The sequence below is a fragment of the Typopeltis vanoorti genome, unplaced genomic scaffold, assembly GCF_054136105.1.
Source record: "Typopeltis vanoorti isolate ZY-2024b unplaced genomic scaffold, IOZ_Tvanoo_1.0 HiC_scaffold_490, whole genome shotgun sequence".
NCBI lineage: Eukaryota > Metazoa > Arthropoda > Arachnida > Uropygi > Thelyphonidae > Typopeltis > Typopeltis vanoorti.
In genome coordinates, this window is record NW_028328117.1 from 13,212 (window position 1) to 85,300 (window position 72,089).

The window sequence follows — 72,089 nt, forward strand, 5'->3', positions numbered from 1 at the left end:
TTTGATGTAAGTGCCTATTGGCGAAAATACTCTACCTTAATATGTATGCGATTTGTTTTCTATTTACTAGAAGGTTTTAAACAACACGACAGTACATAATCATCAATTCCAATATGGGTTACCTCAACCAGTTATGTTTTGTGAGTAAGTAGAATTTCTTTCATTTGGTTATAATATGGAAAAATATGGAAAAATACGTATCTCCACAAATAACATAAAATCAACGTATGTCGCTCTCCAATTTATTTATAAACGCGTATTTTTGTGTACGTTGTTAACGTTACGACAACTCCAAATATAAATCCAGTAGGTGTCGCTGAAAGAAGAGGTAAAAAGGATACAAATTGTTGTTCACGAGCAATAAATTTAAATGCAGAATGGCGTCTGGGTCTGAGAATTAGCTTTCAGAATCGTTTTGCGCTTTGCGTACAAATATAAGCGGCATATTATGCTTAAAACCACCTTACTGGCCATTATGGATCCTCATACGCTTCGTATCCATCATATATTTCAATGTAATATCAATGGTATTAAAATTTAATTAATATGCACTTCGCATCCATGGTAACTTGGACGTATATATACGTCCTGGCTGGTAGCGTGGTTAATTCATTGGAGTTTCCTGTTCAGAATTATTAAACATACTGCAATCATATCAGTAAAATATAATAAGTTAAACATACGCAAATACTTAATTATTATAAGCAGTTTTCGATTTTTTGTGGCAAACTCATCAAAGATCCATATTTTATGCTTCTTTTCACGTACGAAGCGCCATACTCTTTAACCTTTCTTCTGACATCGTACGTCTTAGATAGTTTTTTACCCTTTTTAAGACAGAGAACGATCTTTCTCCCGATCAATAAAATACGAATAGTCAAAAAAAAAAATTAAATAATTTCTATATTTAGAAAGATTGATGTTCCGGGCTCCCTTCGTGCTCGGGTACTGATGTTTGTGTTTTAGCATTGCAATTATTCTTTGAGGATATTTGGAATCTTTGCTACATGGCCTTTGAACTTCATCTTCTTAACTACTATCGTTCACTACAAAATCGTTAGCCTGATCAGTTTCCCAAAGCATAAACCCTCTAATATAAAATGACATTGGATATCTCATCACAACAAAGTGTATAAGTTTACATTTACTAACATTGATTTGGCAGCCATTTTCAAATGTCCGCAAGTCAACTTATTCAAATCATTCTCTAACTGGTGCATATCAGCCGCATCCTTGATTACCCTGGCTGTCTTTGTATCATCAGCAAATAGCTGTGTTTCATGTCAAATCCTTCGCATTGTCATCACTTGAAGGATGATAACAATGGACAAGTTAAATCTCTTTTGTAGATCTTTTTTCCACGTGGAAAATTATGAGCCTAACTTGAAACTTCAAATAACAGAACTGCAGAACTCAACACTATTGAAGAGCAATCTTCTTATCTCAATTTTTAAAAGTTCGTGGATCCCTAGAAATACAAGTTTCTAGGGATCAATGATCCCTAGAAACTTGTTTCCATCAACATATCTGTTGATCTTCATTTTTCTCTAAAGATTCGAGTTTTAAAAACTGCCGTTTTTAAAAGGAGCTTGATTGGATGATTCACAGTAAGTTCCTTAGATTTCATGGGTTGGATCTGTGAGTTTTTGAATGCTTTTAAAATTTATCAGGATTTAGATGCATACATTTTCAGTAAGTCAGCCATTGACAAGGTTAATGTGAAGTTGCATGTTTGTGTTTGCATGGATGCTTGTTTTGATAGGTATCGTATGTGACGGGAAGATCTAACTTCTAATGGCGGTTAGTTAATATCATCCAAAGGGCTGGGGGGGGTATCTTCGCGAGGTTCCACTTATTACTGTGTGCGATGTCCTTTTTATTTACCAGGAGATCAGTTCCAGTATGGGTTACTCAACCAGTAATGCTTTTTGAATGAGTAGAATTTCTTTCACTTGGTTACAAATTAAATTAAAAATACCAAGAAATTATATTTCAATTAGGGGGCTCCGCCGCCTGGCGCAATGGCGCCCCCCCCGTGTTCCGGACTGATAGGCAGGTTCTCCTTGAATTCTGATGACTCGAATTTCGAAGAATCAACACTCAGGGGCTACCCTGAGTATCGAGTCTTCAGAGGGGGGGCCTCTGGCGCCTACGGCGCCCAAACCCCCGAGTTCCGGACTGGTAGGCCGATTCTCCTTGAATTCTGATGACTCGAATTTTGAAAACTCGAAAGGGGGAGCCTCTCCCTGGCACCTACAGCCTCCCCCCTCCTCGAGTTCCGGACTTGTAGGCCGATTCTCCTTGAATTCTGATGATTCGAATTTTGAAAACTTGACACTCAGGGTAGCCTCTGAGTTTCAAAACGTTTCAAATAACTTGACAAAAAACGTGACACAAAAACGTTACATAAAAAGGCTTATGATTTTATATATATATATGGGGTAGATTAAATCTTTTATCGAAAGCCAGAGCCTGTGTGTGAAGTTTCTTGACGATTAAGTTACTAGTATACAGGAAACTAATGACTTCACATTAATTGCCTTGATATCCCATAAAGCAACGCACACTCCTTTTCAAGTGTGTATAATGCTTATGAATTATGGAGAAAGGCCACTCACTACCCAAATCGATTTCGAACGTTATTGAGGTATATTGTAACTTGCGGGATTCCTCTCCAGAAACTCTGAGTGATCTACAAGACAATTCTCACTTTCAATGAGTGATCCTAATAGAACACTGTTTAACTAACTCACCCTTCCTGACCTAATCCACTGCAGAACAGGAAACGCAGTGGTGGTGGTTCTACTGAAGGACAGGCAAAGCAACCAACCACCAAGCAGAACCACTCTACTCCCCACGGAACAAGCAAACCCAAGACGAACATTATTAACTGTTAGCAACGTGGGCCAGATATTGAAAAGTGTAAATCTTATTAATAAAATACTCGGAATAAATATCAGAAAGATTTTTCCTTTTTTTTATAGAAAAAATTATAAATCCCATGAAATCACATTCCTTTTCAATCCTTTATCCACGTTTGAGAAAACAGTGTTTGCACATGAATTTTATTCACCTTTAGGATACTTGTATAGAAGTAGCGACTTCAGACTAATTTCCCTGCTATCTCATCATGCAGTTTAATTGCGTCTGCCAGACTATTTTCTCTCCTGGATACTCTTACTTTGGAAATTTGGATGATCTGCACTTGTCTATCGTGAGGAACATAAAAGATATTTCGACTTCGTAAACCTGAATAATCTGGCTTTGCTGAACATGAAATCTTTATTAAGCACAGAGTTCTCGTGTGAGCAGCATCCTTCTTAGGGTCATCTGTTTTTCGTTAAAAAAAACTTGCGAAAACTATTATTACAAGTTGCTAACTTAAAATAACAACAACAAAATTTGGAGCACTTGAAATTTCTGAAATAACAGTTAAAAGAGAGAGCTATTTAGGCATGTCTACTTTCTCAGTGTTGGATAGTATATTAGGAAAAAAGTAACAAATACAGATTAAATCTCGGTAGTCTGCTATGGTGAAACTCAAAAATATATGGAGAAATACATATCTCCATAAATAACATAAAATCAACGTAGGTGGCTCCCTAATATTCTTTATAAATACACACGCATTTTATAAACATTATTAATCTTGCGATAGCATTACGATTCTGAACTAGTTATTATAAGCAGTTATTAATAATTTCTTCTTTGAGTATATTTAATTTCTGATATCTTCTGAATACGATCTCAGAACTGTTCATTACTTATTATTATTATTATTAAAAAAAAATTATTATTATTATTGCAAAACACCTTCAGGGTGTCCAAAGTCTCATCTAGGAAGGCCACGTACTCTACAACTATCTGTCTCCACAACTAACCGCAACTACACCAGCGCCATTTACCGCCATATATATATACACGATAGTGGTCTGAAACTTTCTCGGCCTAACAATGAAAAAACGAATTTATAATCTCAAAATTATTTTTATTTTTTAAATAATCTCCCCTAAGACTAATACATTTATTTCAGCAATGCTCCAGCACCATTATCCCCTCCTTGTAGTGGTTCTCAGCAAGATCTGCAAAATACCCCTCTATAGCTGCAATCACCTCTTGATTCGAAGAAAAACGCTGAACAGCGACGAAGAGATTTAGTTTTCGGAAGAGAACCAAGACAGGGGGAGTCAAATTTGGAAAATACGGTGGAGGTTCCACAATTTATAGTGCATATCCCTTAATTTTCCCATTGCCAAAACACCTTTATGGGCAGGTGCATTGTCATGATGAAAGATGATTTTTTTCTTCTGCAAACCGGGTCTTTTCTCACGAATTTTTTCATCTAGTCTGGTTAAAATATCGGAATAATATTCCCCGGTTATTGTTTTTTGGGTGATTAAGAGTCAAAGCTGTATAACTGAGATAAGACCTCCACATAACCTTTAAAGGAATGCGGAGAACCGAGCAGGGCTTCTGACCTAATGTCCAATCCTCACCTTCTCGTGGTGCACCCTGTTGGGTATCTAGCTGGGGATACTGAACGAAAGGGGATAGGCTGGCAATTTGGGATTTAGCCGATCAAATTGTATTCTTATTGGCTTAAACCAATATAGAAAATAATGGTACAACATGACAAAATTTCATGCCCGCTGGGGCGTAGCCCGGTTAAACAAGGCCCCCGTTGTTTTCGCCAGGGAACCAGGGCGAACAGCGAAAAGTCAGCTACTGGAACAAATCTGAAAGCACACCCCAACTCAACATCACCAGAGTTAAAGATCGGTACTATCAACATTAGAAGCCTGAATGGCAAAGAAATGGAGCTAGCTGAGGAATTAAATAAGTACCAGATAGACATGATAGGGTGACTGAAACAAAAAAGACAAAAACTGGTGAGATCTTTCTGAAAAATAAATACAAAATGTTATATTCAGGAAATGACAATCAAGGAAAAGAAGGAGTAGCCATAGTATTCAACACAAAACACGAGGCTAATCTTCTTGAATGGCAGGCAGTCTCGAGTAGAGTGATGTGGGCAAATATCAGAATGGGAACTGGACAATGAGACTTATTTGTGCCTATGGTCCCACAGAAGGTTCTACTAAGGTAGAAGTGGAGGAATTTTTTGAGGTTTTAGAAAAAGCAACTGACACAATGAAAAAGGAAAAGTTAGTCGTTGTTTGGGATCTAAATAGCAGAGTAGGAAATGATTGTCAGACATACAAAAATATTTTGGGAAAATTTGGAGAAAAGAGCAAAGCTAATAATAATGGCAAATATCTGTTGGATTTCTGCTCAGGACACGGACCGGTTATTACTAACTCCATGTTAAAACATACAAATGTGCACCAATTCGAGAGAATAGGCAAGGAATAAGAAAAGTCTCATTGACTATGTTATTATTGATAGTGATATTTTCTCCCTGGTGCAGGACACCAGAGTGTACAGAGGATTTGAAATTGGAAGTGATCACTATTTATTCTTAAGCTGGATAAAATTGAATATCATATTGAAAAGAATAACATGTAAGAAAGTTTTAAAGCGAATAAAAGTTGAGCAGCTCTCAGATGTGAACTGTAGACTAAAATGCACAAAGATTATTGAAGAAAAAATGAAAGAGTTTGAGAACAGAAACCAAACCTTGGAGATTCAGTGACAAGCCTTGAAGAAAAACTTGATTGATTCAGCCAGAGAGGCAGAGGTATGTGGTGAAGTTGTCTGCAAGGATAGAAAAATCAGAACTCCATGGTGGACACAGGAAGTTAAAGAGGCAGTGAAGGAAAAGAAGAAAGCATATCAAAAGTTCCTGGCAAATAAATCAACTTTTGCTTTTAGAGAATAAGAATACAGAGACAAATGTAAGAAAGCAAAACACTGTGTAAAACCTAAACAAAAGTCATGGGAGGACTTTGGCAAGAATATAGAAAATAAATATCAAGAAGGTGGCAAAATATTCTGGAGGTTGTTGAAGAAGCTTAAGAATGGAGGAAAGAGTGCTATAAAAGGAATTAGAGATGATAAAGGTGACATGAAAACGGGAGAAAAAGATATCCTTGAAATATGGAGTAATTACTTCGAAAAATTGCTAAATGAAACAAGCAGTAATAGCACAGTGGTAAAAAACATTCAACAGGCATGCAGTCAGGGATACATATCCATACTTGAAGTAGAAAAAGCCATCAAAGGCTTGAAATGTGGAAAGGCAGCAGGAGTAGATGATATTCGACCAGAAATGCTGAAGTATGGTGGTATAAAAGTCTTACAGTGGCTGCACTGCATAGTTCAGAAAGCCTGGACAGTGGGACGAATTCCCGATGATTGGAGTAGAGCTCTAATAGTACCCATATATAAAAAGGGAAATAAAACCGAATGTGAGAATTACAGAAGTATTTTCCTGCTGAGTGTTCCTGGCAAGTATACTTGAGAAACGTTTGAGAAGAATTTTGGAAGAAAAGCTTGGTGAAGAACAAGCTGGATTCAGGCCAAATTGAGGCTGTCAGGATCAGATCTAAACTTTACGACAAATAGTTGAGAAAGCATGGGAATATAACAAAGATCTGTATTTTAGTTTGGTCGATCTGGGAAAGGCATATGACAAGGTGCCTAGAGAGAAGCAATTCAATACGCTACACTTATATGGTGTCCATGGGGCATTATATCTAGCAATACTTAGTGGTATACTTGAGTTGTAAGTCGGCAGTTAGAACTGAAGGATGTACAGGAAGATGGTTTAATGTTAAATCTGGTGTGAGACAAGGATGTACATTATCCCCTCTGTTATTCATTATTAATATGGATCACATTATGAAGGAAAGTGGTATTAATTAAGCATGATATCAGAATTGGAGATGTTAATGTCAGCTCTTTGCTTTATGCGGACGATGTTATACTTCTAAATAAATCCGCTACAAGTTTGCAAGATTCCCTGACTAAATTGAAGAGCTGTTGCAATAGATATGGTATGAAGGTCAGCATTAAAAAGACAAAGACAATGACAATAAGTAGAATTGTTGAAAATATCAACTGTGTTGTGAACCGGGAACCTGTGAAACAAGTAAAACATTTCAGCTACTCAGGCATGATTTTTACTGAAGATGGTAAATTAAATATGGAAATAAACAACAGAATTAACAAAGCTGGTGTGATAGGAAGTCAACTGAATAAATTCATATGGAATAAGAGAGAAATTTGTCGGAACACTAAATCAGCTGTATAAGAGACAGTGTTCAAACCAGTTTTAACTTATGGATCTGAGAGCTGGGTCGGAAATAAAACACTTGACCAAAGAGTCCGCAGATATGAGATTCCTGAGAAAGATTAGCGGCGTGAACAGATGGCATCAATGGCAATATCATATTAAAAATGAGGCTATTAGAAAGGAACTTGAGCATCCAGGAATGCGTTAGCAGATCTAATCTCAGGTGGTACGGTCACTTAAACAGAATGGGCCAGGAAAGATTAGCAAAACAAGTGTTCTCTGCCAGGTTGGCAGGAAAACGACCCAGAAGAAGATATAGGTGGATTGATACGGTACAATGTGCCTTAGACGATAGAAATATAAGATTTGATAATGATAATATTGGAGTATACAAGTAATAACAGATTGATTTGGAGGAAAATTGTAGATAGGAAGTTAGTAATGATGTAAATTTTTCATGTACTACTATCATATCCTGCACACCCCTTGAGGGTACATGTCAGTAATTTGATGATGATGGTTATTGTTTTACCCTTTTCAAGATAATTAATAAACAAAATGTCTTTAGCATCCCAATACACCGATGCCACGACCTTTCCTGCTGATGGAATCGACTTTGTCTTCTTTGGCGCTGAACAACCTGCTTTTTTCCACTGTTTTGACTGCTGTTTGGATTCTGATGTGTAATGGTGAATCCAAATCTCATCCATAATAATAAATCGACGCACAAAAAAACAAAATTCTTGTTAAAACTCTCCAAGCACTGTTCAGAGATTTTCATGCGAGTGCGTTTTTGATCTGCTGTGAGCAAGCGCCGCTCCCCTCTTGCACAGAGCTTTTTCGTTTGCAATTCTTCATGCAAAATATATCCTACACTCAGATTGAAGTTAATTCTGATTGCCGCCAAGAGGAATTTTTTATAAGTCATTCTTCGACCGTTTTCGAGTTTGTCAGTCTCTGACAAAGGCAGGTGGCATATTTTCTCTCTGAAACTGCGATAGACTTAGACTTCGGAACTATGACATGGTGACAATTGTCTGGCCAATTAAAATCATTTAGCGGTAACTCATTTTGGTAGATTAGTAGGAAGCAAGTCTCAGTGCTTAGCCAATCATGGAATGGCTGGCCAAAGGCTGTCATTGATTTCATATGCATCTTAGGAGGAGAGCAAAGATGACAAGTGCCGCCGTCTCGTGATCCTTACTATTATACAGGGTGATTATAATTATAATTCATATTTCGAAAGGCTCTAACTGGGTAACTACTCATGGGTAATTCAATACGTCACAAAGCTTGGGTACCCACTGAGCGTTTTGTGGTTACACAACAACAACAACACGTTCGATCTGAGCTCACCTCCGTTGTCGGCAACGTGTTAAAATCCGAAAATCGCATTATCAAACAAGAACGTCGGGTTTCGCTCGAAATATTGCATATAGCATCTTAAGAGTAGCATCAGATCCACTCCGTTGGCTGTGTCCACGATACACAACGTATTTCAGATGTTCGTATTTGAGTTGAGGTATGAATATATGCTTAATTTGGTAATGATTAAGTTTATTTTTATTATTAAGAATTTATTAGACTTTCGCTCAGGATTGATCTGAGCTTAGACTTGCACGTAATGCAAGTCTAAGTGACCCGTAAAGTAGCACAAGTCCAAGGCAACTCGTTGGTAAAGTTGGAATAAGCTGTGATCACTATTCTTAATATTTACGTGCAGCCGCAAACTTTACTTATTTGACTGTTTGCTTACTTGGGAAATGGAGTAAAAAACCAGCTTTATATTTAAAACAGCTTGGCATCTTTAACATTTATTATACCCAAGGTAAAAAACTTCCTACATGTGTGTGTGTGTGTGTGTGTGTGTGTGTGTGTGTGTGTGTGTGTGTGTGTGTGTGTGTGTGTGTGTGTGTGTGTGTGTGTGTGTGTGTGCAAGTACCTCCAACTTAAAAAGAATGATGGCTACTGGGCTCTAAAATCTTGTATAGGTATAACATTTTTTTTTTTCGTTCACAGTTTTAAGTGGCCTTACATGCTCATACATTAAATACGATTAACCTTGAAAAAGTGACTACGTGTTATTTTCGTCTTATCTTCTGCAAATATAGACTTACATTTCGAGATATCATTGGAAGTGTAAACTTCAAAGAGTTTAGAGTCGTTTGCCAAGACATTTGAATCAAGGTAAGTTTTATTTCGAATGTGCTTGAAATATGTACAATAAATAATAATAATGTTCATCTTTATTTATTACTGATTATTGACGTAAGTACATGTGTACAACTGTGATAAATACCAAACGTCATTTTTAGAAAGTTCGGCACTTGAGGTATGAATATGTGCTTAATTTTGGTAATGATTAAGTTTATTTTTATTATTAAGAATTCATTAGACTTTCGCTGAGGATTGATCCTACATCGCTGTTCTCTCTATTTTCTGTGTACGTGTTAATATATTAGCGTAATGGTCTTCCTGTCTGTGTATAGAATGCACAGTTAAATCAGCTACTAATGTCTTCGTTTAATCTAAATTCTCGTTAGTAAAATCAGTGAATAATAATAGATTTAGTTTAATTCTTTATCCAAGTGTGAGCAAACAAAGTTTGCTCCTGAAAGTATCTTCAAGACTGGGGTAAAGTGGTACAACACCGGGCGACTCCTTGAAAAGGTGGAGCAAGTTACCATCACTCCTATCTCAGTATCTCCCATAATGCAAAACACATCTCCTTGCGTATATGTCTAATGTTATGCATTAAGGGAAGGGCCACTACCCAGACTAGTTTCGACCTTTATTGAAGTCTCTTCAGTGGGAGCCAGGCCCAAGTGGAGATACCAGGCAGAAGCAACAGCAAGGTTATCTCCTCCTATAGGAGCTGTCAAACAGTGTGCCACCTTTTTATTAAATTACTCTGGATTTAGAGAAAGATGTTGAAAGTTTATTTTTCACTTGGTTAGACTATAATAAATTTAGTTTAATCCTTTATCCAAGTGTGTGCAAACAAAGTTTGCGCCTGAAAGTATCTTCAGGACTGGGGCAAAGTGGTACAACACCGGGCGATTCTTTGCAAAGGTGGAGCAAGCTACCAACTTTTAATTTAATAAAAAGGTGGCACACCGTTTGCCTGCTCCTCTAGGAGGAGATGACCTTGCTAATGCTTCTGCCTTGGTATCTCCACTTGGGCCTGGCTCCCACCGAAGAGACCTCAATAAAGGTCGAAAGTAGTCTGGGTTTTAGCCCTTCCCTTAATGCATAACATTAGACATATCCGCAAGGAGATGTGTTTTGCATTATGGGGGATACTGAGATAGGAGTGTTGATATCTTGCTCCACCTTTGCAAGGAGTCGCCCTAGTGTTGTACCACTTTGCCCCAGTCCTGATGATACTTTCAGGCGCAAACTTTGTTTGCACACATTTGGATAAAGGATTAAACTAAATTTATTATAGTCTGACCAAGTGAAAAATAATCTTTTAAAATCATTGAAGTGCTCCATGAACGATATTGTTTATTGATTATTTTAAACCCCATACGTGGGGACACTGTGTTTTGGTTTAATGTATATTAAAAAAAACAACAATGAAGGAGAATGGTCTATTTAGTTGGTATATTTGAATTACTCAACGGTGTAAATATGTGAACCATCATTTATAAGTCATGTGAGAATGGGAGATGAAAGGAAAAAATAAGTTTGAGTATAAATACTTTCATTAATGGCAAACGAATTATTAATAATTAATATTTGTGATATGTGTCCTATAAGTTATTCGGTAGAGCTAATAGCGTGCGATCTATAAAGTCTACACATGAATAAGTGAATTTATGATGACATAATTAAGAAGCAAAAAACTTAAGAGGAGATGGAAAGAGATTTGTTTTCAAAGTGGTTCATTTAGGCATATAACGAATACATGTGGTTTGATGGAGCAGCAAATCATCTCTTAAAATTTGTTGTGCATGGTATTTGTAATTCTCTGGTTTATGCATATTTCGCTTCTAAGGATTTTATTTTGTTTACAGAGACTCAGTATACATTTTTCGCAATAATAATACGATACATAATATCCGATCAAATTTGGAATTATCCACACTTTCGGGAACCTACATTCATTAGTTTTTTCTTTTTTTTTTGTAGTGTTAACGGCTCTTCTGTCTAATCAATAACAGGAGATATCTCACATATACTGGTATTTTGCTGCAGATCAAAAATGTCTTATAATATACAGAAGTTTTCATTTATATATATATATATATAGATAGATAGATAGATAGATAGATATAAATGAATACGTCTTGTAACATTTTGAACTTTAGAAGACGTTCCCTGAAGTACAGTCGAATCCTTTAAACGACTTTCTAAAAGAGGATCACACTCACGGAGCGCACTTAAAAATTTTATATAATTTCTACGATTAGCTGAATTTTCGGACTCATCTTGTCCTCGATACGGAAGTTCTTGCTTAGCCAAATAGCATAAAGCATCAATTAATCTTTTTTTTTAAAATGTATTTAATTTTCTTTACATGTTCATTATGATGAGTAACTTCAATTTTGATTTGTTTGTCAATTAGAGTGTCAATTATTTGTTTTCCAAACATTTTATGATTTAAAAATGACTGAACATGTGATAGGGAGCGCTCATGATTTTGTAGTTCTGCTATCAAATGATGAAGGTCGGAATGTCCATGCTTATTCCAAACGCCTTTCTCTTTCAATAATAATAAACAAGGCCAAAAAAATTTATCTTGACCGCACTTCACATACAGTAAATTTGAAAGAGGAGGATGACGTAAGCCTCGTCCTTCTCTTTCAAATTGCTCTTTCGGATGCAATCAGACAATCCACAAACGCTCTGGTAGAAACTATTCTTGAGATCGTCAACATTGTTTCCCATTGTTTAAAATGGGAAACAATGTTGGTTCCCATTTTAAACAAATTAATATCGTTTCTATTACAATATAACCCTAAACTATAGACTAATACTGGATGGGCGTTATTATCACATTTACGTCTTAATAAATATAAAGAAGTAATGAAAAGAATAAAAACAGAAAAATAAAATATTCTTTCAGCTCCACAGAATTTTCAGCTGAAAATGTCCACAGATGTCCGTAAAGAATGGCAAAAATACTTGGAAGGAGATTCATTCGACTCGGCAGGATATGTTGAAGTGGCAAATGATTTATTAGATAAAAATGTGACTCGCTTTTATCTCAAGAATATTCATGAAACCTTAAGTAGCGGTAAGTATTATTTTATTTACTCTTGTTAGAAATCACCAGAAGTGATTATTTTTTCCTCTGATGATGATGTCCTCTGATTTTCCGTGATGCGAGACTGGCAGAAGATAGAACACTAGCTTCTAATCAACCACTAGTGAGCATATTCCCGATGCATTTTTTTAGAAACAATGCAGCAAGTGTACACAAGCATAGACTATCTAATTTTTTCAATCAATAATATGAGTTATGGTTTAAAATTATAAATTGATGGTAGCTGTTTGCTGTGCATTAACCCTAAATCCTTAAAATCATGATTAGCTGTGAGCTCAGCTACTGGCGATGTCTAACAGCAGAGATGCTTTGATTTCCAAAAGTGAGAACTAAATTAGCTCTGTTTATTCCTTTAAAGAATTTAATTTATTTAAAATTTAGATGGAGACACTATGTCTAAGCCAGTGGTCATGAATAAATTCCACTGACATGAATATGGGTGGAAGCATCCAACTTCTTTTAATGTCGTTACTCCAAAAATTTTCTCAAATTCAAAACTCTTTTTTTTTACGAAAGGAAAATTATTATTTTTAGAACTGTAGATAGAATAACTCGAAATCAAGAGTATATCAACTTAGTGCAAGAACACATCGCTGAAATCCATTCTTATAACCATTGTCAGCATAACTACACTTGCTAATCTTATTTTTAATCTGGATATGTCTTAAACAATTTATGAAAATAATTAACTTCTCTAAAGTATGTTAAATACAATTCTGAACTAATTTATTATAATATTTATTCATTTTTCTAGTATAATCAATCCTGTAAATTATTTATACAGAAACTAACAACCAGATGTATGTTACTGTAAAAGGTACAGGGGTAGCCATAAGTAAAGATTGCTGTTCAGAACTCTGTAGCGAAAAACGTATTAGATTAAATCCATTCCAACTTAGTGTGTCTGCTACATGGGGTTTTGATTTACAAATAAACTAAAAACCACAACATTCTGCCACCAGAGGACAATAAGCGCTTGAATCGTGTGATATTTGCATAATTTGTGGATATGAGGAAGATCGAAACAGATTGGTTGGCGTCATTCTGATAAGACGCAAGTGATATGGATCTAAGAGTTCGGTGATAGACAATTCTTCAGGACACAAAGCGAGGGTAGTCCAGGAAGGGTTTGATGAAATGGGTGTTGAAGAACTTAACTCGCCTGTACAAAGCCCTGTCGCAATCCATCGAATACCTGTGGGACAAATTACAACGCGATACACAGCTAGGTCTAACTGTGAATCAGAGATCGACCTCACTAATGTTCTTCCAGAAGAATGGGGAATTATAGAGAAACACACTTTAGTTCTGCAAAGCCAGATACCACGCTTTAATCATCCTTCCTGGATGATTAAAGAGTGGTATTCGAGCAATAGACTAACTAACTCCATGTTAAGATTTCACTTCAGAGTGTCGAATCAAAGTGAACAGTGTCTAGTGGGAAAAGGCACGCTCCAGATGGAGCATACCAGAATTGTTGGCACGTTTCTGGAATAGCAGAATATCATTAACTTCTTTCTATTTTATTTGGATTTCTTTTATCATGCTCCTTTCTTTCTGAAATGTCACTCAAATTATATTATTTATTTGTTTATTTATTTACTTGAAGATATTTTTAAAGAACAAGCATAAGAGTGGCGAGTAATGCATGCAGAAAACATCCTAATAAAATAATTTTTGGTATTTATTTATTTATCGCATACAGACCAGTCATGTCTGAAAAAAATAAAATAAAATAAAGTGAGCCAAGTAAGGAATATGCGGGATTGGTTGGAATTGTGTCTCAAGCAACGAATGTTGTGGGAATCATAAGTTGATATCTCTCAACTCCGTGTGTTATCTTCTGCAAGTTTGAGTATTTGGAAAGTTACAAGAAAAGAGACATTGGCTTGAACATCGAAGGATTTATTATCGACAATATTTTCAGTAACGTGCGGTACTGCTTTTTTTTTATTTGTTTGTTTTGTTTTGTTTGTTTGTTATGGATTGGGTCGAATTTCCGAGGGGATCTCTTGTATTTTGAACAAAAAACAAATTAATTAAAATTATAAATTTAGTTAAAATATATTCCCTTACTAGGACGTTTCACGGGATCGAAATGTTTGGATGTCGGATGTGGGCCTACAATACATTCGTTGGCTATTGCAAGTGCTTACTTCCCTTATCTGGTTGCCAGCGACTTTTCCGACTCCAATCGACGACACGTGCAGATGTGGATGCAGAAACAACCGGGAATGTCGGACTACACTCCCTTTCTCAAATACGCTGCTGAACTAGAAGGCTATAAGTGAGTTGTTATTAATTTATTTAATGTATTTATTTAAAGTAAACGCGATCGTAATCATAGTAAGTACGAATGATTTAACTAGCGATAAGTTCAGTACGAGAGAGGATGTGAAAGGGTTGTTGGAAGAGGCGAGAGTGAAGAGTGAGAAAGTAAACTGCGTCAGGTAGACTGAAGACAAGACAATACAAAAGAACAAAAGGGTAGATTATTATGCTTGTACACGAATGATAGGAGTATCAGAAACAAAAGGGTAGAGTTTGTTGCCTTAGTCAATATGTTGCGACCTCAGATTGTAGGTATTAGGCTGGCTATCAGAATCTGGCCTACTAGTATCGAGTGTTCAAGGGTACAGTGTTTTTAGGAAGGATAGAGAGGATAGGAGAAGGGTGGGTATGCTGCTAATGATATCGGATGACTTGAATCCAGTTAGAGTTGAGACCTATGAATTTGGTACTACTACTACTACTAACCATATTTCATGTGGCAGTGAGTTTGAAGCCCTCTGGTGTGAGGTGGAATCTAACAAGTCTAATTACATAGTGGAATGCTGTTACATACCTGGTGGATCGGTTGCTAGTGATGAAGAAATGCATCGCCAAATAGAATAGATGAGCTCGACAAGAGTAATTATAGTGGCAGACTTTAATTAACCAAATATTGATTCGGTATCAGTGAAATTTCATGAGAAGAAAGAAACTGAATTTATTAAGTTCTTGAGCGTCAACGTTCTCAAGCAGCATGTGACAGAAGGAATTCGAGGGCAAAGAGTTTTAGATTTGATTATCGTGTCAGAGGGTGTTTCAGTTAAAGAGGTAACTATTTTGCCTCTGGTTGGTGACAGTGATAATGCTTTACTCACTTGGGAAGTGACTAAGTTTATGAATGTTCCATTCAGAAAAGGTTACATGCTGAACTAAAGCAGAAAATTATGAGCACCTTAGGAGTATACTGAGTTCAGTGGGAGAATGAGATCGGTTGCTGGATGAAAAGAATATCAGTAGTAGATGGAAGCATTTACACAATACTTGAATGATGTGATGTCAGAAAGTGTCCCGAGATTTCGTAGAATAAATAGAGTAGGAGTCAAATAGATGTGTAATCTTATTAAGCAAGAGATTCGTGAGAAAAGGACGATGTGGAAGGAATGCTATGTTCATAAGGATGACTTCTGTTAGGAACGGTATGAGCAGCAGGTTTGAACAGTCCCAACTGTTGTACGGAAAGCAAAGTCTGAGTATGAAATGAAACTGGCTGTGCGTGCTAAAGACAACCCACAAGAATTCTATCGATATGCTGCAAGTAAAAGAAAGAATGAATATGAAAGAATAACTCTTCTAAATCCTGAAGGCATGAGGATTATAGATGCAGAAGAGGTTGTTCAGTTAATGAGTTCCCATTTTGTTAAAAGCTATCAACCTTGTGTACGCAACGTTGAGCTCCCTGTTACCTCTTCACTAGATGAAGAAACCCAGGTGTATAAGGACTAGGTATTAGAGTTGTTGCACAAATTGAATAAGAATTCAACAACAAGGACTGGTGGGATATCAGGAAGTATGCTAAATGAGTGTTCAGCTGAGCAGGCCGTTCCTTTTACCAGGCTGTTTAATATGAGTCTCAAAACAGGAAAGATTCTGCAGGAATGGAAGAATGTATGGCAATTCCATTGCAAAAGGGTGGTGCAAAGGCTGATGTATCCAACTATCGATCAGTTAGTATCTCAGGAGTGGTGGTGAAGATTTTGGAAAAATTGGTTAGGGCTCGCATTCATAAATCGGTTGACAGTGAATCTCTACTTTACAATGAACAGCATGGGTTTACTAAGGGAAGGTCATGTTTTAGCAACTTGCTCACATTCTATAACAATGTTACCATGGGAATGTACAAGGGGGAATGAAACCTCCATGATACTTTGGGGTTTTGCTTAGGCCTTTAACAGAATTCATCATTGCAGACTGCCATCATGTATTCTGCTATATAAATTAGAGAAAATGGGTTTGGATTATAGAAACATAGCATAGATTAGAGGATGGCTGATTGACGGATATCAAAAAGTGGTATGCGGGGGATGCGAGTTTGAAAGATTTAATGTAACAAGTGGTGTACCACAACGATCAGTGCTTGGTCTTCTGTTATTCAATCTGTACATTAATGATATTGGGAAGAATCTGACAAGCGACCTACAGTTATTGCTGAAGATGCAAAGATTGGTAGGTGATCAGGAATGCTGCTGATATGCAGTACTTGCAGAATGATTTGAATAGGTTGGAACTGTGATCATGGGAAAATGGGTGTCTGTTCGATGTCACTAAATGAAAAGTCATTCACTTCGGAGTGATTAAATATCCAGTATCGTATTATATTGGTGGGAATAGGTTAGACGAAACTGATGACGCTAGGGATCTTGGAGTGTTAATAGCTAGGAAGTTGAAGTTCATGGGTTATGTTGCAAAGATTGCAAATACAACTCAAAATATAATTGAAATGCTGAAACGAACGTTCACATGTTAAGATTAGGATGTTATTTTGCCTCTTTACAAGGCCTTCATAAGACCTCACTTGGACTATTGTGCGCAGGTCTGGTTTCCGTTGTTATTTTGATATATTGAAGAAAGTACAAAGGAGAGCGTTAAAAATGACATCAGAATTGTGGAATACTGATTATGGTGATAAGAGAATACTGATTATGAAGAGAATTTGTAGACTGCAGACACTACAAACAGGAGAAAGAGGAGTGATATGATTGAGACTTACAAACTTCTGAAAGGATCATGCAGGATTTCAATTGATGGAATTTTTCAATTTATGGAGGGTGAGGGAAAAGACGAGAGGGCGTCCTTGGAAGCTGAGAATGAAGACTTCCAAGAAGGATATTAGGGCTAGATTTTTCTATCAGAAGGTGGTGCATGATTGGAATAGATTACCATTGGATGTTGTGAGTACAAGCAATGTGAATGAATTCAAGAATAAGTATGATAGCTGGTGTGCGTAGTATGTGGCCTCGATGAGTCTCTGACTCTCTGGAGGTCTCTCTTAATAATAATAATTATTATTATTATTTTCGATATTTTTAGATATTTAATTATTATTAATGTTCTATAATTTATAATTTTCCTTCTGCCATCCCAAAATGTACTTTAGCGAGCACGCTTACTATGTATTTCACAATAATATGTGTTCGAACTATCAAACGCATTACCCACTTAAATGCAAACCATTACTCTTAAAGAATATGAAAAAATATTTATCACAAACATTCATTGAATAAATATTTATTCTCATTTCTTTAGAATAATATATGTTAATATATTATTATTTGATATATATATTAAATATATGTTAATATGGTTATATGATAAAATTGCAGTGGGGACTTATTGAGCTGCCATAGTTCACTTAGTAATGATGTCCCTGGTTCGAAACAATGAAGTTCATCTCAAGTCTAGAATGACAATAATCGATATTAAGAGATATTTGTATCTAAAGATGTTTTACATATGTATCTCTCTCTAAATCCAACAGTCACCTGTTTTATTAGAAACATAAAAGTGACGTCATCAACGAAAAGAAGTTAGTCTACATGCACTGTCATCAGCGATCATATACTCTGTACAGATGTGAACCAGTTTGCTTATACTTTTGCTTATAACTTATGCCCCAAATGAATCATATTAGCTGTGAGCTGAACCCTTTTACGCAAAACATCCTGTAGACTGTCTAGCATTCAGATCGCCTTTGATATTTATGAAATTTCCCAATTTGTTTTGCATAAAGTGTGAACTAACACAGCTGATAATGTTAGTAGTTCTGCTATTGATATGAACTTTGACAGAAAAGTTGTATAATTAATAAAAATACCGAACATTCATTTCTTTCTTATTTCCATTTTCCAGAGATTTGAATCAAGGAAAGAAGGATATTGAAACCCGTCTAAGAAGCAATTTGAAGGCAGTTGTGTTTTGCGATGTGACCGCAGATCAGATGTTGCCACCAGAGTACACCCAGCAGTACGACCTCGTTGTTTCTTCCCTCTGTCTTGAAGCCGCTTGTCCGGACTGGGAAACATTTGGTAAAGCTATAAAGAATATTGCTTCTGTTCTTCGCCAAGGGGGCGGCCTCCTTCTGATGGGGGTTTTCGGATGCACATGGTGGGCTGTAGGAGATACCAAACTGCCTACTCTAGCTCTAGATCAGGAAAACGTTGAGAAGGCAATTTCCAAGGCTGGATTTGGAAATCTTTCGATGAAGATTAAAGTTGAGCCTGAATACAATGTTTTAAGAGGAGAGGACAGAATATTGTTTTTTGTTGTTGCACACAAATTGTAATAATTGTCCTTTATGTCGCAATGAATTTGACACCTTTATACACTACAGATTGTATTTCATTCGTAGGATTACTATCAAGCAGATACACCCGTTGAGGATTAAACCAGCTAAGTGAGGAGGCCTTGGTGGTAACAATGACAAAGCCCTTAAAAAGTACTTATATATGTATATGCTACAAATGGAGGTAAGACTACACCATAACATATAAAAAATATAATTTATTTTTATTGCATTGCGAAACATTGCAATTAAATTTTCTGTATAACATCAGGCGTAAAATATATAAAAATTAAAATTACTACAAAATAATAATAATAGACTATTTTAAGAAAAAACAATAAAGAAATATATTTAAGTTGGAGTAAATTTTTTTTAACTTTTTAAAAGAAATTTTTTTGTAGCAAACTGATCAAATTTTTTCGAAGTATTGATGCTATTTCATGCTTCTTTTTACTTATACGATAGCGCCATAGTGTTTAACATTTCTGACATTACTTCTTAGGTAGTTTTTGACGTGAATACGTCTTTAAATTCAAAACGGAACCAGGGGGTTACGGGACGAAAAGCTGAGCGTAACGAAATCATTCGAGAAGTTTTGACTTAATAATTTCTAAACTATTAAAGGTAGCCAAACCAATCTTATACCATTCGATAGCTGAGGGAATAAAGATTCGTCAGTGACCTTCAGATAGCACGGCGCGTCCCGAGGGTGGCAGTGAGGACTCCGCCATTTTGTGTACGATCCTCCCCGCCTCCGTAACTTCCAATCAGTATAACTTCGCACTCTGTCCTGGTGCGACACTCGTTTTAGTGTCGATCAACAGCTCCCACCGAGGTCTATCGATTTAAAGCATAATTCTTAATTTTTAATATAGTGTCGGTGAATAAAATGTGGATTGAAGTTGAAAAATTTCACAATGTCCGCCTATACTCGCCGGAAAGCCAGCCAGAAATATGCTGAACGTGTACGATGGGAAAGAGCAGCTCGTTAGCTTTCCAATAATATCCCAATGTGTCGGTTGGAACGAATAAGCAAATATCGGGATCGAAAGAAATTGGAAGCGGCACAGCGCGCGGCTGAAGGCGCCACCACTTGGGAGGCGGATGTGCACAAACCTATGAATGTAAATGACGTAACCTACTGTGCCACCGCTTCGGAAGATGGATTGAACGAAATGGATGTGGATTTCGGAAGATTCGGTGACAATGGAAGAGCATTGGAGGTCGGCGAGCCCGCTTGTGCCATAACGATTCCCAAATCGCAAGGAGGCACTTTCGATCGAGTCGTCTTTCAGTACGACAAGTCTCAACAAAATCAACTGGTCTACGTTACACTGAGCAGAGTCACTTCTAGTGACGGGCTGTATTTGACTAATGAGAGAGACGATTATAAATTTTATCACGGTTACGAAACTTCAGCACCCACTGTCAGGGAAATACGCGACGAATACGATAGAATGAAGACAAACCACATGCCGACGTTTGTTAAACGAGTTGACAGTTTCTGTGGTCGACGATCGTCGACTGCTGCGATCACAGAGGAGGTCCAGATAATAAACGTAGATGATGATCATCACAACGGCGAAAACTCACGGCGGGGATTCTTACTTCTCTCGGCGGTCAACGAACAGAGTTTGGTGGAACACGCCGAAGATATCGAAACCGAGTCCATTATGTACAGATCTTAATTACTTGGTCATCATTGAAACCTGGATGGATGATGCCACACCTGTGAATGCATCTGGTTTCGAAGTTAAAGCACGTAAGAATACAGCCATAGATAGGCAACGCAATCAACCGTCAACTTCGTCGTCATCGTCCAAACGCACCGCCGGGGAGTCACTATATACAGGAACCTCAACAGCTTCACCGATGGTCAACGTATCGTTATCATTGATGTCAGTCGTAGGCTTAGAGTCGAAGAACCATCAGTGGGAGATATATGCCTGGACGATGTAACGATCAACGGTGTATCTGATTTCGGCCTCGGAACTGTGTACAGTCATCCGAACGCTTCATCGTCAGCCGATAGAATGTTGTATCTATCGAACCCTGCTGCAATACTCGAAAAGCATAAAGAAAATAATCCCCAGTATCGAGTCTGACCTGCATGCGCCCATCATCACCATCACCGGTGACTTCAATGATGGGTCACAAAACTGATCACTTCAAGACTTTATGGAGCGCGAGCTTAATCTCACTTAGGTTCAGACCACGGCGACTACGCTAGGTAACACTTGTATTGATTTGACTTTCGCCAGAAACTTGAATGTATCTCGTCTACCGTTTGTATCTTACTTCTCTTACCGTAGACCTATGATAAATAAAATTATAATCGATTATTAAACTTGTTTTCATTTATTTACACTTTACCTATTTCCTATTGATCTTCCGATCAATAGGAAATAGGAATAGTCAAAAAAAATTTAAATAATTTCTACATTTAGAAAGGTTGATACTCAGGGCCTCTTGGAACTCGGGATTCCGAAGGCTCCGACACCGACTTGATCCACCTGTGAGACACACTTTTATTTTTGAAAATTGAAATGAAATTTGTTGTAATTCATTTGCAAAATGGTTATTAATTGAATGAATAAAGTACATCTTCCAACAGTCTCCCAATGACACCTAAATTAACCAGAAAGTTTGGAGCTACCAAGAAGTCATAACTCTACCATATATCCAACAAACAGTCTATGGAACTGATTGGCAATTACATTGAAGAAATATGATGTTAGTATACACGCCTTCAAACCTCAAATCTTCCAAGCAGCATCTCCTTATGTCTATATTCACTCATTAATTGCAGGAGGAATTTATAAAACCAACTACTTATGAAAAATAAAGCCCTTGTGTCCCCTTTTCACATTAAATGGAATCATACAAGATACGCATATTATTATTAAAATAGACCTCGGAGAGTAAGGGACTCATCGAGAGAGGCCATATATTATTCGCTTCAGTTTTCATACCTGTTCTTGAATTCATTCACACTACTCGCACTCACCGCTAATGTAATCCATTCCACTCACGCACCACTCCATGACAGTAAAATCTAGCTTGTATCCTCCTTCTTGACGGAATTCATTCTCATCTACCAAGGACCGATCCTTGTGGTACACCACTGATTACCTTAAATCTTCCCAACTCACATCCTCCACATATCATTTTTTGACATCTGTCAACCAGCCATCCTCTTGTCAACGATGATTCGATTTATAAATGGTAATGGACAAGTTCGATCTCTTTTGCAGATCCTTTTTTCGAAGCAGGTGGAAAATTATAAGCCGAACTGCAATCTTGAAATAACAGAAATGCAGAATCCAACACTACTGAAAAGTAGTCTTCTTATCTTGAGTTTGAAAAGTTCATTGACCCCTAGAAATACAAATTTGTATTTGGCAGTGTATAGATATATATTCTGGAACAAACAATCCCTCTCGTGATATTAAACAATTAACCACTACCTACAGTTCTCCCGGATGCAAACTGGAAACATCTATTGCTTAGTTCAACTACTAATTTACCCGTTGATATCCGAAAAATTGTTGATTAAAAAAAAATGTCTTGTATCGCATTAAAGTGCTATTTTCAATAAACATATCAGTTGAACGTTATTTTATTTTTCCATAGAGATTCGAGTTTTAAAAACTGCCATCCGCGTAAGTGCAACAGTTACTTGATGTGACCTGTAGTAGCATTTAGGTAGTGCATCCCCAATCTAAAATCTGGTAATTATATATAGGGCAATCACGGATGACAGCATCAGTAGGTAACGAGACTCTTAAGTTACGAACATGACGGTTGAACTGTCACAGAATGATTTTCTAGAGGACAAAGGAATATTCGTACCTCTTCTAAGATGACATAATTGCAATTAAGTAGTTTTGGATGCAATGATGTTATCTGGTATTCTGTTCTAATTATTTTGTACTACGAAATGAAGGGGCCTTTTGATATAAGTGCAAAGTGGTGGAAATACACTACCTTAAATATTTTTGTGCATTGCAGTACGAATATGGTATATCTTTTATTGGTTCGTAGGAAATTTAGTTTGTCAAGTTTTATTGCAATGATTGTAATCTTTGAACGACGCACGTATTGCAATAAATTATCTTGGGTTGTTGTTACATATTTTTGGCGTTTTTATATGTCTTTTAAACTACAAAGGTTGCTTATTATGATCTTGGAATGGAATTTACAAAAACAAAATGGAATTTTCTTTGTAAATAGTTTCTACAGCGATTCCATTTAGATCAGTGTCGAAGTAAAGACTGCAATATCGTGTTGTGTTTATATATATATATACATATATATATAAATCAGCTAAAGCCTTTTTAAGGGAGTAGGCGAGGCTTTTATACCCTATCTAGCTTTTGGAAACTGAGTGGGCAGTTCAATCTCCACCGGTAGCCAATCAGAAATAGCTGGCCCATGTCTATCACTAATTATAGCAGCCGCCGATGAAGAGGCTGGCAAACAAGTGCTGCCATCTCTTGGTACCTAACCCTAACAAGATATGTTACCGTCTGAAATAATGTGGGTACTACGGTCGATATTCTTGAGCTTACGGGATTAAAAAACCAAGTTTCCGGAAGGAAAAACCCGCTGGCCCGTGCCAGAGATCGACTAACTCGGGAATCGGTCGAAGAAAAAGCTGCGCAAAGGACGCAATTGCCACTTCCACTGATCTACACAGGCCATTATTTATTTATTTATTTATTTTTAGGCTTGTACATTACGACATGGTGGCAGTTGTTTGTCCAATTAAAATCATTATAGTCTACCTAATCACCACCCTTATCCTACAGAATGGCCAGTCATTAAGACATAATTATAATAAAGAAATAAATAAAAAAATGAAAGGAACTCCTTTTAATTTTGGAACGTTTGCGGAATTCTAGTCGCCTTAGCCAATCACAGAATAACTGGAAAAGGAGGTCTGCTGCGCTGTCAAGTGTCACATCTCTTGATCCTTAATATTACACAGGGTGATTATGTGTAATCGAAGTTCACATTGCGAAAGCCTAGAACTGCGTAACCACTCAGCGAAACGATTTACTAATTAACATTGTGGCAATGAAATTTATTTTGCGCAAAAAACAACGTTATTTCTAAAAGTCGCCATTACTGAAATACATTGCATTTTAATTCGTAGTGGGTAATTCACTACGTTACAAAACGTGGGTACACACAGCGCGTTGTGTGGTTACACAATAATGTTCGACATGCTGTCCTCTGTTGTCGTTAGCGTGTTGAAATCGCAAAATCGCATGCTCAAGCATAGAACGTTCAGTTTCACACGAAATGTCGATATATCTATACTGCTAGTCTTGAGGTTCAGTAAGTTGGTATGTGTCCACATTTGTATCATCCTTTTTTCCTCCAGTGATGTGGCTGTTTCTACCACTGTCTGAGGTTCACCAGGCTTCCGTCCTCTGCCAGGTTTGACATCTAAGAAACCTCTCTATTCAAGTTTAGGGATCCTTTTTCGTAAACCATTTGCTGTAACCCTCCATTATCAATCCTTCGGTAATGGTGATTGTGCTTTAAACACGTTGTGCGCTCACAGGCAATGAACTGATGCATTCCACTGCTACTTGCTTTTATAGTGGTTTCTTTCGAAACATACCTCATTGAGAATTTCTTATTTCCATAAACGGTACGGTCACAGCGTATCACTGCATACTAGGAGTATAATACGTACTACAATACATATGTTGCAGCGCCATGAATCGCCCTGTGGCAACATTTAAATCTAAAGTTAGTTTTTGAGCAAACTAAAATTCCATTGCCGCATATCTTAAATATCAAAGTAGGCTCTTCTACAATACTGAGGTTAGATGGAATGAACGATGATTGAAGTAGCTGGTTCGGTATGTATTCAGTTCAACTGTAAAAAGATATTGAGCAGTTGTTGTTCGGATTCCTGCAGATCTTGCAGAAATTGGAGACATAATGAATTCTACTTCTGCTGAAGAATGACCATGGAAATATTTGGAGAATAAAAAAATGCAGACCAGAAACTGATGTTCTCTGGGGAGGTGGATGAAGAGAGTCTGTAAAATAAGTGTCATTTATTAACCGCACTGCCCTTTGTCTGAATAGCATCAGGAATTTTTAGAGAGGGCTGAGGTGCACCACCCCAGACATGAGAGCACTATTCCAGTTTTGGTCGTATTTGGAATTAATACAGCTTACGCTAGTAGACAGAAATGGCAACTCTGTTTTGGGAATATTGAAGTTCACTAGATAGTGTCATCCCATTCAAACTTACCTGTGAAGTTTACTGTTCTGCTCTTATTTCAAAATATTTCAAGCTTGAGATGTCTGAGTACTACAAGGACTGCGATATGATTAGGACGAGTGCAGTGTTCTGTCATCAGTAAAATTATGAACAGGGTTTGCACTGCAAAACCTGCTCTCAATGACTGCAAACTTTGAAGTCAATGAGAGCAGGTTGCTTATATAAATCAGGAACAGGGTGTGTGATACTGTAAGACCAGCATTGATAGGAAAATCTAAGGAAAGAACACCATCCACCATTATATAAGGATCGATCTCAGAGTAAACTGGCGATCCATTTTTATACAAGGACGAAGACAAATGTGATGGTAATTTGTTGAGAATACCTCGATTCCAGACTCAATCCAAACCGTTGGAGTTGTCAAATATAACAGCACGTGTTACTGCAAATCTTTACACGAAATGAGTCCAGCGGTGCTTTAGATGACAGTTCTCCAAGTGTTGAAGAAGCAGATCTGTTGATAACCTCATCATATACTTTGGACAAAATTGAGATGAGAGCAATAATTTAGTGGATCGATGCCAGCTGAAAACAATTTAGTGTATAGATAATAAAGAACAGATGCTAGGTAAGGAGCACATGTGTGTTCAGAACAATAGGGGATATCCAGTAGGACCGATTGTTTTGTGGTATCCAATTTTTCAAGATTCTTGTGATGACTTTCTCTCATAAGGCCATAGGAAGGATGAGATGTGGTGGAGGCAAAGAAGGAGATAGTTTATAATTTGGTCATCTATGGAAGAGACGAGTCAAACCACAACATCAGCCTTGTGTTTAGGTAAAGGATGCTACTGTTAGGGTGAGAAAAAGGAGGTGGCACAGATGGACAAAATTTGTCCTAACAGATTTGGTGATGGATCCGACGGTATGACCGCAAGTGACACAAGGAGTGAGTTTCTACATTTATCGTTGTTAAAGTTACACGTAATCCATATAGTTCCTTATGAGGAAAATAACGATCAGAATAATACTAAGAGGACTGTTCAATTAATCGTAGAATTTTTTTGATTTAAGGGTACTCATTTAGGTGTGCACCCTTTGGTTGGAATATACTCACATCTGATTGTCCTCTGGAGCATAATGAACAGAACAATTTAAACTTTTTCCTTTGGTTTAAACAAGACTAGGATACAAATCTTGAGAAAATAATGTACATAACTTCAGAAACATTTATAGCTTCATGAAGTTCATCACCACTTTTCTGTATCTCTCGCTCATTTCCATGAGGTGAACGTCTTCATCCGTATTTCATTTCAATTCAAGAAATCATCCTGAGAACTAAACAGTATTATCAAAAATATCTTAGCTCAAATCCTGTTTATGTATTCAAGCTGAATAACTTATTAATGTCTAGTAAACGGGCGTTTAATTAATACTCTTTTGTAATGACCACAGTGCAGTTAAACCTCATTCTGTATCTGTCACTACTTGTTTCCTCGGAACAGTTTTTTTTTTGTTGTTGTTGTAGTTTTGTGTAGTGATCGGGAAACTCGAGTGCTAGGAAAGACAATTCCTTCAACCTTGTATCGATACTGTATATATGTAATAAAGTTTTTAACTTGGGGATATTGTATATTAGGATAACCAAGTAATTTTATAAAAGGAAACAGCCAGAAATCGCACGGTGCGAGATCACGACTGTATGGAGGGTGTGGTAGGATATCTATGTCGTTCTTCTGCAAAACGCAGCTTTTACACATGCTTTGTTGCTTTCGAAATGGTGGCCTCTTAGTGGTTTCTTGAGCTGAGGAAACAGCCAGAAATCGCACGGTGCGAGATCACGACTGTATGGAGGGTGTGGTAGGATATCTATGTCGTTCTTCTGCAAAACGTCCACTACACAACCCGCAATATGTGGCCTTGCACTATCGTGGTGCAATAAGAAGCCATTCTTCAGCAATGGACGCTTCCTTTTGACATGCTTGATGATAATCGCTGCTGTGTTGATCATTGTCTCTGTGATGGACGTTGAAGGTCTTCCCTCACGTTCAAGATCTTCCACATTTTGCCTTCCTTCCTTAAAAGTTTTATGCCATCGAAAAACACTTGCCCTCGACATTGCTTCATCGTGGAAAGCTTCGCGTATCATGTTAAAAGTGTCCGATGCCGATTTTTGCACACGCACACAAAATTTAATCGCATAACGCTGTTCCAAGGACGCTTCCATTTCAAAGACTAGTCACGCCTCTTAGGTGCGCCGAAACGAGCTTGCGTTTAGTCACGTGACATTCTGGCACATCAGCCCGTATACGCCATCTATCAACCTCTTTTGTTAATACAGACAGCAACATTTCTTTATTCCACAGAAATTAATATTGTGATGAGTGGTTTCGCGATAGTAAAATTAGTCTTATTACTTATTGAACACCTCACGTATATATATACTGCCTGGAAAGAAGTAAACGGACACCCCCATGGGCAAGGTGCATCGTGCTATGTAACGAGTCCGTGTTTGTAACCGGGAAAAATTGGATCGTGATGCAACTGAGTCCGGTTGAAATGGCTGCTAGAATGGAACTGATGGATTTTGAAAGAGGCGTTGTGATAATATTCTATATTGCAGACTTATCTGTTCGACAAATTGTTGAGAAAATTAGCCATACCAGGACAACAATCAGTGATTTGATTTTTTAACGATACTTGTGACATAATGATTAGAAATGTATACACGTTTACACAAGAATAATGTTTAATTTGCCAAATATTTCGGTCTGAATATTATAGACCATCTTCAGTGGCTACATAGGAATAGTTTTAAAAAACAAAGTGGCCCTCCATACAGTCGTGATCTCGCACCGTGCGATTTCTGGCTGTTTCCTCAGCTCAAGGAACCACTAAGAGGCCGCCATTTCGAAAGCAACAAAGCATGTGTAAAAGCTGCGTTTTGCAGAAGAACGACATAGATAACCTACCACACCCTCCATACAGTCGTGATCTCGCACCGTGCGATTTCTGGCTGTTTCCTCAGCTCAAGAAACCACTAAGAGGCCACCATTTCGAAAGCAACAAAGCATGTGTAAAAGCTGCGTTTTGCAGAAGAACGACATAGATATCCTACCTACCACACCCTCCATACAGTCGTGATCTCGCACCGTGCGATTTCTGGCTGTTTCCTCAGCTTGTCCCATAACGATTCACAAATCGCAAGGAGGCACTTTCGATCGAGTCGTCTTTCGGTATGACAAGTCTCACCAAAATGAACTGGTGTACGTTGCACAGCGCAGAGTCACTTCAATCGACGGGCTGTATTTGACTAACGTTAGAGACGATTATAAAGTTTATCGTGGTGGAGTCGCCATATACAGGAACCTCAACAGCATCACCGATGGTCAACGTATCGTCACCATTGATGTCAGTCGTAAGCTTAGAGTCGAAGAACCATCAGTGGGAGATATATGCCTGGACGATGTAACGATCAACGGTGTATCTGAATTCGGCCTAGGAGTTGTGTACATTCATACGAACGCTTCTTCATCAGTGATAGAATGTTGTATCCATCGATCCCCGCTGCAATACTCGAAAAGCATAAAGAAAATAATCCCCAGTATCGAGCCACACCTGCATACGCCCATCATCACCTTCACCAGTGACTTCGATAATGTGTCACAAAACTGATCACTGCAGGACTTTATGAAATCGCGAGTTTAATCTCATTTACGTCCAGACCACAGTGACCACGCTAGGTAACACTTGTATTGATTTCACTTTCGCCAGAAACTTGGATGTATCTCGTCTACCGTTTGTATCTTACTTCTCTTACCATAGACCTATGATAAATAAAATTATAATCGATTATTAGACTTGTTTTCATTTATTTACACTTTTCCTATTTCCTATTGATCTTATGATCAATAGGAAATAGGAATAGTCAAAAAAATTAAATAATTTCTACATTAGAAAGGTTGACGCTCAATGCCCTCTTAGAGGTCGAGATCCAGAGCTACCAGGTCCGACAATGACTCAATCCACCTCTGAGATACACTTTTATTTTTTAAAACCTGAACCAAACTCCCTTTAATTCATTTGCGAAATGGTTATTAATTGAATGAATAAATTACACCTTACAACAGTCTCCCAATGACACTTAAATTAACCATGATGCATGTTTTGACAAGTTAAATCTATTTTGTGATCCTTTTTCCATGCTCGTGGAAAATTATGAGCCGAACTTGAAACTTGAAATAACAAAACTGCAGAATTCAACACTACTGAAGAGCATTGTTCTTATCTCGATTTGTAAAAGTTCATTGATCCCTAGAAATACAAATTTTTATTTGGGAGCATATATATGTATATTCTGGAACAAACATACCCTCTCGTCATATTAAACAAATCACCACTACCTACAAATCTCTCCGAAGCTAACTGAGGAGATCTAATGTTAAGTGCAACTTCCAGTTTACCTGTGAATATCCGAAAAATTGTTCATTCAAAACAAAAATGCAGATCGCATTAAAGTGCTATTTTCAATCAACACATCTGTTGAACGTTATTTTATTTTTCCCTAAAGATTCGAGTTTTGAAAACTACCGTGTAACAGTTACTTGATCTGGCCTATGGCAGCATTTCAGTTGTGTATCTCCCCGATCTAAACTCTGGTAGTTATGGGGTAATCATGGATGATGGTATCTCTAGCTCGTGAGATCCGTTAGGTTACAGGTCTCTGGAAATATGACGGTCGAACCGTCAGTACTAAGGTCACAGAATGATGTACTGGAGGACAAAGTAATTTTCGTACCTCTTCTAATAAGACACAGTTGCAATTAAGTAGTTTTGGGTGCAATGATGTCATCTGATATCCTGTTCTAATTATATAAGTATAGTATAATTATAGTACTAAGAAATAATAGTAATAAATAATAATTATAGTACTAAGAAATGAAGAGGTATTTTGATATATGTGGGTAGTGGCAAAAATACTCTACCCTAAATATTTTTGTGCTTTGCGGTACGAGTACGTGATATATCTTATATTAGTTCGTAGGAAATGTGTTTTGTTCTTTTATTTTGCAGCGATTGTAATCTGTGAAGGACACACGTATTGCTATAACGTATCTTGGATTGTTTTTACTTATTGCATGTTTTACATATAGCCTTTTTACATGTCTTTTAAACGACTTATTATGATCTGGAATTTTCTTTGTCAATAATTCTACCTATTCCATTTAGATCAGCGCAAAGTCTGTGTGTGAAGTTTCTTGACGACTAAGTTATTAGTATACAGGACACTGATGATTTCATATTCATTTCCTTGATATCCCTTAAAGCAAAGCACACACCTTTTCAAGTGTGTATAATGCTTATTAATTATGGGAAAGGCCACTCACTACCCAGATCGATTTCGACCTCTATTGAGGTATTGTTAGCGTTCGGGATTCCTCTCCAATCTGAGTGGTGTACAAGACAATTCTAACTCTCACTGAGTGACCCTAATTGATCGCTGTTAAAATCACTCACCCTTCCTGACCGAATTAACTACAGAACAGGAAATTCAATGGTGGAAACTCAGTCGCGAGGAACATAAAACGTATATCCACTGAGGGACAGGCAAAACAACCAACCACGCAGCAGAACCGCTTTACTCCCCAAGGAACAAGCAAACTCAAGTTCTGTCTGTGAGTCCTAGATGTTACTGGAGGCTGTGCGCACCAGTTGTAGCGGATACGTCTATGCAAATAATTGGGATTTCCTTGTTTGTCTGTGTTTTTTTCTTCTTTATCTAAGCCTTCATTAGCATCTATTTCACTGTCGTTATCATGATCACTGAGTTCACTAGCAGCATCACTTATATCGCCATCTTCATCATTAGAAACAAATATCAGATTTACCATCACTTCTATTATCCAATTCATCCAAGTAAGCTAAGCATTCTTCTATACTCAATCCTTTTATTCATGACTGCTTATAATTTTCTAAAATAAAACTAATTAGTCAAGGTAACCCGAACTTTCAAAAGTTACTTAACTGCTATACTGTGGTCACACCAACCTCTTATTATAAACAGATTCAGATTCAGTGCACGAAAAGTGTTTTTACTACAAGAGACAGACGAGAACTGGGATTACATGGAAGCAGCGCTGCAAGAAATGCGACCTCTGGTGGTTTGCATAACAAACATGTTGTGTGGAGTCAAAACTGAATCCACGATAGCAGTTCAGGGCTAGTCTCATTCCTTTGGTTTTAATAAGACCAGGATACAAAGCCCGAGAATATAATCTAGATAATGTCAGAAACATTTATAGTTAATTGAGGGAATGAAACTAATCCAAGATGTAACTAAACCAAGAAGGAAAATTCCTTCAACTTTTCTTGATGCTGGATATATACACTGCCTGGAAAGAAGTCAATCAACACCCCCATGGGCATGGTGAATCGTGTTACGTAACGAGTCACGTGTCTGTAACAGGCATACATTGGAATATGATGCAACTGAGTCCGGCTGAAATCGCTGCAAGAACAGGACTGCCGGAGTTTGAAAGAGGCGTTGTGATAGGATGACATATTGCAGACTTATCTGTTCGGCAAATTGTTGAGAAACTAGGCCATCTCAGGACAACAGTCAGTGATACCATACTGGAATGGAGGCTCTTGAAGTCAAGAGCAGGTGCTACTCGAGGTGGATGACCCACCACACTCACGTTAAGTGACCGTAGGGTCACTTAATAGGGCCAATGACAATATGTAAAATTCGCCATTCGTGGACTGGAACACGAATCTGTAGAAAAACATTCAGAATTGAGGCTCACAATATGGTTTCCATGGTAGGACTGAAAAATTCAAACCCCACATGACGCGTACCAATAAGCAACGTCGTGTTCGGTGATGTAAAGCTTGTACAGTGGGATGTGGAAGCTTTAAGAGCAGTATTTGGGACAAACTGCTGGTGGGAATGTAATGGTATGATGCGTTTTTGTTTCTTCTGGTTTGGCTTCGGAGCTTTGTTTGTGGTGCCAGAACATTGAACTCCAAGAGGTATATGAACATTCTGGCAATGCAATGCTTCTTACTTTGTGACGTTTCTGAGGAACTGACCATGATCTCTTTCAGCAAGACAGTGTACCGTGTCCTAAGGCTACTGTTGACAAGAAAAAAATCTTATCAACTTATCAATGAAAGAAATGATAAGAAATCTCACAGGCTTTCCTTTTATTGCATGATCGCTCACAAGAAACGCGATAATGCAAATTAATGCATTTTACTCGGTAAACAGGGCCACAATTTCCCCTGTTGGAGACTTTTGGTACTTTTTTGTTTTCGTTAAATCGAATCCCCATGTTCCACTGTGTACGTCTAGCGAAAATTGATGTGTTTCGTCCAATACATTACTCGCTAGATGGCTCTGAACACATGAGATTATAAAATAACCGCATGTGTTCAGAGCCCTATAAAATATATAATCATCCGGTATATATCTTTTCCCCTGACGAAGCCAACAGCTATAGTTGGCGAAACTAGTTGGTATAACTTAGTTTGAAAATAAACCCGACCTATAAACCCAAATAGAAGTCCATTTTTCCTTTAGAGACGTTTTCCAACACATTTGAATCAAGGTAAGTTTCATTTCGAATGTGCATGAATTATATACAATATTTTTCATATTTATTTATTACTGATTACCGACATATGTACAAGTATGCAACTAGGATAAATAGTAACCTTCATTTTTGTAGAGATTAAATTTATTTTTATTATTAAGAATTTATTAGATTAATACTGGATGATTATTTATAATAATTATAGTTAAAAATTAATAAGGTTAATTAGGTCAAATGGGAAAAATTAATTCAAGCTTTTTTTTTTCAAACTGCATTGCACTTTTTTCCATTTAATCTGGCGATGTTTCTACTAATATCTTCGCCGCTTGTTTCTTGTTTTTAATCGTATCACAGCACGCGCGCGCGCGCACACACACACACACACACACACACACACACACACACACACACACACACACACACACACACACACACACACACACACAGCACAGCTCCCATCAGACTCCACATATTACCTACCGATACTTGTTTGCTAAGGCATTCGCTGTGCTTTCTATTTTCAATGTACGTATTGATCCAACGAGCGTCGAGTTTTCTCTGTCTATGTATAGAATGCACAGTTAAAACAGCTACTATTGTTTTGATTTTATCTAAATTCTCATTAGTAAAATCAGTGAAGTGTTCTGTGAAAGGTATTGTTCATTTATTCTCTTAAAAATGCATATGTTTTAGGGATTCTTTTTTATATATGAAGAAATTTTGCAATACGACATGACGCGCTATGCTTGGTTAACCACTGAAAATATGGTTCTGTACTTGCTTACTTATGAAGTATCTTTTGCCCCATTTTGTATATAAGAGAGGTTAGTGTAGTCTTTTATGCGTGAAGTGTGTGCATTGTTTCGAATATTTTAATACTAATAGAAATATAGGCCTTATGGCTCTAATATCGTCTATGCCTGCATCTTTGTTGGGGATAATTTGATTAAAAAGATGAGTTCTTTCTACCATCTACCATCTGGTTGATCAGATAACAGATCTCCTTTATGAAATTCTAAGTCTCAATTATTATTATAATATATTTGCTTTAATTTCTTTTTGTATGTTATAGTAGTAGCTTTTCTGTTATAGTGTCAGCGTTATGTGATATACAGTTTTCGTTTGTCTGAGAGAAGATAGAATACCAAATGGGTTATTTACTCGCACAAGTAGATTGGATTAATGTCTCCTGGGTTGTGTTCATTATTAATTAAGTCATTATTAAGTGTCTATTATTAATTATTAGTCATTGTTAATTATTAATCATTATTAAATGTCTATTATTAATTTATGAAAGTGTCTGTTTGTCTTTAAAACTGGATTTCGTTGAGCGTCGTTTAATTATTAAGTTTATGTCCTCGTACCTGTTATGTTTTATTTTAGTTTTCATCTTTTTGTAATATGTACAGTGTGTTTGTCATATTGTTTTGTTATGCTTTTAGTGCAATTTTGAATAAGCATAATTTGGTAACTGCTTTGCAGGTTTTTTCGCGATTTTATATATTCACGGCTTCAGTCTAATGATTGGAAAAACTGTGAAGCACAATCCATTTAAACAGCCAGATGAAAACACTTTAAAAAATTTTAAAAGCGAAAGATTAGAAAGGAATTTTGTTAATTTGGTATAAATTCAAACTAATTTGTTCGATATAAACTGAATAAGATTTCTAAGGTCAAATCTTATGCAGTTTATATCTGAATTTTTTATTACATATTTACTGTTTATATAGTAACTTGTTCGAAATAATATTCTACTGTTAGAGGTGTAACCCCCATGGCGTTTAACATCTTGAACTACATCAGTTATAGGGCTAAAAATATCATTTTGAACTGTGGAAGAATTTCCTTGAAATACAGTCGGATCCTTTAAAAATTCTGTATAATTTCCTCGATTAGTTGAATCTTTAGATTCATCATGACCTCTCTTGCTTAGCATAGCATACAGCATCAATTAATCATTTTAAAATGTCTCTATTTTTCTTTACCTGTTCGTTACGACGAACAGGTAAAGAAATTTCAATTTTTCTTTGTTTTCCAAACAACTTAAGATTGAAAGCCCGGACATGTGATTGGGAGCACTCCTGTTTTTGCACTGCTGTTGTTAAATGATTAAGGTCGGAATATCCATGCTTATTGCAAACGTCTTTCCATCTAGAGAAATAATAAACAAGGCCAATAAAAAAAAGTCATCACCGCACTTTACGTCCAGTTAACCATTCTACTATACTGTATTGTGAAATACGCAAGTGTCTCATATACACAGTTTTTGCATCTTTGTGCATGCTCTGTAAATTTGGAAGCGCAGGACGAGGCTTACCTCCTTCGAGGACAGTCATAGGAATAATTATAATTAAATCTAAAAGAAACTTTCAATCTAGTCAGTTTTTAAAGACGTTGCATAAAAAGCCTTTTTCTGTGCCCCTACCCACAAAGGTTTTTACAAATTTATTATGTTTTTGCAAAACATTGTAAACATATGGTACAATTAAATACTGTGGGGGAAATCAAATTCAGATTCGACCTGAATAAAATTTAAATTCAATCCACTTTAGGCCTTCCATAAGCAGTGTGGTGAGGGTTATGATCTCGCATTTAGCTAAAAATTCATTTCCCATCAAATGGTGTTCAAAAACATTCGTGGATTGGTGGAGTGTGGGTTCGTTAAGCACTGAGGCAACCTAGCTGGAAGATGGACCATTTAATATCGTTTCTATTGGAATATAATCAAAAATCAAAACTAGACTAATACTGTATGTACGTTATTGTCACATTTTCGTGTTAATAAATATAACAAAGTAACGAAACGAATAAAACCAGAAAAATAAAATATTCTTTCAGCTCCATAGAGTTTTCATCTGAAAATGTCCACAGAATGGAAAAAGTACTTCGAGGGAGATTCATTCGACTCGGCAGGATATATTAAACTGGCAAATGAGTTATTAGATAAAAAGGTGATGCCGTTTTATCTCAAGAGTATTCACGAAACATTAAGTAGCGGTAAGTATTATTTTATTTATTGTTGTTGTTATGAGTCACTAAAAGTGGAATAGTATTTCTTTTTCCCTTTATAGTTTAACACCGAAAAAAATTAAATGGTCTAAACTTGTGTACACTTGCTGCATTGTTTCTAGAAACATGATGCTAGATTGTCAGAAGATAATACGAGTTAGGGTGTAAAATATGAAAAATATTGGTAGTCGTTTGCTGTGCTTTTGTCTTAAAATCGTGATTAGCAGTGAGCTTGGCTACTGGCGGTGATTCAGAAAATGATGAGATTGGCATATACTGAGAGGTTCAGCAGGACAGAGGACACTAACCGTTTTAGAAGGAAAAAATATGGGAAAAGGATCAAGAGATAAAAATTGAAACACACGGTTTGAAGATATGGATAGGATCACGTGGCTATGAAGAAACAAAAAGGAAAGCCACTACTGCAGCCTCTCACTGAGGAAGCTACATGAAGAACAAGAAAGAAGTTACATGTAAAGTATCGTTGTTATACAGCTTTTATGAATAAATGCAGTTTTAAATTTGATTTTTAAAAACAAAAAATTCTTGGCAACATTTTATGAACGGACAACCATCTGGCCATAAGCTCTTACTTCACTGACCTTTCCTATTGCAGGAAAATTAGTGCAATCGCCAGTGCTCATGGAAAAATGATACCAAAATGAGAATACGAGTGAAAACATCCGCCATCTTGTAACGTTCGAAGACCGAAACGGATTCGCGTCATTTTAAGAGGACTGAAGTTTTATAGATCTAAGAGTTCGGTGATGGACAATTTGTCCGTACACAAAACGAGGTTTGTGCAAAAATGGTTAGACGAAATGCGTGTGTGAAGAACTTAACTGACCAGTGGAATGCATTGTCGTCATCCATCGAACACCTGTGGGAGGAATTAGAAATTTGAATTAGGAATTTGAGCGCCTTCTGGGAATATTAAAGGCTCTTATTGGAGAAAAAGACAGACTCAATAGCTGCATGTTAATGCCTTCCATATTAGAATGAGATTTAAAATGAGATAATACAACTTTCTTTATGTTTGTCTAAAGGATTTATCCATAGCATAATTAAATGTCAAATAGAATTTACTTTGTAACGAAGTGGAAAAAGCTTTCAGCAAGTATTTCTGATTTATAGATTACCGTATCTTGTGGGATGGTAAACCACCATTTAAATTTCTTATATGATTAAAGCGATTCTCTTCGGTTGTACAAATTAACGAGAATTGTGGGTGTAGAGTATCCAGTCAAATTGAACCGTGATTGGCTTGAATACCAAAGCAGCAATTTTGATATTGAGCGATAGTGTTTCTTTTTTATGGATTGGCTCAAATTTCAGAGGGGAATCTCTTACACTGTGAACGAAAAACAAATTAATCAAAACTATAAATTTCGTTAAAATATCTTTCTCCATTAGGACGTTTCACGGGATCGAAATGTTTGGATGTCGGATGTGGGCCTACAATACATTCGTTGGCTACTGCAAGTGCTTACTTCCCTTATCTGGTTGCTAGCGACTTCTCGGACTCCAATCGACGATATGTGGAGTTGTGGATGCAGAAAAAACCGGGAATGTTGGATTACACGCCCTTTCTCAAATATGCTGCTGAAATAGAAGGATATAAGTGAGTTATTATTCAATCTATGTATTATTTATTTAGTTCTTTATTTTTATATTTTATTATTTTCGATATTCCTTATATATCTACTTATTACTTTTGTTGATTAATCATTTTCCTCTCAGGGGTTTTGCACATCAAAGAGTATGAAGAAATTTATTTATTTACGCATATGGCTTTGTGAAACTAACAAGGGAAATGTACAATCACAATCTCCAGAAACAAATGATGAAAATCTTAACATATAAAATTTCTTAACATATAAAATCTTCGTGGTGAAACAGGACCTTGATCTTCTGTTTCCTCCATAACCACCGCCACCACCATACCAACTACAGGTCAATGTCCAGTATGGAAAACTAATCCAAGGCCTCATCCGTCACCTTGTGGATGTCCTGTAGGCCACCACCTTGAAACTGGTACCTTCGGCAGTCGTTCACAATATGAGTAATCGTCTGAGTCACGGGAGAACAATCACACTAAGTGGTCTAACTACTGCACAAATGGTGGCTGTTAGAAGATCCCTGTGCTCTGGGTTGCTCATTGCTTTATTAAATTCTTTAATCGAGGCTTGTCTTCTCCGTATGTTTGGGGGAGCAATGTTAGATAGGACAGGCAGCCATGAGAGAGGAGTGCTTCTCACTGTCCCACTAATTGTGCGCTTGGTAGAGTTTAGCTGGGTGTCTATAATGTTAGTGTGTGTGTGCACTTCTTTCTCAGACAGGGGCAAAATATTCTGCTGCGCAGAGAATGCGTGGACTAGTGCAGAGGACCTTAGGACTTCTGCGCCACAACCCCAGGTTGTTCCAGCAAGCCTTGAAATGATATTGTTTCTCGTTTTAATTTTGTTGGACTGGTTAGTGATGTGCCTTTTATAGGTTAGGCTTCTGTCCAGGTTCACTCCAAGATATTTCGGGTGAGGCTCGTGTTCTAACATTTTTCCACAGAAAGAAAGGTTGAGGTGTAGATTCGCCCTGCATTGTTCAGGTGAAGTACTGTGGACGCAGTGTTTGTTAGATTTCACTTCAAGTACCACTGCTTGAAGTACTTTTCCAGGATCTTCAGTTCTGTATTCAAGGTTGGAATCAAGGTTGATTCTAGGTTGTCAAAGGAGGTAGATTGATATAGGATCGCTAGGTCATCAGCTTGCATATACTTGCTTCAGCTGATATTTGGTAAGTCCTACACGTAGATGTTAAAAAATAAACGGGATAACACAGAGCCCTGAGGGAGACCGTTGTGAAGGAATCTGAGCCTGTCCTTTTTTCCGCCAATATGGACCCGGATCTTTCTGTTGGAGAGAATGAATTCAAAAAGCTGGATTTTTTTTTTTTTTTTTTTTTTTTGCACCTTATAATATTTTCTAGCTTCAGGAGGAGGCCCCCTGATCCAGACAGTGTCATAAGCTGATGTTAGGTCAATGAAAGTGGCTCTAGATTTAAGTTTCTTCTGGAAGCCTGCTTCAATCTATGTTGTCAGGGCCAGGACCTGGTCACAGCAACTTCTTCCTGGCCTGAATCCAGCTTGTTCATTCGGGAGTGCTCTTTCGATGAGTGCTGAAATTCTTTTAAGGAGAATTTTTCAAAGAGCTTAAATGTGGAGCAAAGCAAGGAGATAGATCGTAGATTTTTCACATCATTTGGATCTTTCCCTGATTTGGGCACTGCAATTATTTTGGCTTCGCGCCACAGATTTGGTATTTTACCATTCATTATAATTTCTGAGAAAAGGGCGACAAGTCATGTTTGGCCTTGTTGACCAAGATGTTTTAGAAACTTAGGGAGGATACCATTCACACCTGCAGCCTTGCCATTCTTGGTGAGTTTTAAGGCTACCTGTACCTCTTTCTGAGATACTTCTTCTTCTCGGAAAGGAATTTTTCCGAGAAGAGGAAGCTCGTTCCCGTCTTCAGGATTTGTCTGATGGAAGCTTGTACAGCAATTTTCCTGGTAGAGCCGGGATGTATCTTGGAGGTTTTCAAAAAATGATTAGCCATTTGATCAGGAGTTATCTCTGTTGTTTTGTGTATTGTTGGTTCTGTTACACCTAATTTTCTTAGAAGTGACCAGCTTTTCCGGCTGGATGTGATGCAATCGAGTCATGGATGGTTGAGATCCATCTTTCCTTTCTGTTTTTATCCAGAGTTGCTATGAGCTCCTTAGCAACCGTTAGGTCTTCAGTTTCCTCATATTTGTTAAAAGTTCCTCAGTTTCTCTACTCAGCATGAGATGTAATGTTTTCTGTACTTTTGGCTGCAGTTTTGATTAGTTTAACAAATCTAGGATAGCAATTAGGAGTGGGTGGAATTGCTCTAATGGTTCGTTCGATTTGTTTCTGAAATTCATTCCAGTGGAACGTGCGAAGGTTCCATCTAACGATTGGTATTACGCTGATAACTGGGATTGATGTGACTATCTCTATTAATGTAGGACAATGCTGAATATTATGGAATCTGTTGAGGATGGTTCTGGTTCTTGGTAGAGGATGGTCTTCAGAGTCTTTAGTGACTATGCACAGATCTGGGATGTAGGTTCTGTTCCATTTAGCTGAGTGGAGAATGCCCTCCTGCTTGGCATCGTAAATCAAATAAAGGTGTATGTATCCATCCAGTTAACTAGATTATTATCGTCCAGGTTGTTAGAGGAATAGCCTCACATGGTATGATGAGAGTTGAAGTCAACAACATCGACAGCAGGGTGGCCCGTTTATCTGATCAGGCCAGGATTGCGATGGTGGTTTGTAGACATTGTAGATGATGGTATTTTGAACTTTAATACCTATGGAGTATTCTGTATCAGGTACACATTGGGTTATGTCCTTGAGTCCAGGCCGGATGTAGGTTGCCAGGCCAATTAGGCCTGGGATCTTTAGCCTATTGAGGGCTGTGTCAGGTACATCGGTTTCATGGAGAGCCAAGACGTCAATGGTTTTGTCTTTGGATATTTTGCCGATGACTTCGGCTTTGGATTTAGATAGTTCTTCTATGTATAGGGAACATATCTTGAGAGAGTGTTGTTTAGGTGACTGTAACTTATTTTTAGAAGCTTGCCCTCGATCCCAAACAACCAACGCGTTCCTTGTTATTCCGGGCGACGATCCAGGCGGCATGGAGCTTTTTTTAAGTTTTGTATTCATCATATTTGTTGTAAGTGGTCCAGGGGGCTTGGTACCTTGTTTGAGACATTAGCTTCATGTTGCCTGTGATTAATCTCTGGAGCTTCTTTTGTCTAAAGCACCAACAATGTACCACAAGGTAACACTACTGGCGAGGGGGGGGCCACGGGAAGGCTGTCTCAATCTCTGCCATGAAGAAATAATCCTCCCAAACATTCATAAAATTAATATTTATTCTCATTTCTTTACAACAGTTCTTAATAATCTCGACATCTTTCAACTTCCCGTCATACTTAATTCTTTAATTCGCTATTGTCATACACTGGCTGCACACCGAACACCTTTCCGATGTCTCTCTCTCTCTCTCTCTCTCTCTCTCTCTATCTATCTATCTATCTATCTATCTATCTATCTATTAATCTATCTATCTATCTAGCTATCTATCTGTCTGAAATGAAGAAGAAATTACAGTAACTGAGGAAGCACACAGGCTATATGCACAAGCCTCAGGGGCCAAATTAAATTTTGCAAAAACCACGGGATTGTCGTCAGGCAAATGGAAGTACAGAAATGATTCTCCGATCGAATGTACCTAGTCAAGCGAAGGACAAAGATACTTAGGTGTGCACCTTGGCAACACCAAAATATATAACACACTGAACTGGACACAGCTGCACAACCGTTTTAAACAACTGCTAGGTAAATGGAACAGCGTTCGTTCCATGTCTTCACTTAGAGGAAGAGTACTAATAGTTAACCAGATGGCTGCGAGTGTCTTATGGCATATCTTCAAAGTACTCACACCTCCTGAAGATTTTCTCTACCACATTCAAAAGGAAATCAAACGTTTCCTCTGGAACAAAACTCACTGGACAACATACCTTCAACTCTGCAAGCTACTCAGCAAGGGAGGTCAAGGCCTGATTTCCCTTGAAAACAAGATTCGATCCTTCAGGATAATCCTCCTCCTAAAGACACTGCAATGCAATCCCACTTATGTAACCACCTTCGATTACATCACGAAATCATCCATCAGAGGACTTACACTTTCCACAATCCTCCGAATGGCCAGTCTCCTACACCATCTCCTCCTAAACTACCTCCGTTTTACAAAGATGCTCTACAGGGATGTAAAAACACAGGACTTCATCACAAACTTACAGGATCAACAGAGTCAGTTGTACTTACAGAACCACTATTTTCGAACAGAAACATAACAAGTCTCACAACTGGCCAGCCCTTTCTTTTCCCTACATGGAAATGGGCAGGAATAAGAGTCATAGGGGACCTCCTAACCCAGACCCTAAAGTGGAAAGCATTCACAAGCCTACCAATGAAGAACCCAAAAACTGAAAAGCAATATCAACAGCTGCAAGCCTCCATTATAAAAGCCTATCCAGATATCGCTACACCTCAAGAAATCCGTATTCCTTCTAGAAACTGCTCGGGGCCGATATTTCATCTTGTACAATCTGAAGCCTCACTTCCAATTCTTCCCTCCAACTACAAGAAAATATACCACTTCCTCATGTCAGTGTCTCCATCCTCGGCCTTTTTATGTTCATCCTTAACCCACTCATCTACAAGGCTGCATATGCCACTCAGTTTTCAGTGGGATCTGCCATATAAATCGAAGTGTGCCAAACCAGATTCCGACATACAGTGGAGACTATGGCATAACATCTTGCCAACTCCTAAGATCTACAAATTTCAGCTAAGAGAAACTGATCTGTGTCTATTCTGTGACGTTTCAAGTACCTTGGAACACACATATCTAACCTGTCCCGCAAACAAAGTGATAATCACCTACGCCCTGAATACTGCCTCTAGCACCTGTAACTACGCACACAGCCAAGAAGACTACTGGAATTTAGTCCACACAGAAGAAAACAGACACAGAACATGCAATTTCCTCTTCATCTGCGATGTATATCCTCCGTCGGAAACTAAAAAGCAGGCTTTTATTGGAACTTGAGTACTTCAAAGAAATAAGAACTGTCGCGAAATTCATGGAGGAGTGGAATCCAACTGGTATCCTCTTCTGGATTGACGACGACAATACGCTTCATCTGAAAGATAACTCAGACTGAAACTGAACTGTAAATTTTGAATTCATTTATTTCATTCGCTATTGTATATCCGAAAGGAAAATGTTTCTTTCTCTGTAATATATATACTTATATACTTATAATATGTAAATAGTCCTTGTTACCTATTGTCTAACGTATATTTTAAAAAGTTAAATAAATAAATAAAAATAAAAAATATCTATCAATCTCTCACTCATATTTGTTGCAATACGAGCCTCTGCCTCCACAAGAAGGAGAACAATAATTGTCAACCACATAGCCACCAGTGTCCTTTGGCATGCACTAAAGATTCTTACGCCACCAGTGAAATTCATCAAACAAATAAAGTCAACCATCTATCGATTCATATCGAGGACAAAACTTGACCTTCATTGACACAAGGTTAACAACTTTCCGCACTCGATTTCTCCTTAATGCCCTACAACAGGAAATAGCACACAAATGCAACACTGAATATATTTTCACCTCTGCCACTAGAGGTCTCTCTCTCTCTCTCTCTCTCTCCACAACCTTAAGAATGAAAACAGCGCACGTGCCAGTGCATCTAACAAAATTCTACAAAGATGCCCTTCGAAGATGGAAGAAGTTAAATCTCCAGCACACAGTGAAGACAGCATCCCTTCCTGAAATCCTCAAGGAATCCATCTTCCACAAAACGATGGTAAGAAACTCGACCACTCAGAAAGAGATTTTCTTTCCTCCATGGAGCTGGAGGAAAGAAAATCGCTGAGGATCTTGGGTGACATTCGTTCTCCGAGCCTCACCTGGCGCTTTCCCAAATCGCTCGAAAACCTGGAATACGGGAATCAGGCTGAGCAGATACACACTGTAAAGGCCGCTTTTCAAGCCGCTATGCCTGATAGCATAACGGAAGAGGGGCTTAGCCCTCCAAACTCAGAAGATCCGATGTCTATCTTTCTGATAAAAACTAATAATTCATTGGAAAAACAATACCAACAAAATCTACAGCACTCTAATACAACAGTCGAACCAAAGCACTTTATTGGAAAATCCTGCATCATCCCACCAAACATTATTTCAATGGGTCCTACCGTATCGCACAAGAGCCATCAAACCAGACGCAGATATTCAGTGGGGAATGTGGCACAATGTATTACCCACTCCAACTATATTACGAAAATTTAACTCAGATAAGTGCTTGTTCTGCTACCGATCAGGAACAGCCCAGCATAGAATAGCATAGAACTTGGAATGCCCAGTCAACACCCAATTAATCAGTTTATCTCGGGAAATGGCAGCTCTCACCTGTGGTAGTCTTCATACAGAAGAGGAGTATTTCAATCTTGTCCATGCAGAGTCAGATAATCATTCATTCTACAATTAACTCTTCATCACTGCTAAAGCAGTAATATACAGCTTCTACCTCAGACATACAAGACCAGACAACACAGCCACTTCACAGAGAGAAGCAGCTGACCAACTTCTCTTACAGTCTTCAAAAGAAAGGTGAGAAGTCGGATCCTACACTCAACAAGAGCAACGTAACCTCTCTGCCTGACTGCAGAGAACCAAAAACCGGTTAATCCTGTACATAAGATTGCTAGGTTTACAATAAAAAATATACAAAAATCGATTTCTCACTCTCTCTTTGAATTCACCTTGAAAACATTGTCCTGTCCGGTGTTGTATCTTCAGCATCAGGTTCAACAGGTGACACAGCAGAAACATCAGAAAATCTCAATGAGTCTGTACAATCGCGTATTGCTATGACAGCAAAAACATCGAGTTATGTTGGTTCATTTGACACGAAATTAGTAAAGAAAGGACAATTATCATCGGGACAAACTAGTTTGACCGAAAGGTTCAGTGTTCAACAATTCATCAGTAACCGGAAGAGATGGGAGATTGGTGTCTAAAGTCACATATGAACTACCAGTCTTCAGCACACAAGAATTCTCTCAGCCACTGTCACTTAAGAGGTATCAGTGTACATATTATTATGTATATTATTGAGCGGTATTAGTGTACATGTTATTATATATATAACAATATATAGGTTATACGAAATAATCTGTTGTGTTATTTTTATTATAAACAAAATAGATTTATAGCATGATGCACTTTATATGCATGATACGGCATGGAATGTCATATATATAGATTATATCGCAAAGATTATTTTATAGATCATATTTTATAGATTGGAGAATAAAATATGTTTTATAGAATGTAAGTATTTATTTGGGAAAATTGCATCCAAAATGTAATGGGCCACCACAGTTCAGTATGTAATGAAGATGACCATCGGTTGGAAAGACGTCTGTTCTAATTAAATCTAGAATGCGAATAATCTATTTTAAGAATTTGTTTTATCTAAAGATGCTTCACTTATGTACCTCTCTAAATCCACCAGTCGCATATCTTATTAGAAATATCAAACTGGCCTCATCAAAGAAAATGAGTTTGTCAACAAATGGGGACCGATTTTGTTATGCTTTTGCCGATAACTTTGGTCCCAAATCAATCTTTTTGCCCTAAACTCCACACTTTTATGCATAACATCCTACAAACGGTGCAGCACTCAGATCTTCTTTAACATGTGTGAAGACAACGTTGAAATATTTTGTCTATTGGTTTCAACTCGATCCATATCGAGGTCTGGGTATCGCTTTCATTCCTCTTCAGACAACCAAGTTTTCAGTAACTGTTCACATCACAATACTTTGCTATCTCGTTCAGATAAACATTCTTCGTAGATGATAGAATTTTCTTCGTAGTGCAATTCAACAAACCAAAATCTTCATTGAGAATGGTTCCATTTTCTGACTGGCAAACAGTACAGTATCAGGTGTGACTTGTCTTGCAGCCCTCTGAAATTTCCCAATTTTTTGTATAAAGTGTGAACGAAAACTGCGTAATTATGTTAGGTCTACTCTTTTCTAGTAATTTTGACAGAGAATTGTATAATTGATTCAAATGGTCCAACATTTCTTATTTCTATTTTCCAGAGATTTGAACCAAGGAAAGAAGGATATTGAAACCCGTCTAAGAAGCAATTTGAAGGCAGTTGTATTTTGTGATGTGACTGCTGATCAGATGTTGCCACCAGAGTACACCCAGCAGTACGACCTCGTCCTTTCTTCCCTCTGTCTTGAATCGGCATGTCCAGACTTGGAAACATTTGGTAAAGCTATAAAGAATATTGCTTCTGTTCTTCGTCAAGGAGGTGGCCTCCTTCTGATGGTACTTTTATGGTCCACATGGTGGGAAGTAGGAGACACTAAAATGCCTATTCTAGCTCTAGATCAGGAAAACGTTGAGAAGGCAATTTCCAACGCTGGATTTGGTAATCTTTCGTGGAAGATTAAAGTTGAGCCTGAATACAATGTTTTCAGAGGAGAGGATAGAAAACTATTTTTTGTTGTTGCTGAGAAACTGTAATAACTAACTTTTGTTTCGCAATAAAATTAGTACCTTTATAGACTACAAATTATATTTCATTTGTAGGATGAATAGGATGCAGATAGAAAAGTTGCCGATTAAGCCGGCTGGAGATCCCTGACGATATCATTTACGAAGATCCTAAAAAAGTGTTTATTAGGACTTTACTATAACAAAAAATTCGATGCACTTAGTATGTAATTTAATATTTTTATTGCAAAACATTGCAATACATTTTTCTGTATAACATCAAGCATAAAATATATAAAAAGAATATGAAAATGAAAATTACAATAAAATAATAAACTATTTTAAGAGAAAAAATAAAGGAATATATTTAAGTTGGAGTAAAAATTTAAATCATTTTTTGCTCGAATTTTTGTAGCAAATTCATCAATTATTTTCGAAGTATCAATGTTATTTCATAATTCTTTTTCGATATACGATAGCGCCACATTTGAACCTTTTTCTGACATTGTACTTCTTAGTTTGTTTAACCTTTTTAAGACAGAGAAAGATCTTTCTCCGGATCAGTAGGAAATAGGAATAGTCAAATAAAATTTAAATAATTTCTACGTTTAGAAAGGTTGACACTCAGGGCCCCCCCCGGAGCCTCTTACTCTCCGGAGGTCTATTATTAAAATAGACCTCCGGAGAGTAAGAGGCTCATCGAAAGACAGCATTCATTATTCACTTCAGTTGCCTGTTCTTGAATTCTTTCACACTAACCACTTACCTTGGAGGTAAGTGGTTAGTGTTAACTTTGCACTCACGCAACACTTCATCACGCAAAATCTAACTCTCATCCGCTTCTTGACGGCATTCGTTCCAACTTCCAAGAACACCCCATCATCCTTTCCCCACCGTCCATAAAATAAAAAAATTCAATCTACTGATATCCTCCATGAAACTTTCAACCAAATCACTTCTCTGCTAATTACTAATTGCTACGCTCCACAGCTTCTCAATATATCTCTGCATAATCTCTTCTCCACAATCCTGATATCAATTTGACACTCTGTCCACTGTATTAACATCATCATGGAAACAAGGAGTACAGACCTGAGTATAGCAGTTCAAGCGAAGCCTTAGCAAGGGCTTGTAAAGAGGCAAAATGGTTTCCTTAACTTTACATGTCAAGGTTCGTATCACAATTGCAATTATCGTCTGAGTATATTTAAAATCTTTTTGTATACCTTTGAGCTTCAACTTCTTCACTCTACTGTCATTAACTACAAAATCGTTAGCCTGATCAGTTTCCTATATCATAAAATCTCTAATATATTATGACATTGGATATCTCATCAGAACCAAGTGCATAATTTTACATTTACTAACATTAAACTGGCAGCCATTTTCACACGTCCGCAAGTCAACTTATTCAAATCATTTTGCAAATGACGCATATCATCCGCATTCTTGATTACTATGGATGTTTTTGTATCATCAGCAAATAGCTGTGTTTCATGTCAAATCCTTCGCATTTTCATTAATCTTGAAGGCTGAACACAATGGAAGAAAGACTGATCCTTGTGGTACTCCACTAATTACCTGAAATCTTCCCGTCTCACATCTTCCACATACGACTTTTTGATATCCGTCAATCAGCCATCCTTTTCTCAACGCTTCTATTTCATAATCCAATTAGACTTTTTTTCCTGAACAAACACGTATACCAAGTAATTAAAACTTATAATAGTTCAGTAATAATAATAACTTCTTTAACTTCCGAAGTCCACAATGGAGTTCTGATTTTTCTATCTTTACAGACTCTCTGGCTAAATCAATCAATATTTTCTTCAGGATTTGCGATTCAATCTCCAAGGTTTGGTTCTTAATTTCAAATTCTTTAATTTTATCTTCAGTGATGTTTATGTATTTTAGTCTACAGTTCACCTCTGAAAGATACTCAACTGTGATTTGTTTTAAAACTTTCTTACGTACTCTTCTTTTCAAAATAAAATTCCGTTTTATCCTACTCAAAACTAAATAGTTATCACTTCCTATTTCAAATCCTCTGAGACATTACTTATTTCTTGCATCTTCTTTCTATGTGAATTTGTGCACATTTTTATGTTGGAACATGATACTAGGAATAACTAATCCATTATTATTTGTCTTCTGTATAAAAAAAAGAGTAAGACAAGGCTGTGGCTTTATCCCCAATCTCCGTTTTCAACATTTATATAAACAGAATCCTATAAGAATGGAAAACAACTGTCAAAGATGGAATTAACCAACAAATAATAAACAGCTAAATTAGCATATAAATATAAACTTACAGGGAAAAGAGACTGCGGACGTCCAAGATTAAGGTGGAAAGATCAACTTCATCTGCAGAGCAGAAACAGGAAATAAAAAGCCTATACCTGAATTGCTCAGATGAAGACGAGGACGATTTCTCTGGTGTTTACATCTCCCACAAGGACCAACTTTTTCCCTTTTTCATTGTGTCAGTTGCTTTCTCTAATGCCTTAAAAAATTCCTCCACTTCTTCATTAGTTGAACCTTCTGTGGGACCATAGGCACAAATAAGTCTCATTATCCAATTCTCCATTCTTATATTTGACACCACATCACTGCTTGATACTGTCTGCCATTTAAAAAGATTATCCTCGTATTTAGTGTTGGTTGCTATAGCTACTCCTTTTCTCTGATTGTTATCGCCTGAATACTGAATATAATATTTTGTATTTGTTGCTTAAAGATCTCACCTGTTTTTGTCTTTGTTTCAGTCATCGGTGTGGGTGCTTTTTCGATTCTTCTGTTAGTTCCATTTCTTTTCCATTGATGCTTCTTATTTTGATAGCAGCAATCTCGAACTCCATTGAGATTGAGGTGGGATATGTTCTTGGATTTGTTCTAGTGACTGACTTTTCCCTATTCGCTCTGGTTCCCAAAGGGATCTTGTTTAACACGGTGACGCCCCAGCCGGTATGAAATTCTGCCATGTTCTACCATCATTTTACACTGCGTTAACTTTACATTGGCAACCCACCCCCGATTTACATATTAGGGGTGATAACGAAGTACTACATGATATTAATGCCGTGTACGGCTACTATAAACGGGCACCTATCCTCTGTACGTAATCAGTAAGCATTTGCCAATGATGCGAAATATGGCGAGTAAGCCAATTGTTCATCGTTAATCCAGGACTGGATTAACGATGAACAGATACCCAGCAAAAGGGCTGACATTGGTCAGCCACGTGTGGTTGATCCTCGATTTGAGCTTCGGGTGTCACGACTAGTATCTCAGAAACGACGTGCAACAGCCACACCGCTCACCTATCACTAGAACACCAGCACAGTTCGACCCATTTCCACTTACACCATACGCCGTACATTGCTTCGCCAGGAGTTCCACAACTGGAGACTAACAAGGATACCCGTGATGATGGCCAGGGATCGCAAACCACGCCTCGCATGTGCCAAGCAACATCTGCAATGGGTCCTCGACAAATGGCAGAGGTTGTCTGGAGTGATAAGTCCCATTTGATGCTGCACCACGATAATTGTCTGGTTCGCATTTGGCATAAGTCCTATCTCCTGGTTTCTCAGTTGTGGTTCAACAGTCCAGTGAAGGTGGTGTTATGATCTTGGGAGCTTTTTCCTGGTACGCCCTAATTCCGTTGGTTATCATCTTACAAACACTAAATGGGGAACGCTACAAAGACCTCACTTGGACAATTATGTTTAGGTCTGTACTCCTTGTTTCCATAATGATTTTAATACAGTTGACATTTTGCAATTGAATTAGAAAAAGTTTATTTCAATTTTTAAAAAATAAAACGTGTATTTGCATCATAGTAATCCTATGAATGAAACATGATGTGTAGTTAATGCATTTGCTTAATTTTTGAAAAATAAACGCATTTATTACAATTTCTCTGCAATAAGGAAATATAATATTCTATCATCGCCCATTAAAACATTGTATTCAGGCTCAGCTTTAATCTTCCACGAAAGTTTACCAAATCCGGCGGTGGAAATTGCCTTCTCAACGTTTACCTGATCAAGAGCTAGAGCATGCATTTTGGTGTCTCCAACTGCCCACCATGTGGCACCGAAAACTCCCATCAGAAGGAGGCCACCTCCTTGACGAAGAACAGAAACAATATTCTTTATTGCTTTTCCAAATGTTTCCCAGTCCGGACATGCGGCTTCTAGACAGAGGGAAGAAAGGATGAGGTCGTACTGCTGGGTGTACTCTGGTGGCAACATCTGATCTGCGGTCACATCGCAAAACACAACTGCCTTCAAATTGCTTCTTAGACGGGTTTCAATAACCTTCTTTCCTTGGTCCAAATCTCTGGAAAATGGAAATAAGAAAGAAATAAATGTTTGACCATTTGAATCAATTAAACAACTTCTTTGTCAAAATGACTAAAATAACAGCGGAACTCATATAGTCAGCTTTAAAAAAAACACACTGACCTTCCGGTCAAAGTCGTGAGTCCTGATGACAATAGGTCTTTAGTTATTAATTGCGCGCTAACTGAACCACCAGAGCTTTTTGTTTCTGCTGTAGTGACAATACAAGATTTACAGGCTCTCATTGAGATTTTCCGAAGTATATGCTGTTATATGCTGTGTCACCTGGTTGAATCTGCTGCTGAAGATATGAGAATAAATATTTATTTTATGAATGTTTGGGATCAATATTTTATCGTAATCTTTAACTGTGATCGTTTGCATTTAAGTGGATGATGTGTTTGAGATTTCGAGCATCTATTCATGAAATACATAGCAAATGTACTGGCTAAAATACATTTTGGGATAGCAGAAGATATTGATTATCCAAAAATAGTAATAAGTCAATATATATGGAATATCGTAAATAATAAAAAATAAAAATAACGAACTGAATAAGTAATACGTGGAATGAATATTAACTCACGTATAGCCTTCTAGTTCAGCAGCGTATTTGAGAAGGTGCGTGTAGTCCAACATTCCTGGTTGTTTCCGCATCCACAACTCCACGTGTCGTCGATTGGAGTCGGAAAAGTCGCTTGCAACCAGATAAGGGAAGCAAGCACTTGCAATAGCCAACGAATGTATTGTAGGTCCACATCCGACATCCAAACATTTTGATCCCATGAAGCGTCCTAATGGAGAAAGATATTTTAACGAAATTTAGTTTTAATTAATTACATTTTTGTTCACAGTGTTAGAGATCGTCTCTAAAATTTGAATCAATCCATCAAAAAGAAACACTATTGCTCATTATTGAAAATAATATCAGTAATAAGTGCTTCGATACTCAAGCCAATCTCTTTTTTCTTGTAACTTCCTAAATACGCAAACTTACAGGAGATAATAAGTCTCAGCTCTGGGTTAGTCCCGAGGGAGTGGAAAGAGGGGAAAATAATTCCATTGCACAAATTGTCGGTAATTTGCAACAGAAGTCTTGTTCCAAGACTGCTGTTGCAAATTACCAACAGATCTGCATACCAGGAATCGTTGTCAAGGTTTTGGAGATATTAGTCAAGAGCAAATACAGGAATGGATAGATGAAAATGGGATACTGTATGGAGGACATCATGGTTTTGTAAAGAGTAGGTCATGCCTCAGTAACTTGCTCGCGTTTTATAATACAGTGACGCTGAATTGGATAAGGGAAATGGGTTTACAGCGAAACTGCTGGACTTTGCTAAGGCCTTTGACAGGATACCACATGGAATTCTAATCACTAAACTGCAGCACATGGGGATGGATATAGGGTTGATGAGATGGATAGGAGGGTGGCTGATGGAGAGATATCAGAGAGTGGTTTATTCAGGAATCCAAAAGACAGCCTGTGACTAGTGGTGTGGCAGGGTTCTGTTCTTGGACCACTACTATTTAATTTATTCATTTACGATATAGGAAAGGATCTGAGAGGAACTGTTCATTTGTTTGCTGATGATGCAAAGTTAGGAAGAGCAATAGTGAATGCACATGATGTCAAACTTTTGCAAGATGATTTGGATAGATTGGCAGTCTGGGCTAATGAGAATGGAGTCAGTTTAATGTAGCAAATTGTAAGGTTATGCATTTTGGGGTGAAAACATTAGCAGCAGTATATCACATTAGTGGAACTGTACTCCAGGAGGTTGACGAAGCCAGAGATTTGGGTGTGTTAGTGGATAGGGAGTTGAAGTTTAGGGGTACACATAGCAGAAGTGGCTAAATCAGCTCATCAGATCATTTGGTTACTGAAGAATACTTTGATGAGTAGAGATAAGCAAGTTATTGTTCCTCTTTATCGAGCCTTGATAAGACCCCATCTTGACTACTGTGCCCAGATCTGGGCCTCTGGGTTTCTTCTTGATGGGGAGGAGGTAGAGAGGATCCAGAGGCGAGTGACCAAGTTTTATATGGAATGAACTGGTCTATGGAATGAACCTTACGGGAACAGGTTGAAGATCTGTGGGTTACAGAAACTGGTTGATAGGCGGAAAAGGGATTTTGTAAAAACATTCAAATGACTATTTTTATAGATTAATTAGAGGAAATTTTTCAGAACAGGTCTGGTGATGGGAGAACTAGGGACCATCTATGGAAACTGAGCAAGAGTTTAGTTAGCAAGGGTGCTAGAACTAGGTGTCTTATTTGGAGAGTGGTGAATGAGTGGAATAAGCTGCCAGAGTTTGTTGTGGTTGCCATGACTGCAAATGAGTTCAAAGCAAAGTATGATAGATACTACGAATGATGTTTAGGACCTCCCTCGATGAGTCTAAGGACTCCTTGGAGTTGCTGTAATAATAATAATAATAATAATAATAATAATAATAACATATGAAGGAGAGAGATATCACCTACTGACTCCTATACTCATCGTTGCTTGCGCCATAATTCCAATCAATCTTCAATACTCATTACTTGACTCACTTTGTTTTTCAGATATGACATATGAGATAAATAAAAAAAATTCTAAAAAATTCTTTTTAATAGGATGTTTACTAATTTTCTATAGGGAAAGCTGTGGATGTATTAACTTCCACTCATATGCTAGTTCTTTAAAAATATCTTAAAATAAATAAATAAATATTATAATTTGAGACAAGTTTTAGACAAAGAAGGCGGATGATAAAAATCCAAATAAAATGGAAGGATAATGATATTCCGATATTATAAAAATGTACAAACTACTCTAGTATGTGTCAATCAATTTGTCAGCTGTTTCTGACAGGTGCACTCCAATTTGACTGGACACTCTGCAGCCGCAGTTCTCCTTAATTTGTCCAACCGAATCGAATCTCTCTTATCGTAGGGAAATTCACGAGGTCGGATAGCATCACTCAAGATATGATAATTTCTAAACTAGAAATACTTATTGCATGGATTTTCACTTCGTTACAAAGTAATTATATTTGACAACAAAGTACACTCTTGTTGAATCCTTTTTTGCTTAACGTTGAATCCAACGTCATTTGCTCAAACGTGAGCAAATAGCGTTGTGTGTGTGTGTGTGCAGTACACTATCTGATCAAAAAAATATGCGAATACCTGCTCATTCTAACTCTCATTCTAATATGGAAGCCATTAACATGGCGCTAATAAGTCTTTCCTTTTGCTGCAATATTAGCCTTCAATCTTCCAGTAATGATTTCCAGTATTTTGCTATATTTCTCAGGTAATTCCCATTCTTCTAGCTGTTCGGCCTGGCTCTCAATCGGCGTTCTAAGTTGTTGGATTGCGCCAGGGTTCTTACCGGCTAGTTAAGTTCTTCGATACCCATTTCAAAAACTTTACCGTCACAGACCTCGTTTTGTGTATAGAAAAATTGTCCGTCACCGAAAACGCCTCCACCGGAAATGGCCTTCACCAAACTTTTAGTTCCATAACACTACAGTCTTATCAGAATGGCGCAAATCCGTAAAATTTCGGAAGGCCGACACGTCAGTAGAAACAGTGAGATTATGCAAATATTTCGTGATTCAAGCGCTAATTGTCCTCTGCTGGCAGAATTTTGCGCTTTTTGATATTTTTTTTCCGTACATCAAAAACCCAACGTTCCACAACGTACTTACACCAAGTTTGAATGAATTGCGCTCAATACATTTTTCGCTACAGGGCTCTAAACACTCCCTTTAATTATGCCCACCCTTTACCTTCCACAATCATATTCATCTGGTAGTAGTTTGCGTATAAATAATTTAAGGATTGATTATTCTAGCAAAAAGGAATAAAGATTACCACAAATTAATTCAGGAATGTACCTAACATAATTTAATGAAGTTAATGATTGGCATAAATTGTTTAAGACATATCCATGATTTAAAATAAAATGCGAAAACATTGTAAGGCACACAATGATTGTGTTAAGTAGAACAAATTTCTGCAAATTGTCTTTATACACCTAGGAGATATCGCGTAATAAAAACAATATTAATATCAAACTGGCATAAAGTACAGACGCTATTGATTACTATTAATCTTTCTATCAATAGTTTTCCCCTATAGAAATAGTCAATGCCTTTTATTCCCCAATAGAGAAAACGCATCGGGAATATGTTCACTAGTATTTGATTAGAAGCTAGTGTTCTATCTTCTGTTAGTCTAGCATCATGGTTCTAGAAACAATGCAGCAAATGTATACAAGCCTAGACTGTCTAATTTTTAGTGTTAACTGTACAGGGGAAAAAGAACAATATTCCACTTTTAATGATTTGTAACAAGCATAAATAAAATTATACTTACCGCTTCTTAATGTTTCATGAATATTCTCGAGATAAAACCGAGTCACATTTTTATCTAATAAATCATTTACCACTTCAACATATCCTGCTGAGTCGAATGAATTTCCTTCGAAGTATTTTTGCCATTCTTTAAGGACATCTGTGGACATTTTCAGCTGAAAATTCTGTGGAGCTGAAAGAATATTTTATTTTTCAGCTTTTATTCTTTTCATTAATTTGTTATATTTATTAACACGAAAATGATAATAACGTATACATCCAGTATTAGGCTAGTTTATGTTTATGGTTATATTCCAATACAAATGATGTTAAATGTCCATCTTCCAGCTCGGTTAAGTGAGTGATTAGTTAACTGATTCTCTAACAGTCAAGAGTTTCAATTCCAATCTCCGAATGTATTTGAATACCTTATTGGTGGGAGATGAATCTTGATAATAAATACGAGACCATCACCACCATCTCCCTGCTTATGGGAGACCTGTAGTGGTTTGAAAAATATCAGTGCTATTATGTGAATTGTATCCCCCACTTTACTTAATTGTAAATATATTTCGAATATTTAGTATAAGTATTTAGTATATACTAAAACCTCTTAAAGTTTCTGCCTAGTCTCTGAATCGAACCAACCAGTTTAAAACAGCTGTCAGGCCAGTGAAACCTTATCAAATTGGACTAATAGAAAGCGAATATAGAGTTGCTTGGGAGCGCCTATGTCTTCTAAGTAGTCCTCACTAAGACAACTCGTAAATGCGGGAGAGTGTACTCCCGTAAGTTCTCTGGTCAACTTACCTTACGAAACTTTCATAGTTTTTACATTTGGCTTTGAAATAATGCTGGATCTAATTTGTAAAATCATTTTTTGGTAGGGGTCATATGAAGAAAGATATTTATGCGACGTCTTCAAAAACTGACACACTTGAAAGTTTCTTTAAGTTAATATTTAATTAAAAATATCCCTAAATTGAAGTCAAATGGGAACATACTGTATTGTTTTGCTAGATTGAATATGAAGCTGTTATCTATGATTTCGATGCAATCTCTCAAGATGTTTTTGGGGGCTTTTGGGCCATCTCAGCTCCTTTTTCGTTCAGTAAATAATGTCGTTTCGACAAATTTCGTTCGAAGGGATTCTTGATATGCACAGCAAATTGAATTGTCTTTAATAGCGTAAGGATATCATAACATAATAACATAGAAAGTAGAAAGGCAAACATAACTAGTGGATTCGCTTGTCTTTTAAGTTACATTAGTGCCTTCTAAATGGTCCAGCAAGAACCAATATACCAGTTCCCCTTTTCTCAGACAAACGAATCGGAAGCTTTATAAAAAAAAAAAAAAGTAGTCTGTGTGTGTGTGTATGTGTGTGTAATCTAATTAATTTTTTACTATAATTATTATAAACAGTCACCCAGTATTAATGTAATAAATTCTTAATAATAAAAAAATAAACTTAATCCCTTAAGTGCCGATCTTTCTAAGACTGACGTTTAATATTTATCTCAGTTGTATTCTTGCACCTACTTGAAGAATCGGTAATAAATGAAGACGAGAATTATTATTCTTTATTATACATAATTCAAGCACATTCAAAATAAAACGTACCTTGATTCAGATGTGTTCACAAACGTCTCTAAAGTCTTTGAAGGCCACACCACAAATGACATCTCGAAATGTAAGTCTTTAGCTATAACAGACAACACGTGGTTACATTATCAAGGTCAGTGTCGGTGCCAGGTTATTTTGCGCCCTAGGCGAAGTTTACACGTGCGCCCCTTATTTCACAAGTTGGATATTTTTTTTAAATGAAATTTTAAATATAAAAAATAAAAATTATTTTGGCATGCTTTATTAATAATATACAAAGTAATATACAATAAGTATAATATATGAAAATCAAATTTTAATTTTTCTTGCCTTGAAACTGCTAATGAAACACGTCACACGTTCTCTAATTAAATTTTAAATAGTTGAAAGTTCAAATCATTTAGGTAAGGAACAAAAAAGAACCAAGAGTTATATGCTAAAATAGTGTGAGGGATAAGGGAAAAGAATCGATACCTAAATCATATATCACTATTTAATTTTGACATTTTAGTAAAATATGAATAAAGCATAGCTTGAAGTTTTGCACCCCTTCATGGCATGCGCCCTAGGCGGTTGCCTAGTTTGTCTACTTGGTAGCGCCGGGCCTGCTCAAGGTTAATTGCATTTAATGTAGGATTATGTAAGGCCACTTAAAACTCTGAGCGAAAAAAAAATATATTATCTTCTTCTTCTTCTTCTTCTTCCTAACATGGAATATAGGCCATGTGGCCTGTTCCGGTCTCATGCCATCTCTTTCTTGGTCTTCCGATTCTTCTTATTCCACTTATTTTGTATCTGTATAATATTTTTGGTAGTCTGCTGTTGTCCATTCGATTTAAATGTTCTAGCCATTTTTGTTTATACTGTCTTATGTAGTAATTAATTGGTTTGATTTTTAGGGATTGTAAGATTTCTTCATTTGTTTTGTGGTCCCCCTTGGTATATCCAGCTGTTTTTCTGAGGAACTTCATTTCTGCTGTTTGAATTCGTTTTTCATCTTTCCTTTTCATCGTCCATGTTTCGCTTCCGTATAGTAGAGTTGGTTTTGACAAGACATTACATAGTCTGATTCTAGTGTGTTTTTGTACCAGGGATGACTTAAATATACTGTTTATTATGCCATTTACTTTGACAAAGTTTGATATTTTAGTGTCTATGTCTTTTTCTTCTTCGTATGATAGATCACATCCCAAGTATCTGAAAGTGTTTACTTGTTCTAGTATTTTATTATCAATCACTATTTTACTTCTTATTGGGTTTTCTCCTTTGAATGCCATTATTTTTGTTTTTTCTTTGGATATTGTCATATCATATTGCTTTGAGATATCATTTAATGATTTTAATGATCTTTGTAAGTCATCTTCTGATGTAGCTAATACTATTAGATCATCTGCAAATAGTAGTGTATCTATCTTCATTTGCGGGGTCATTTGTATACCAAATGGGTTATGCTGTTTCCAGATTGTTAATATTTCATTTATATATATTGAAAAGCAGAGGTGAGAGGGTACATCCTTGTCGTACTCCTCTTGATATATCTTTCCATTCTGAGGTGTGTTCTAATTTAACTGCTATTTTATTTCCTGTATATATTTCTTGAATAGATTGTAAAAGTTGGTTTGGTATGTTTAAATTGGTTAATATTTTAAACAATTTTTGTCGACTAATTTTGTCAAAAGCTTTTTCATAATCAATAAACGCCACATGTGTTTCTTTTTGAAATTCTCTTCTCTTTTCTGTTAATAATTTTAAAGTAAAAATTGGATCTATGCAGGATCGGCCTTTTCGGAAGCCATTTTGTTCTTCTAGTAATTTGTTTTCTACAATGCTGCTTAGTTTCTCTTTTAATATTCCTGCATATATTTTATATCCTGTATTCAGCAGGCTAATTCCCCTATAATTATTGCAATTGTCTTTATTTCCTTTTTTATAGATTGGGATGACTTTTTTCCAAGAGTTAGGGGTTTTTCCGGACATCCAAACCATATTAAAAAATTTCAAAAGTCTTTCATTAAATTTTTCACCTGCATTTTTGTAGAGTTCTATATTTATATTGTCTTCTCCTGGCGTTTTCCTATTTTTCATCTTCTTTATTATATTTTTCAGTTCTAACATTGTGATATTTTCTATTAGGTCATTCTTTGTCTTATAAAATTTTAATTCATTGTTCTCATCTGTCCAGAGATTTTGGAAATAGGTCACCCATTTTTCTAAATCTATTGTTTGGATTTTTATCTTTTCTTTTATTTCTTTATTCATGTATTTTATTACTTTATAGGTTTTGGGTTGTGGCTTAAATAAATCCTTTTCTAGTTCTGTTACGAAATTGTTCCATCTTTCTCTATGTTTTTTCCTTACTTCTCGTTTTGCAATTGCACTATTTCTTTTATACTCTATTTCTGCTTCTATTGTTTTGGAATTTAGCCATTTCTGGTAACTGTCCTTTTTGGTTTTTATTATATTTTCTATTTCTTTGTTCCAGTCTCGTAGTCCACTTTTTCTAATCCATTTGTGCTTTATTCCTAAGGTTTCTGTTGCTGCTTTTGTGAGAATTTGTTTCAAATTTTCCCATTCATCTTCTATGTCCCTTGATTCATGTGTGGTTTCTGTTTTTAAGTTTGTGGATTTTTGATATTGTAGTCTAACTTGAGGATCCTGTAATGAAGAAATTTTGTAGCTTGGCTGGTAAGAATTTTCAATTCTATGTGTTTCTAGCCACTTTGGTTTAAAACGAATTTTTGCTGATACCATATAATGATCAGAGTTTAATTCAAAGCCTCGATATGCTCTTACGTCTAAAATTAACTCCGCTAATTTAAAATTTGTGATAACGTAGTCGATTACTGATTTATATCCTCTGGCTGACCAAGTATATTTATTATACCTATATATTATACCTATACAATATTTGATAGTCAATTACCCACTCTTTTTAAGTTGGAGGTACTTAAAACACATACCGGCACACATTTTATCTATTCATTTCGACAAATTATGATTATTAAAAGTAAAGAACATATAGAATCATACGCAATATATTGTTCATAATGTTAAAGTAAAACAAATGGGGCATCATTTTTGGTCAAATAGAGTACCACACCCATACACCCACCCACACACACACACACACACACACACAGATTGATTGGAAAGAACTCACCAGACACCATAGCGTGAGAATCAAACAATCATGGCTCTTACCTTAATAAGATATAGGACCTATAGCAAAATATAGCAAAATATAGCAAAATAAGCAATATATAAGCTATAGCAAAATAAGCAAAATATAAAATATATAAATATAGCAAAATATATAAAATATATAAAATATAGCAAAATAAGCAATATATAAGCTATAGCAAGATATAGCAAAATAAAACGTACCTTGATTCAGATGTGTTCACAAACGTCTCTAAAGACTTTGAAGGCCACACCACAAATGACATCTCGAAATGTAAGTCTTTAGCTATAACAGACAACACGTGGTTACATTATCAAGGTCAGTGTCGGTGCCAGGTTATTTTGCGCCCCTTATTTCACAAGTTGGTTATTTTTTTAAATGAAATTTTAAATATAAAAAATAAAAATTATTTTGGCATGCTTTATTAATAATACACAAAGTAATATACAATATGTATAATATATGAAAATCAAATTTTAATTTTTCTTGCCTTGAAACTGATAATGAAACACGTCACACGTTCTCTAATTAAATTTTAAATACTTGAAAGTTCAAATCATTTAGGTAAGGAACAAAAAAGAACCAAGAGTGATATACTAAAATAGTGTGAGGGATAAGGGAAAAGAATCGATACCTAAATCATATATCACTATTTAATTTTGACATTTTAGTAAAATATGAATAAAGCATAGCTTGAAGTTTTGCACCCCTTCATGGCATGTGCCCTAGGCGGTTGCCAAGTTTGTCTACTTGGTAGCGCCGGGCCTGCTCAAGGTTAATTGCATTTAATGTAGGATTATGTAAGGCCACTTAAAACTCTGAGCGAAAAAAAAATATATTATACCTATACAATATTTGATAGTCAATTACCCATTCTTTTTAAATTGGAGGTACTTGAAACACATACCGGCACACATTTTATCTATTCATTTCGAGAAATTATGATTGTTAAAAGTAAAGAACATATAGAATCATACGCAATCTATTGTTCATAATGTTAAAGTAAAACAAATGGGGCATCATTTTTGGTCAGATAGAGTACCACACCCATACACCCACCCACCCCCACACACACACCACTCAGACTGATTGGAAAGAACTCACCAGACACCATAGCGTGAGAATCAAACAATCATGGCTCTTACCTTAATAAGATATAGGACCTAATCCTAAGAGCATACCTTCCACTAGCATACAATAGATAGCAATTGGGATTTTTCCCAATTCTTGCTGTAAGCATGTAACGAGCTCTTGAACTGTTTTGGAGAGGACTCCCATTGACCTCACCCGAAGCTCCAATTCATCCTGCAGATGTTTAATACAGTGGTGATCAAGGCTCTGTGGAAGCCGATCAAGTATTCTGTCGTTAATGTCGACAAACCCCTCAATTCCAGCAACCTTATAGCACGGTGCATTGTCTTGCTAAAAGTGACCAAGGACAGTTTTATTTTGAATGTGCATGAATTATGTATAACAAAAGAAACACCACAATGAGGTCCAAGGTCGAACCAGGAAACACAGGCCCATACCATCACACCCCACGTCCAAATTTCATAATTTGGGTAATACATTCTGGTAAAATACTTTCACCGGGCATCCGCCACGGCCATACGACCATTCGCTCGGCAGAGGGTGTAGGTTGGTCTCTTCATAATACCGCTTTTAAGCTTCCACTTCTGTTGTACCCGCTCTTTGCACCACAGAAGATGATGCTGCTTGTTGGTTCGGGTAATGTGGGATTTATATTTTTTGGTCCTCCCATGGAAACCCATTTTGTGAACCTCGGTTTTGGTCTAGATTCCTGTTGCAATCGACGAAGCGATTTTTACAGATTCTTCTTAGTTCCCTATGGTCACGTTCGGCGAGTGTAGTGGGTCGTCCATTAGAGGCACCACTAGCAGTTGATCCTTGCGCTTTCATCTCAGTATGACATCACTGATTGTTGACCTGGGGAGACCCAATTTGCCAACAAGTTACCGAACTGACAAAACTGCAACATGTGTCTTTTGACAACGCCTCTTTCAAACTCCATCAGTTCCCATGTCGTAGCCATTTCACCAGGACACCATTGCACTGACTTAGGAGCATTATATTCCTCCTATTTTACACCGGTTACGAACACGTGACATAGCACTATACACCTTGTACGTTGATTACTTTCCAAGTATGTATGTATACAACATTAAACCAAGATTGCCCAGATGGGAGGATCGACCGCACTGTCATCATTGCTAAAACGTATTAATAAGAAACCCAGTTACTTGACATTAATAAGTTATTTCAGCTTGAACACGTAAGTAGGATTTGAGCTCAGATATTTTTGATAATGCTGTTTGGTTCTCAGGATGATTTCTTGAATGCAAATCAAACACAGATGAATACATTCACGCATGGAAATGAGGTGGATTTAAGTTAAAGAAAACTGGTTTTGAACTTGACGGAGGGAAAGTACATTTTGAATGTAGCGGTGTTGCTATCAGACCCATAATTATTCAAAGAACTCCCGGTTGTTTTTAATCAGTCCCTATCTACTTTTCAATCTTTTCGTGAGCCTTTCCTCTTCCAAAACATAACCCTGAGACTTTTTGGACTACACGACGACTCATTTGACTACTTGGAAGATTTTAGTTCTTTTCATTTCTCAGCGTTCTCGCTTTTCAAGGATTGTCCTTGGGATGACGTGTCTTTTTACGGAATGACAATGTCTCTACTTCCACATGATCCTCCCTAATTCCCTTTGGGTTGAAGAAAAAGAATACAAATCTTCACTTCCTATAAATATTTCTCACGTTATGTAGATTATATTCTCGAGATTTGTATACTGGTTTTATTGAGACCTAGAGAAAAAGACTACAATATTGTAGCGAGAAATTCTGTCCACTCTGTTACAGAGGACAGTCAGTTTTGGGTTTATTTCAAGCAAAGGGTTCACGTCTCAATGTGCATCCTTAAGTTAGCAAAATACTACGATTATGAGGACAGAACTCTTGGCATGATCGGCATCATCATCATTGGCTTAACAACCCTTTGAGAGTTCTAGCATTCCTCAGAAGAATCTGTCACTCTTTTCCATTTTTTGCCTTACTCATCCAATTACATTCCCCAATAGTTTGGGCATCTGCTGTAACATTATCCTCCCATCTAGTTCATGGTCTTCCTCTAGATCTATTACCTCCCTGGGTTAGAGAGAGAGAGAGAGAGAGAGAGAGAGAGAGAGAGAGAATGACTTTTTTTACTGGTCTTAGGTCTTCCAATCTTATTAAATGTCCAGTCCATTGCAGGCGACCAATTTTATGAATGTAATAATATCTAATTCCCTAAACAAGTCATACAGTTCATTATTATACCTTGTTCCTCTTAGTATTATACAGATCGTTATTTTCCTCCAAAGGAAGCTCGAACTAAATTTGAGTTACATAAGTCTGTTAAAATTTAATGTAAGGAAAAAGTTTAGAAATTTGGAAGAGAACCAATCAGGTCGAAACAGCTGTCAAGTCAGTGAAACCTTATCAAAATGGACTAATAAAAGGCGAATATATAGACCCTTGGGTGGCGCCTATGTCTTCTATTAGTCTTCGCTAAGGCAACTCGTGAATACCAGTGAGTGTATTCCCGTAAGCTTGCTGGTCCAATTATTTTACGAAACTTTCATATTTTCTATATTCGGCTTTGAAATCATGCTGGATCTATATCCACTTTACTTATATAATTAACTCCTTATAATAATTACTTATTTGCATAGCGAATTTTGGTTTAGCAATTTTTTTTTATGTATTATTTTCGGTGATTTTTTCCCACACCAGTATCAGGACATAACAGCAGAAGGACATCGAGTTCAGCAATGGCTTTCTGTGCAACTGTATGCGGATGCCATAAAGTACAGTATTTATCGCCTTTATCAGGGAATTACGAGTATATTTCGTAAAAGGAATTTTATTCATTTCACTGCGACAATTAAATGTTAGTTTTCCTCTTTGTAAATTTTATAAAGAGGAGGAAATTAACTATTTGTCCCAACTCTACACGTTCCATTTTAAGTACATGTTTAAAATGAAATTTTAAGATGATGTGCTTTTTTGTTTCGTAAGACGAAATATTTGTGAAATAAATATTAAAGTGTGAATGTTTAATTAATATCCATGGACTAATGAGTTTCCAGTAGTGAAACACCGTCGATATAATATCCATGAAATCCTTTCAGTCCAAAAGGCATAATTTTGAATAATGTCAGCTTATTCAAGTCATTCTGAAGAAATTCTATATGAGTTTTATTTAATATTGTCCTCCATAACATAGCATCATCAGAAAACAGCTGAATATCACTAATTAAACTCCCTCCAATATTTTTATCATAAAGATTATACATCAGTTTACCAAGAAACCAAGTCATCTCCTAAATCTTTGATTGTACTCCACCATGCACAGTTCTATGATGTTGGCGTGACAATCATGCTCCTATCCATCTCTGTTCAGTTAACTTAATATTATCATGTGATATTCTATCAAAGGTTTAGCAAAATTCAAGAATTAAATAGTATCATCTTTGCCTTTATCCATTACTACCATTACTCTACTTTAAAAACAGTAAATTGCTAAGGCAAGACCTCCCTCTCATGAATAGTGAGAGGTCTATAATTTTCAACCTGTGTTTTGAATTCACCTGTAGGTATTGATATTAGTTTAACTTCCTTCTACACTACTGGGATTCTTCCGGAGATGAGACCTAAAGTAAACACCATAGTCAAAGGTAAAGCCATTTCCCTTTGACCTTCACGCAACACATTTGAAGTTACCCCCTTTAATTGCAAGGAAAAATTCCCATTGAGATTTTGAAATATTGCACCTCCACTTTTTCCACCTCAAAGCTTATATCTATACCTGTCCCATAATGTACTGCTTTACCTACATCACGATGATAAATCTTGGAAAAATGATCACTCATTGTTTGAACATTTTTCTGGATCTGTTACCATCATACTAGCAGAATTCAATCGCAAATACAATAATAATGGCTGTTCATATATTTGTCTCAGCATACAGAGACATCTCTTGAGCATATTAGAAACTAAAGCAAATATGAATGTCGAATTATTAAACTTGTTAGCCAAATTTCTTAATGATGTTAAAAATATCATTAAATTTACAGGTCGTAAACACTTATTAAAGTTGTTTATTTAAATTTTAAAATATCTTCTAATTTTTATCACTATTTAAATAATAAAGAAATCTGTCACAAATGAGAAAAAAAAATTGCAACACGGTGAAGTTTTGAACCCCAACGAAATTTAAATCAATTACTAATCAGTTACATAAAGTTCTTCCACTGTCTTCTTTAAAATATTCCTTTATTATTTTTTTTTCTCCCTCCCGCTTTTCATGGACATTGCGCACATCGGAGATATAAATTGCTGGAACGAAAATTAAAAAATATGACTGCGCCCGTGGTTTCTGCTTAGTAAACCTTATTGAGAAGTAACCACTAGGCTAAGCCTACTACAAATAACGCTTGCTTTATTTCTTACATATAGTTAACAATGCATTTAAGTAATATTTCAGTTTCAATGTTTCGAAAGGAAATTTTCATTTTATTATTCATCTAGAAATTAAAATAAATAAATGCAACATGTTATACAGACTATACAGTGTTATGATAATTCATTTTAACAGTTTTTATAGTGTATTAGATAATAAGGACATCCTAAGTTAACTTTTTTTGTTTTACAGACTAGGTTTTAAAAAGATTTTGATTTTTTAGATGCAAATAATACTTGAGGGTACTTAGGGGTAGTGATTGCGTAATATTAGGAAGTCCATGATTAAAAGGAAAGGAAAATGAACTTAAAGGAAAATGAACTTAAAGATAAATATAAGATTTTAAATAAAAAAGTTAATAGAAGTGCTATGGTGTGAAGAACTGGTATTGTGGACATTTTATCTGGGAGATAAAAAAAAGCTATTAAAGAAATGAAAAATAGAAAGCGACAGGACGTGATGGTATAAAGTAGAGGGTTTATAATCTGACACAACAATAATAGCAAAAATACCAAAGAAAGGAGATTTGGGGCTTAAACCTACCATGTGCCATTAGCAAATTTGCTGCAAAATTACTGTTTGAAGAATCTTTAATATTTTTGATGAGTACATGAAAAGAGATAAGGACCACATTAACACCTTAAGAATAATAAGCGAACAGTCAGGTGAATTTAACTATCCTTTATATTTGCTGTTTATGGATTATGAAAAAGCCATCGATTCCATTGCTATAGATTGTGTGTGGAAAGCACCTCATACCAAAAGAATACCACAGAAGACAACGAACCTCATACAGGAAGGAAATAACAAATTCCAATACCAGGTGTTGCATTATGGATATCTGTATCTGGATTGCGACAAGAATGTCTGCTATCTCCCTTATTATTTATACTGGTGCTAGATCAAGTTCTAGAAGAAACAGCAATGGAACATGGCAAAGGAATGTCATGGAAAATAAATAAAACTTTGGGTGATGTATGCCTAATTGTCCACAGACATGCAGATATCTAAAGCAAATTAACCACATTACAAGAAGAATTACTGAAAGTCTGTTTGAAAATAAATAAAAACAAAATGAAAGAAATGAGAATCAAGGCACCAAGTACGAGAACAACTCAAAATGAAAAAATGGAAACTGTTCCATGTTTTACATATCTCAGCAGTATTTTATCTGCAGATGGAGGAGCAACTAGACGTGTTGATATAAGGATTCAAAAGGCAAGAAGTGTAAATGCTAAACTTAGTAGAGTATGGAAAATGAAAACTATTCACACATACAAAATTAAAAATATTTAATAAATTCATTAAATCAGTTCTTTTATATGGATACGAAAAGTGACTGATTTCAAAGGAAATACAAAGAAAATTACAAACATTCATAAACCGATGTCTGCGGAGCATACTTCGAATTTGGTGACCACAAATGATTACTAACGAAGACCTCTGGATAAGAACAAATCAGCAAAAACTCAGCCTTGAAATCAGAAAACGAAATTTAGATGGACTGGACATACACAAATAGAGCTACGAACATCATCTCAGAAGAACTCTATGATGAAATTACTTATATATTAGAGACATTAATAGAAAATGGCTATCCAAAGACTCTAATCAACAAGATGCTTCATAGAAACCCCCAACAACAACAACAACAACAACAACCTACCATCATTCAATACAGTTCATCCTTAGTTATTCCTTATACAAGTACAGTGTCAGAGAAGATCACAAAACTTTTTAAACCTTTCAACATCAGAGTTGCGTTCAAACCGGTCAAGATTGTCCGTCATGTTTTAAGATCGCGAAAAGCCATTAATCCTTTTTTTCAAATGGGATGTTGTACACGCTTGAGTGTAAAACATCCCATCTGCTTGTGGTCTAAATTATATAGGACAGACGTCCGGAAGCCTCGAAATCCGAAAAAAAGAAATATAAGAGATGTTAATAACAACAGAACAGACAACTCAGGTCTAGCTCATCATTTCGCGATTACAAAGCATACCATTGATTGGGATAGCAGTCCATGCCTTACCTAGAAGATTTCCGTTGTAGAAATTTCAAAGAAGCCGTTTTAGTCCTTTGTTCTGGAGAAAATCTTAACAGAAACCAAGGAATGATAATAGCTGACTTATGGAAAACCTTAATAAGATCACTCAGTCTGCCAGAAGTTAATTTCGCTCAAACCTACAGAACGTGCTCTCATAACAGTGACTAACACAACACGCTCCATGCGTGTAATGCTACGCGTTCTGTTTGAATGTTTAATTTATAGGATAGTGTTACTCCATTTTCTCTGTATTAGCCAATTTGAGTTTTTTCTCTTACCGTTATAAGCCCTTAAAAAGTCGAACAGCTCCGTCGGCGAAATTTGTTGGTATTAGATGTTTATAAATCATGGTCAATTAAGAATCGATATATATTTTAATTTAACATCTCTATTTTTTATTTACACAGACTAGGAAAAATAAAATAAAATGATTGCATCACAACAAACACGCTGAGATTTAATTTATTTGATTTAATTCATTTCATTTCATTTTTAATGAATTTCAGTTTATTCAAACGTATAATACTTCGTACAATTTTCTTTGAAAGAAATATTATTTGCAGTCATTAATTAATGTTTTCATCATATGCATTTTTCTGACATACAGAATAGTTGTCTCCAATGCAAAGATAACTCAGTGTAAAATGATGGTAGGACATGGCAGAATTTCATGCCCGCTGACGCGTCACCCTGATAAACAAGACCCTCTGTTTTTGCTGCCGTCAGAGAACCATCTACTAGAACAAATCCAAGAACATATCCATGTAAGTGTAACGGGAAGACTTTGCTGAGAATATAGCAATAAAATGACAAAGATAATGAAATTAGACAGAAACATGGAAAATATCAACTATAATTTAGAAATGCCGGAATTAGTAAAACTAGTATGGTAGGGTCCGCGCTGTTAGCTGAGGGGCTGCGAGCTTCGCAACCATATGCCTGGGGAAGGAGTGTCCTGGGTTCGATTCTCATCGACGACATGAGGTGCTTACGGATCTTCTTCATCCATAGCCAGGTTAGCCGGTCTTGAGCGTGGACAGCAGGGTTTTTTTCCTCAGTTTATCCTGGGGTTTTTCCTCCCGCAAAGCAGGCAAACTGGACCCGTGAACACACGCTTTGACAGACATGGAATGCTACCGGAAATAAAGAATAACCAACCTATTCCGTGGGATTATCAGTTAAGGAAGCTTATGCGGTAAAAAAATGTAGGACTACGGGAAAGCGTAACTATGATGATGATGATGATGAGTATGGTAGGACGTCAGCTGAATAAATGTACGTGTATGTGGAATAAGAAAAAATTCGTCATCACACTAAATTAGCTGTACGCAAACTCGTGTATACAATTTGTATACAGTTAAGTAGTTATAACCCATCGAGACACTTTTCAAAGCAATTTTAACGTATGAGTCGAAGAGCTGGGTTGGAAATGTAATACTTGATCAAAGACTGGAGACCGCAGATATGCGAGTTCTGAGAAAGATTAGTAGAGTGAACAAACGGGCATCAATGGCATTATCACACTAAAATGAAGGTATTTGGAAAGAACTTGACATTGTTAGCATCCAGGAATGTATTAGCAGAGCTAATCTCAGGTGGTATGGTCACTTAAACAGAATGGGAGAGGAAAGATTAGCGAAACAGGTGTTTGATGCCAAAATGGCAAGAAAGATACCAAGAGGAAACCAAGATATAGGTGGATTGACATGCTACAAAGTGCATTAAAAGATAGAAATATACGATCTCATAATATTGTAATCTTGACAGATAACAGATTAATTTCGAAAAAATTGTTGATCGTAATGGTGTAACTTTTTCAAGTAGTACTATCATGATTATCCTGCACGCTCATGAGAGCAACATCAAGAAATTGATGATGATGATTACTGAACTACTACAATTTCAATTACTTGGGATACGTTCGTTCAGGAAAAAAAGTCTGACTGATTATAAAATACGAGATGAAGCATTGATAAGAGGAAGGCTGAGTGACAGACATTAAAAAAGTGGAACAGGTGTTTGATGCCAAAATCAAACATTGTCATTAACGTATATTGTCATATACGTTAATGACAATGCGATGGATTTGACATGAAACACAGCTATTTTCTGATGCTGCAAAGATAGTCAGGGTAATCAAAAATGCAGCTGATATGCAACAGTTGCAGAATGATTTGAATAAGTTGACTTGCGGACATGTAAAAATGGCTGCCAGTTTTAATGTTAGTAAATGTAAAGTTATATTTTGTTAAGTTATATTAAGTTATATTTAAGTTACATATTGCATATGTAAAATGCTTCATTTTACATGTGCAATATTTTATAAATAACTCCTCCAATTTTAGGGAGTGAATGTAGACATATGGCTATGCTGCTTGGAAGAATTGGGGTTGAAGGCAGGCGTGTATATTTACACCTTATTGAATAAATAGGATGTAAATACACAAGCCTTCCTTCAAACCCCCAATTCTTCCAAACAGCATAGCCATATGTCTACATATGCAACATCATCATCCATAGACTGTTTGTTGGATACATGGTAGCGATCCGATGTCTGGGTAGTTCCGGTCTTTCTGGTTAAATTAAGTGGCATTTAAAGAGTGTTGTGAGATATTCTTTATTCATACAATTATTAACCATTTTGCAAATGAATTAAAACCACGCTACCTACCAGAACGTATATATACGTCCACATTTCCATGAATGCGAAATGCATATTAAAATTGTAATACCATTGATATTACATTGAAATTCATGATGGGTACGAAGCTTTTGAGGATATGTATTTGATCTTTAATGGCCGGTAACGTGGTTAAAGGAAATTTGATTGCAGTTGTAAAAACTGAAATCTGTGCTTGCTCCATTTGTAACCTATCCACATAAAAACACTTTTAGGGGATTCATAAACGTTACCACAGAGACCCTCCGCAACTAGTCTGCATCATAGTAAGCATACGAAAGAAATACAATTGGTAGTCTATTAAGTTGAAAATTTTATTTCCAAATAAAGGACGATTATTACAATTTCTCTGCACCAACGAAAAATAGTTTTCTATATTCTCCTCTTGAAACCTTGTATTCATACTCAACTTTAATCTTCCACGAAAGATTACCAAATCCAGCGTTGGAAATTGCCTTCTCAACGTATTCCTGATCTAGAGCTAGAATAGGCATTTTGGTGTCTCCTACTGCCCACCATGTGGACCATAAAAGTACCATCAGAAGGAGGCCATCTCCTTGACGAAGAACAGAAGCAATATTCTTTATAGCTTTACAAAATGTTTCCCAGTTCAAGACACAGAGAAGAAAGGACGAGGTCGTACTCCTGGGTGTAACATCTGATCGGCAGTCACATGGCAAAATACAACTGCCTTCAAATTGCTTCTTAGACGGGGTTTCAATATCCTTCTTTCCTTGGTTCAAATCTCTGGAAAATGGAAATAAGAAAGAAATAATAGTTTGATATTTTTATTAATTATACAACTTCTCTGTCAAAATTAATAGCAATATCAGAACTGCTAACATAATCCCAGAGTTTTTATTCACACTTGATACAAAAAATTGGGCAAATTTCAGAGGGCGACAACGCAAGTCATCTTGATGCTGTACTGTTTGCAAAGTCATAATATGGCGCCCTTCTCAATGAGTTACAAGGAGTGTTTATCTGAATATAGCAAAGTATTATGAGGTAAACAGTTCCTGAAAACTTTGGTTTTTCTGAAGAAGAATGAAAGCGATACCTAGAATTCGCTATCGATCAAATTCTACGTATCGAGTTGAAACCAATAGATACAACACTTGAACGTTTTCTTCGCAGATGTTAAAGGCGATCTGAGCGCTGCATCGTCGTTAGGATGTTATGCATAAAAGTGTGCAGTTTAAGGCAAATAAGATTAATTTGGAACACAAGCTAAAGCAAAAAAATATAACAAAATCTGTTCACATTTGCACTGCGCATGCAATCGCTGACGACTGTGCATTTGTTGACTAACTTGTTTTCTTTGATGAGGCCATTATCGTGTTTCTAATAAGACAGGCGACTGTTGGATTTAGAGAGGGGCATAGGTGAAACACCTTTAGATAAAAAAAAATTCTTAGTATAGATTATTCGCATTCTAGACTTAATTTGATCTCAATTCTTTCCAACCAGTGGCCATCAACATCTTCATGATTACTAACTGAACTATGTGGACTCATTAAGTTTCGGATTCAAATTTCCCAAATAAATATATACGTTCTATCAGAGTGGCTCGTGCATAGGCACTGCGGAACTGGACTATCCCCAATTTTTCTCGATATATAAATATATTTATTAATTTATTTATATTTGCTGGTAATATTTAATTTTATCATCAACAATCCTATACAATTCTCTGATTTTGTATAAAAAATAATAAAAATCCATCTTGTAGCACTTAGGAGGGCGAAGGACACTAGCAGCACTGTGTTTACCACAGTGTCATATTACTACGCGCTCAAGCATATGCACGTCATAGTCAGGGCCGCGCTGTGCGCTTGTGCCCCGCACAAGGGCGCTTGAAGATGAGGGGCGCCATTTCACCACGGGAAATGCTGTGTAGTTGAATAATTTTCATTATTTTATTTTTTTCTATTTTTTATAAATTTACCTATTATTCTTCTTAACTCCTTAACCGATTATCCCGTATATATACGGGTCGCTGTTGAGGGACCATAGCTAAAAACCCCGTATATATGCGGGGTAAACTATCGGCATTCTTATTGGTGCGTCATGCTGACACGGCTCGACTTTATTGAATAAACATACATTATATATGAGCTATAAAACTCTTTAGACGATCTAGGTTTGTTTACACATGCTTCCTTTAAATTTATTTGCTCTGTTCATGTTTGGTACGAAATCTTAAGTCTCGTAAATGTTGCAAGCAAAA

General features: G+C 36.7%; 3 protein-coding genes across 4 annotated transcripts; 2 read left to right on the forward strand and 1 right to left on the reverse strand.

Annotated features, from left to right (window-relative positions):
• The first annotated feature begins 9,334 nt into the window (after positions 1 to 9,334).
• On the forward strand, positions 9,335 to 19,122 carry LOC150092132 (nicotinamide N-methyltransferase-like). Of its 2 annotated transcripts, none has more exons than XM_090415281.1 (4): positions 9,335 to 9,382; positions 12,267 to 12,437; positions 14,547 to 14,754; positions 18,645 to 19,122. In XM_090415281.1, the coding sequence occupies exons 2-4, from the start codon at positions 12,290 to 12,292 to the stop codon at positions 19,075 to 19,077; spliced, it is 789 nt and encodes a 262-aa protein (XP_090271407.1). In that variant the 5' UTR covers positions 9,335 to 9,382; positions 12,267 to 12,289; the 3' UTR covers positions 19,078 to 19,122. The 2 variants fall into 2 exon arrangements, with proteins under 2 accessions (XP_090271407.1, XP_090271406.1); XM_090415280.1 differs by lacking the exon at positions 9,335 to 9,382 and adding an exon at positions 9,394 to 9,527.
• Positions 19,123 to 35,683: 16,561 nt separating this feature from the next.
• On the forward strand, positions 35,684 to 46,149 carry LOC150092133 (nicotinamide N-methyltransferase-like). Its single transcript, XM_090415278.1, has 3 exons — positions 35,684 to 35,916; positions 37,342 to 37,549; positions 45,717 to 46,149. The coding sequence occupies exons 1-3, from the start codon at positions 35,781 to 35,783 to the stop codon at positions 46,147 to 46,149; spliced, it is 777 nt and encodes a 258-aa protein (XP_090271404.1). The 5' UTR covers positions 35,684 to 35,780.
• Positions 46,150 to 50,030: 3,881 nt separating this feature from the next.
• LOC150092134 (nicotinamide N-methyltransferase-like) lies at positions 50,031 to 70,606 on the reverse strand (the record flags this gene model as incomplete). The annotated part of the gene is made up of 4 exons (XM_090415279.1): positions 50,031 to 50,463; positions 51,052 to 51,259; positions 54,837 to 55,007; positions 70,293 to 70,606. Coding segments are annotated over 4 exons (1,126 nt in total), but the record flags the coding sequence as incomplete, so codon positions are not given.
• Between the last annotated feature and the right edge of the window lie 1,483 nt (positions 70,607 to 72,089).

Excerpts from the sequence above, each read along its gene's own strand:
- LOC150092132 (XM_090415281.1), top strand. The coding sequence starts at position 12,290 with ATGTCCACAGATGTCCGTAAAGAATGGCAAAAATACTTGGAAGGAGAT. Across the intron at positions 12,438-14,546 it reads TCATGAAACCTTAAGTAGCG|GACGTTTCACGGGATCGAAA; the intron begins GTAAGTATTATT and ends TTCCCTTACTAG. Across the intron at positions 14,755-18,644 it reads GCTGAACTAGAAGGCTATAA|AGATTTGAATCAAGGAAAGA; the intron begins GTGAGTTGTTAT and ends TCCATTTTCCAG.
- LOC150092133 (XM_090415278.1), top strand. The coding sequence starts at position 35,781 with ATGTCCACAGAATGGAAAAAGTACTTCGAGGGAGATTCATTCGACTCG. Across the intron at positions 35,917-37,341 it reads TCACGAAACATTAAGTAGCG|GACGTTTCACGGGATCGAAA; the intron begins GTAAGTATTATT and ends TTTCTCCATTAG. Across the intron at positions 37,550-45,716 it reads GCTGAAATAGAAGGATATAA|AGATTTGAACCAAGGAAAGA; the intron begins GTGAGTTATTAT and ends TCTATTTTCCAG.